The sequence below is a fragment of the Triticum urartu genome, chromosome 6A (assembly GCF_056163025.1).
Source record: "Triticum urartu cultivar PI428250 chromosome 6A, HENAU_Tu73, whole genome shotgun sequence".
Lineage (NCBI taxonomy): Eukaryota > Viridiplantae > Streptophyta > Magnoliopsida > Poales > Poaceae > Triticum > Triticum urartu.
The window spans coordinates 260268456-260340544 of NC_141878.1; the positions used below are offsets into that span (position 1 = coordinate 260268456).

Sequence of the window (72089 nt, forward strand, 5' to 3'; positions counted from 1 at the left end):
CAACGGGTGCAAAACAGTTGCACACGCGGAATACTCAGGTTATACTTGACGAGCCAAGCATATACAGATATGGCCTCGGAACACGGAGACCGAAAGGTCGAGCGTGAATCATATAGTAGATATGATCAACATAGTGATGTTCACCAATGAAACTACTCCATCTCACGTGATGATCGGACATGGTTTAGTTGATTTGGATCACGTGATCACTTAGAGGATTAGAGGGATGTCTATCTAAGTGGGAGTTCTTAAGTAATATGATTAATTGAACTTAAATTTATCATGAACTTAGTCCTAGTAGTATTTTGCAAATTATGTTGTAGATCAATAGCTCACGTTGTTGCTTCCCTGTGTTTATTTTGATATGTTCCTAGAGAAAATTGTGTTGAAAGATGTTAGTAGCAATGATGCGGATTGGATCCGTGATCTGAGGTTTATCCCCATTGCTGCACAGAAGAATTATGTCCTTGATGCACCGCTAGGTGACGGACCTATTGCAGGAGCAGATGCAGACGTTATGAACGTTTGGCTAGCTCAATATGATGACTACTTGATAGTTTAGTGCACCATACTTAATGGCTTAGAATCGGGACTTCAAAGACGTTTTGAACGTCATGGAGCATATGAGATGTTCCAGGAGTTGAAGTTAATATTTCAAGCAAATACCCGAGTTGAGAGATATGAAGTCTCCAACAAGTTCTATAGCTAAAAGATGGAGGAGAGTCGCTCAACTAGTGAGCATGTGCTCAGATTGTCTGAGTACTACAATCGCTTGAATCAAGTGGGAGTTAATCTTCCAGATAAGATAGTGATTGACAGAATTCTCTAGTCACCATCACCAAGTTAGTAGAACTTCGTGATGAACTATGATATGCAAGGGATAACGGAAACGATTCCCAAGCTCTTCGTAATGCGGAAATTGACGAAGGTAGAAATCAAGAAAAACATCAAGTGTTGATGGTAGACAAGACCACTAGTTTCAAGAAAAGGGCAGAGGGAAGAAAGGAAACTTCAAGAAGAACAGCAAGCAAGTTGCTGCTCAAGTGAAGAAGCCCAAGTCTGGTCCTAAGCCTGAGACTAAGTGTTTCTACTGCAAAGGGACTGGTCACTGGAGGCGGAACTACCCCAAGTGATTGGCAGATAAGAAGGATGGCAAAGTGAACACATGTATATTTGATATACATGTTATTGATGTGTACTTTACTAGTGTTTATAGCAACCCCTCAGTATTTGATACTAGTTCAGTTGCTAAGATTAGTAACTCGAAACGGGAGTTGCAGAATAAACAGAGACTAGTTAAGGGTGAAGTGACGATGTGTGTTGAAAGTGGTTCCAAGATTAATATGATCATCATCGCACACTCCCTATACATTCGGGATTAGTGTTGAACCTGAATAAGTGTTATTTTGTGTTTGCGTTGAGCATGAATATGATTTGATCATGTTTATTGTAATACGGTTATTCATTTAAGTAAGAGAATAAATTGTTGTTCTGTTTACATGAATAAAACCTTATGGTTACACACCCAATGAAAATAGTTCGTTGGATCTCGATCTTAGTGATACACATAATCGTAATATTGAAACCAAAAGATGCAAAGTTAATAATGATAAGTGTAACTTATTTGTGGCACTGCCGTTTAGGTCATATTGGTGTAAAGCGCATGAAGAAACTCCATGCTGATGGGATTTTGGAATCACTTGATTATGAATCACTTGATGCTTGTGAACCATGCCACATGGGCAAGATGACTAAGACTCCGTTCTCCGAAGCGAGCAACTGACTTATTGGAAATAATACATATTGATGTATGCGGTCCGATGAGTGTTAAGGCTCACGGCAAGTATCGTTATTTTCTGAACTTCACAGATGATTTGAGCAGATATGGGTATATCTACTTGATGAAACATAAGTCTGAAACATTTGAAAAGTTTAAAGAATTTCAGAATGAAGTGGAAAATCATCGTGACAAGAAAATAAAGTTTCTACGATCTGATCGCGGAGACAAATATTTGAGTTACGAGTTTGGTCTTCAATTAAAACAATGTGGAATAGTTTCACAAACTCATGCCACATGAAACACCACAGCATAATGGTGTGTCCGAACGTCATAACCGTACTTTATTGAATATAGTGCAATCTATGATGTCTCTTACCGATCTACCACTATCGTTTTGGGGTTATGCATTAGAGACAGCTACATTCACGTTAAATAAGGCACCATCTAAATCCGTTGAGACGACACCATATGAACTATGGTTTGGCAAGAAACCTAAGCTGTCGTTTCTTAAAGTTTGAGACTGCGATGCTTATGTGAAAAAGTTTCAACATGATAAGCTCGAACCCAAATCAGAGAAGTAAATCTTCATAGATATCCAAAGGAAACTATTGAATACACCTTCTATTACAGATCCGAAGGCAAGACTTTTGTTGTTAAAATTGGGTATAAACCTAATCTGAAAAGTATAGACCACCAAAAATAGCTTGCTGACTGACTCATGGTATCTCTCGTCATATACTAGTCATTATCAAACCAAGTCCAGGTCTTCTATCTGAAACCGATGCTTCCAGTATGAAATGATCCAATAGCGTATTCCTTTTTTTATCCTTCCAGGAGGCCTAGTTGTTCTTCTTCTTCGAAATTTTTGGGTTCTTGGACATGCGGATGCTCTCAGGTGTAACCTCGACTAGCTCATCTTCTTGAATATACTCTATGCAGTCATCCAGACTGTAGCTTAAAGGTTCATCCAGAACCACTGCAAAAAAAAGAACAAATTATTTGAATTAACCACACTTGATAAAAATAAGTTTTCAGTTCTAAGTGCACAAGGACACATCGCTGCAATAGGGTATTGGACCACTTATCACTTCTCTGAAGGCATAATCAAGTTTTAAGTATGCCCAGTGACATGTCAACATTTTTAATATGCCAATGCCCCAATTGGTTCAGCGGATTAGGGCCGAATACCCCGGTATTTTACGGAGGACAAAGAAAAAACAACCCGTCTCAAAAACAGTGCTTGACATGGGATGCGTGGAAGCTTGCTATCCATGTGCCAGAACCATGAGTTGGTTATGAGATCTTATGGGTTTCAACTCTAGCCTGCCCCAATTTGTTTGGGACTAAAGGCTTTGTTGTTGTTGTTGTTGTTGTTTCCGCCCATTTTGTTTCTGTTACCCCCGGAAAGAATTTCGGAGCCCAAGAGACCCGATAGAAATACAAGGCAGCAAAACGATGGATAGCTCGAGCGCGCCCAGGACACAAGGAGTATCCTAAAACTCGGCTCCATGATGCGTAACATTTATGTCTCCTCAAAAAGCTTCATGGTGACCCGCCGGCCACCCCTGCTGTACTTCCCGCCATTGAGGATGGTCGTATGGTGATCCTTTGCATTGTCGTTGCTCTATGGACATTCTCTTGCTGCCGAGTATTTTTTGCCGCAGACTTCTTGTGCTGTGATCTTTGCGACATGCTTCTTCTATCCCTCTTTGGCTTGACTCAACAGGTTTCGAAGACTCCATGCTATGACGACACTCTCGAGATGCAAATTTTGGACTTTCACTACTTTTTGGTTTAGTGTTATACTTGTTCAAATGTAATGTTATTGCATACACTTTGCATTTGAGGAGGGTTCTTAAGGAGTAGTGGTATCAGTTTAGGTCCCCTTACATATTCATATTAGTCTAGATGTCCTTACTTGTATGCCCAGTCATTTGTACTATATATTTGCCCCTTGGGATATACAATACATCCAACTTGCTCATCTAACACATTGCTCGTTTTCGCTCGTTTCAGCTCGAGGACGAGCTGTTTGTGGAGGAAGGGAGAGCTGTTATGCATGGAGCCACATATGGTCGGAGGGCCCCAGCCCTGGCCACAACGCCCACTGATCCAGCCCAAAGTGGCTAGGATTCCCATACTAATACAAGCTACTACCTCTGTATCAAAATATAAGTCGTTTTTGCAGTTCAATTTGAACTACAAAAACGTCTTATATTTTGGTACGGAGGGAGTATTTCATTAGGTTCAGATTCGTATTAGGTGCAGAGTCCAGATTAGAATCCGTTTCAGAGTCAGATCGTATTTCCTCTAAGTCATCTTCACAGCCCAAGGTATCCCTCCTATATAATGGGCTTCTCCCACGATCAATAAACCATGAGAATCCAGAGGGGCGCGAGTAGGCAGAGATATGAGGGTCATGTGGGTGTTAGCCATCAACACACAGGATCGCGTCTGACGGACAATTAGGCGATGGGCGATGGGGGCGGTAGGGGCGTTCCCCCGTCCGGCACCGCCAACTCCAACTGGAAGGGGAACAGATTCTGGGCCCTCGCTGGTTCAGACGCCGAGGACTCTGACGATGAAGATGACCAAGTCGCCGGGCAGGCGGCGGCATCTCCGACACCATCGGACTTCATTTGCGAATCTCTCGGGGAGGGATATTCCGAGCAGGAAATGGCGGATTGCATCGACGGGATCATCCCAGTAAGCGACAAGGCGTGGAATGGGCTAGGCGCCGCAGACAAGATGCAACGACGAAGAAAGAACGGGCGACGGGTGGCGGAGTCGCCGCCGCCGGCTGCCGATCCGGCTGCGCAGATCCGGGCGGCCAGGAAAGGGCGTTTGAATTTGCTTCTTGGCCATGACGGGCCGGAAGTGGTTCAGCCCATTTTGAGTGCTGGGTATTTGGCCCAGCCTAAGGAGATACATGAGACGGGCGATGCGGGCATACCTGGGTATACGGCCCAGCGTATCGCGCCATGCGAGAGCCCGAGATGCGACGAGTATCGACAGTCTTCGACGGTTCCATCCAGATCGATCGAAACTCCTGTTGCGTACGTACATGCTACGACGACAGCTAGGGCTAGACATCGCACCTCACCAGGGTTCCCTACCCGGAGCGGCAGGGCACGTCGAGTGCCGGCCGTGAGTCTGCCACCGGCGCCACTGATGGTCGGCCAGGGTGATGGGGCACAGCCGCCGCTGCGTGGGCAGCAGGAGCCGCCGAGGCAGCCGGCCGGTGACGGCCCGGGCAGGGGGTCCGCCGAAGGCAGCCCAGCCAATGTCGCGGGGCGTACGGGACTTGCTGCTGGGCGTGCTGGTCACGGCATGGGTCATGGTGGTTTCAATGGTGGTCGAGGCGGATACGGTGCTGGTCGCGGATACGATGGAGAATATGATCGTCGTGGTTGGAACCAATGGAATAATGGTGGAGGTCGTGGATTCGCCGGGAATCAATGGCAGCGGAACTTTAACCCTCCACCCGGCGAGTTTGTTGAAGGCGCCACGGGTCCTCATTACCGTTAGAGAGGTGGTCGAGGTGGGGGTGGTCGTAACCCTCCTCCACGCCGTCCGTTTGTACCGAAGGCGGCACCCAAACCGGTCCTCCCGCTGAAGGGGACTGTCAGTGGGGCGACCAAAGTGGCAGATGCCGCCACTTCCTCTTCTGCAGCGCTACCAGAGGCGGCGGCGGCGGTTAAGGCTCTGGCTGGGGTCACCATTCCAACTTCCACACCTTCAGATGACAAAGATGGCCACAGTGACAAATGTAATGATAAAGCGGATGCGGTGCGTGCTAACAAAGCGGCACGCAAGAAAGAAAAAATGACTTGCTATCGTTGTGGTGTGCCGGGCCACTTTGTGATTGACTGCACGGCGGTGCTTTGTGATATATGTTTGAAGTCGGGACACTCATCTGGCGACTATCTGTTGCTTTTGGTGCCTATACCTGTGGTGAACATTTATGGTGTCTGTACTACCAAGCTTATGTTCTTTGAGACTCCATGCACGATTTCAGTGACTCCTGCGGTGGACAGTTCGAAGTTTGGTCTGGTCAGGGTTACTCAGGGGACATTGACAGAGGAACAGGTGTGTCAGCAGCTCAGACGGCTAGTGTCTGAGTCTTTTCACTGGTCTCTCGTCAGGATGGAGGATCAGGTTTACAGAGTGGAGTTCCCTAGGAGAGAGGACCTTCACCACCTGCTGAAGTGTGGACCCAGTAAGGTGCCCGGAAGTAAGTGCATTCTTGAGTTTGATGAGTGCAAAAAACCTGAGCCAATGGGGATACCGCTAGAAAAGGTTTGGGTCAGACTCTCAGGAGTGACTCTTCTTAATGACTATCTTATTGTTGTGAGTCTTGGCTCTCTGTTAGGTAAAACAGAGAAGGTGGACATGCCATTCACAGGCCTGCATGGAGAGGCGAGGCTACTTGTCGGTGTTGTGAATGCGGATTATATTCCAGACTTCGTACCATGGACTTATGATGGGATGTCTTATGATCTCGATATTGTGGTTGAGGAGGTTCAGCAGGCAAATAATAATTATGGGAATACTGATGTTGATATGACTGATGGTGGAGATGGTAGTGGTGATGGTGGTGGCGACCCAGGGATGGGAGGCAACCCCAGCGACCACAGTGGAAAGGACAAGCCGGCCAGAAAACCCACACAGTCGACTGAGCCGAAGACCGACAAGGGGTCGGCACCCCCAACCACTCCGGCAGCATCTCTCCGTTTTGGTTCGTTTCAGGCGATGTCCGCACCGAGTTGTCTTTGGGGTGACCGTGTGGAGATAGAGGACTCTGATGATGATCTTCCAACACAGGGGGTGGTGGTGGAGGAGCACCGACAGATGACGAATGAGGTTCCACCGCAGCTGACGTCTCCTCGCCGCCCAGTCACCCCAGTGGTGACAGAGGTGTCTATGGCGGCGGTGACAGTGGAGGGACGGCCGTCGGCGATCTCGCCTTCTCCTACAGTGGAGGGCTCTAGACCATCTCGCTCTTTGTCACCACGTTCGACCAGCTCGACACAGGTGGTGTCCAGGTCGGGCAATGATGATAGCACATCGGCGGAGATCTGTGCTTCGGATGTCGCGAATACTGATACCGTGGTGGAGCAGTTCGGGAGGCCGGTGTCTCCCATTGCTTCTGACTTAGTCGGGCATACGGCTGGCGGCCATAGCCCGGCCAGAGTCGCTTTGGAGGACGTCATCGCCTTTGGAGGTATTCCGAAACCTAGTTCCGGTGACAGACGGTTCAGTCACCGGATCCAGGGTCGGCCGGACGCGGATGACATACAGATGGGGTGAGCCATGAGGGCCGCCAAACTTCGAGACATCGAAGTTCATACAGGTATGTCAGTTAATACAAGTTGTTCAATTCTGCACTTTTCTGAGCATGATATAGTTGATAAAGCCAACAACCTAGGGATCTCTCTTGGTAGTAATGACAAAGAAACCACAAAATCAATTAATGATCTCCTAGATTTAGAGACAGATAGAGCTGTGGATTTAATACGACATCTAGCAGCAGTAAAACCCATGAATGAAGTAGATATCAATGATCTTGGAGTAACTGCGCTTCAGAGCCTCTGTGAGGATTTGGTCCCCATGGAGGGCTTAGAGGCAGAGGAGGAGGATATGGTTCCAGAGGGGTATGTGGCCCCTTTGCAGCCAGAGGCCACTCCTAACACCGATACTCAACATGTTCAGGAGATGAAGGACAAACCAAAAAAAACCTGGAAGAGGAAGGTTTATCCTACATCGACGATGCGTCGGAGTGCGAGAGTTAAACAAAAGAAAAAAATTCCATGATGACATATGAAAGGGATATTCCGGAATAGCAGAGGTCTAGCGGACTTGGCTAAAAGGAGATTCCTTACGATACATTAGTAGAACAAAAATTAGATTTTATGGCTTTATTGGAGAGCGGTAGAGATAATTTCACCTCCCAGTTTCTTAACACCATTTCAGGGGGGGTTGATTTTGACTGGCACTGTTTACCTCCAAGGGGGAGATCCGGAGGGATACTACTTGGGGTGAAGTGCGAAACTTTAGAGGTATTGAATGTGGTCCACGGTGATTTTGCTGTCAAATTTCATGTAAGGTCGAAAATTGACGGTTTCCGATGGGCTTTGGTGGCAGTATACGGTGCGGCACAACCAGAGCTTAAGCCGGAATTCCTCGCAGATCTGGTGAGAATTTGTGGGGATGAAAGGTTGCCAATTCTGGTGGGGGGAGATTTCAATATCATTAGAAGACAAGAAGAACAAAATAATGACAACTTTGATGGAAGATGGTCATTCATGTTTAATATGATAATTGAAAGTCTCGGTCTGAGGGAGATTGACCTCACTGGTAGGCAATTCACGTGGGCCAATTCTTTGCCAATTCCTACTTACGAGAAATTGGACAGGGTTCTCACTAGTGTTGAGTGGGAACAAAAATTTCCGCTGGTTACGGTTCAGGCCCTACAGAGGGCCATCTCTGATCATACCCCACTATTGGTTGATTCCGGGGAAGCAACCCATGTGGGAAACAAAAATACTTTCTCTTTCGAATTAGGATGGTTTGAGAGGGAGGGCTTCATGGCGCTCATTGCGGCTGAATGGGCCAGAGACATGGGAGGGTCTTCTAGTGTGGAGAGATGGCAAAACAAAATTAGACACCTGCACCAGTTTTTGAGAGGCTGGGCCAAACATCAAAGTGGTATCTATAAAGTGGAAAAAGAAAGATTGACACAAATTATTAATGAACTTGATGTGAAAGCAGAATCCATACTTCTTAATACTTCCGAGAGAGATATTAAGAATGAGGCTGAGAAGAAGTTACAAGCCCTTATGAGAGAGGAGATGAAATGGGCGCTTAGAGCAAAGGTTTCTAAGATCGTCCAAGGGGATGATAATACACAATTCTTTCACATGATACCTAATGGGAAGCACAGAAAGAAAAAGATAATACAACTAGAACAAGATGAGGGTACAATTGTAGGACACGAGAATCTAAACTATACATTTCCGAATATTATAAGAAACTTTTTGGAGCACCCGAGAAAGTTTCGTTTCTCTTGATGACAATGTGATCGGGGACATACCGCAACTCAACTTAGAAGAGAATGAGGTGTTGTCTGCCCCTTTCACTGAGAAAGAGGTGTTCGATGCTATAACGCAAATGAAGCATAATAAAGCGCCCGGGCCAGATGGGTTCCCGGCAGAATTTTATCAAAAATTGCTGGCATATCATAAAGAGTGATGTTATGCCTATGTTCCATGATTTGTTCAAAGGCCACTTAAACTTATTTCACCTCAATTTTGGAATGATAACGTTGTTGCCAAAGAAGGTGGAAGCGGTTCGCATTGAGCAGTTTAGACCGATGTCTTCTCAATGTAAGTTTTAAGATCTTTACAAAGGTTGGCACGAATAGGTTGACACAGATAGCCCATTCGGTCATGCAACCCACTCAAACTGCGTTCATGCCAGGACGACAAATCCTAGAAGGGGTGGTAGTCCTACATGAAACATTGCATGAAATCCATTCAAAGAAACTAGATGGGGTTGTCTTCAAAGTGGATTTTGAAAAAGCGTATGATAAGGTCAAATGGCCCTTCCTTCAACAAGCTTCAACGAAGCCTGGAGGTCTCAGGTGGATTCATTCATACAGAAAGGCAGTGTCGGGATAAAAGTCAATGATGACATAGGTCATTATTTCATGCAAGGGGTTACGACAGGGAGATTCCATGTCTCCTATGTTGTTCAACATTGTAGCGGATATGTTGGCAGTACTTATTAGTCGGGCTAAAGAGAGTGGCCAAGTAGGAGGTCTCGTTCCCCATCTCGTAGAGGGAGCCGTTTCTGTCCTACAATAGGCGGATGATACTGTTATTTTCATGGAACAAGATCTTGCAAAAGCTAGGAATATGAAGCTTATTTTATGCCTTTTTGAGCAACTGTCTGGGCTCAAAATCAACTTCAATAAAAGCGAATTGTTCTGCTTTGGGAGAGCTAAAGAAGAACAAGACAATTACAGAAACTTGTTCGGTTGTGAAATGGGATCCTTACCTTTTAGTTATCTCGGGATCCCAATCCATTATAGACGGTTAACGAACAAAGAATGGAAATGTATAGAAGATAGATTTGAAAAAAGATTATGCTGCTGGAAGGGCAAGCTAATGTCTTACGGAGGCCGGCTGGTGTTGATTAACTCGGTTTTGACGAGTTTGCCGATGTTCCTCCTATCTTTCTTTGAAGTACCGGTGGGGGTACGGAAAAGATTAGACTTCTACAGATCCCAATTCTTCTGGGAAAGCGATGAGGCCAAGAAGAAATACAGACTGGCTAGATGGGATATCATGTGTAGACCAAAAGACCAGGGTGGGTTAGGGATCGAGAATTTAGAGGTAAAGAATAGATGTTTGCTTAGCAAATGGCTATACAGACTATCTACGGAGACCGAAGGCATGTGGATACAAATCTTGCGAAATAAATACCTACATACTAAGACTTTGGCCCAGGTGAATGCAAGGCCCACGGACTCACCGTTTTGGAAAGGGTTAATGAAGACAAAAGTAACCTTCTTCCAGCAAGTGAAGTTCCTGTATGTTGTTGGAATTGCACGATGTATCGCTCTCGTGCATAGGCACATATATATGATGTACAACGGTGGGCCACGGACCTCAACTATACAAGGAACTAGGAGGCGGGCCTAATACACAATATGCACATAACACATATACTCAACACCCCCCCCCCCGCAGTCGAAGCGGCACCGCGGCTGACGCAGAGACTGGACCGGAACTCCTCAAATGACGCCGTAGGCAAGCCCTTGGTCATGATATCGGCAAATTGTTGGGAAGTAGGGACGTGCAAAACACGAATATGGCCAAGGGCCACCTGTTCCCGAACAAAATGAATATCCAACTCAATATGCTTGGTCCGTCGATGATGCACCGGGTTAGCGGAGAGGTAGACCGCCGAGACGTTGTCGCAGTAGACCACCGTGGCACGGTCAACAGGGCAAGAGAGCTCCTGAAGCAGCTAGCGAAGCCACGAACACTCGGCTACGGCGTTGGCCACCGCACCATACTCAGCCTCAGCACTGGAATGAGAGACCGTAGGCTGCTGCTTGGACGACCACGAGATGAGTGAGGGTCCAAGATAGACACAATAGCCTGAAGTGGAGCGACGAGTGTCAGGGCAGCCCGCCCAGTCTGCATCGGAGTAGGCGGTGAGGGCGGTGTCGGCGGAGGCGTAGTGTGATGCCAAGATCCATAGTGCCACAGATATAGCGGAGAATCCGCTTGACGACAGCCCAGTGAACGTCTCGAGGAGCATGCATATGAAGACACACCTGCTGCACGGCATACTGGATGTCCGGGCAAGTTAGAGTGAGGTACTGGAGAGCACCAACAATAGACCGATAGAAGACAGCATCCGAAGCAGGAGACCCATCCGTGGCAGAAAGCTTGGCCTTCGTATCAACAGGCGTAGCGGCGGGCTTGCAGTTAAGCATGCCGGCGGGCTTGCAGTTAAGCATGCCGGCGCGCTCGAGGAGCTCGTGAGCGTAGTTCCGCTGATGAAGGAAGAAGCCATCCGGACGGCGCACCACCTCGACACCGAGGAAGTAGTGCAAAGGACCCAAGTCCTTGATGGCGAACTCAGCGCGAAGACGAGCCGTGAGCTGACTGAGGAGACCAGCCGTACATGCCGTCAGGATGATGTCGTCGACATAGAGCAGCAAGTAGGCCATGTCAGAGCCCTGATGATAGACGAAGAGCGAGGCATCCGAGCGGGTAGAGCGGAACCCAAGCTGGTGGAGAAACGCCGCGATGCGCTGGTACCAAGCGCGCGGAGCCTGCTTGAGTCCGTACAAGGACCGCGAAAGCAGGCACACGTGGTCGGGAAGCGCCGGGTCAACAAACCCGGTGGGTTGCTGGCAGAAGACCTGCTCCTCGAGGTGACCATGAAGGAAGGCGTTGGAGACGTCCATCTGGTGCACCGGCCAAGCACGGGAGACCGCAAGGTGGAGAACCGTGTGTATCGTGCCGGGCTTGACGACCGGAGCGAAGGTGTCGCTGAAGTCGATGCCAGCACGCTGTCGGAAGCCACGAACAACCCAGCGCGCTTTGTAGCAATCAAGGGTACCATCAGGACGGAGCTTGTGTTTGAAGACCCACTTCCCGGTAATCACGTTGGCGTGCCGGGGACGGGGAACAAGCTGCCACGTCCGGTTGCGCAACAGGGCGTCAAACTCGTCTTGCATTGCAGCCATCCAGAGCGGGTCACGAAGAGCGGCTCGAACGGAGGACGGCAACGGCGACGGCTCAGAGGTGGACGCCGCATGGACGTAGTCATCCGAGGCGTAGTGTGAGCTCGGGCGAAAAACGCCCGTACGGGCATCGGTGACCGGACCGGCCACAGGCGCCGAGGGGGCCGCGGGCGCCGAGGGAGCCGTGGGGGCCGCGGGCACTGGAGGAGCCGCAGGGGCCGCGGGCACTGGAGGAGCCGCAGGGGCCGCGGGCACCAACGTCGGGGGAGGGGGCGGGGGCACCAGTGCCGCGGCTGTAGGAGGCGCCGCATGCAGGGGGCGCGCCTCAAAGCCAGGGGGCGGGCCAAGAGAGGCGCGCGAGCGCCCTGGGAGAGGCGTCGAGGAGCCCGCGTCATCAGTGGCGGGAGGAACAGCCGGGGGTACCTGGTGAAATGGAAACACATGCTCATCAAAGTAAACGTGCCGGGAAGTGAACACACGATGGGAGACGGGATCATAGCACCGATATCCCTTGGAGTCGGAGGGGTAGCCGATGAAGATGCAAGCGACGGATCGAGGTGCAAGCTTGTGAGAAGCAGTGTTGGGATAGCAAAGGCACCCAAAAATACGCAAGTCGTCATAAGACGGGGGCGTACCAAAGAGAAGATGGTGAGGTGCGTAGTTCCACCGTGGGCGGCAGGGTCTAATGTTAAGAAGAAGTGATGCAGTGGCGAGTGCGTCCGGCCAGAAACGAGACAACACATTGGCATGAAACAGGAGCGTGCAAACGCAGTCATTCAAAGTGCGAAGGACGCGTTCGGCTCGACCGTTCTGCTGTGAAGTGTACGGGCATGTGAGGCGGAAAATTGTGTCGTGATGCGACAAAAAGGTGCGGAAAGCGAGGTTGTCGAACTCTTTTCCATTGTCCGTCTGAAGCACAAGGATGGGACGCCCAAACTGCGTGCGGACATAGGACTAAAAGGCCGTCAAGGTAGAGAGTGCATCCGACTTTCTGCGCAAAGGAAAAGTCCACACATAGTGAGAATAATCATCAAGAATGACCAGATAATATAAATAGCCCGAGTTACTGGGAACCGGAGAAGTCCACACATCGCTATGAATCAACTGAAAAGGAAAAGAAGCAATGGTGGTGGAATTAGTAAACGGCAAGCGAACATGTTTGCCGACTCGACAGGCATGACAAGTGTGATCCTCGATCTTATTGCAACTGAAACTGAAACTCCTAAGAATATGACGAAGTGTGATGGGGTTGGGATGACCCAAGCGAGCGTGCCAAAGATCAACGCCAACGGAGAGAGCAACCGGTGCGGTGGTGGCGGATGAAGGCGAGTGCACCGGATAGAGCTCGTCGGGGCTGTCACATCGATGAAGTACCATCCTGGTTCGAGCGTCTTTGACACAAAAACCAAGCTCGTCAAATTCAACGGTAACAGGATTTTCACGAGTGAAACAACGAACGGAAATGAGATTCTTAATAAGATTCTTAATAAGATGAGGTGACACAAGTATGTTAGACAAAGATAATGGAGTGAAAGTAGAAGGAAAAGAAGTGTGCCCAACATGTGTGATAGGAAGTGTGGAACCGTCGCCGACAATGATGCGGCGGTCGGTGGAGACAGGAGTGAAGGAGGCAAGGTTACCAAGATGAGCAAACATGTGAGCCGTAGCACCGGTGTCCATGTACCAATCACCACCTCCAGTGTAGTTGTTCGGCGTATGAGCGGCATGCAGCCCGGTGAGGAGCACCGGGTCCCAGGGTGCCGGCGGCAGGGACGGAGACGCCATGGAGAAGTCGTAGCCGCCGCTCAACGACTTCGGTGGGTACACTCCATACAACCCCGGCTGCAACTGCGGTGCCGGGTAGGCCGAATGGCCTGCCGAAAAAACCCGCGGGCCCGCTGACAGATGCTGCAAGTGCTGGGCGCCATCTGGCTGCTGCCCAGCGGACGAGTGCTGGCCCGCTGACGACCCCCACCAATGTCCGAGAGACTCGTACGCGGGCAGAGCCCCGTACACAGGCGGAGACCCGTACATGAATGCGGGCGGAGTCCCGTATACCCCGTACGTGAGAATAGGCGCATCGTAGGTGGTGGCTGCCCCGTATGGCGGCGGGGCCGCACCGTAGGGCGCCGGCGGGGGGACGGCTGAGGCGGCGGCAGACGGGCCTCGTGACGCCATTGCTGGTCCGACAGCGGCGATCGGCACTGTTGGACGGCAGTAGCGATGTGCGGCCGCACGGGTAGTGCGTCGCGCGGCTGGCGGCTAGCGGGAGATGCAGCAGCCGCTAGCGACACAAGCCAGCCAATTGATTCCGTCTGATGATGCGTACGTACACAGGAGCAAGCAGGCAGACTAGCTAGTGGATCGATTTCTGCTGGACACTCACGCACGAGTAGTAGCTAGCTTAATCAGCTAGGCTAGTGAAGCAGCGACGCGGGATCACGGTGGCGGCTGGAGTGGAGATGGCGCGCGGGGCTGGCATGAAGGAGCGAAGCGGCGACACGAGGTAGCGATCGGGAGAAGCGGGAGGAGCGGCGGCCGGCGCGGATGGCGCGCGAGTGGCGGTGGCGGCGCGGAGAAGGCGCGCGGCGGCGGAAGACTAGGGTTAGAACCCGGAAACTGATACCATGTATGTTGTTGGAATTGCATGATGTATTGCTCTCGTGCATAGGCACGTATATATGATGTACAACGGTGGGCCACGGACTTCAACTATACAAGGAACTAGGAGGCGGGCCTAATACACAATATGCACATAACACATATACTCAACAGTTCCTAATTGGTAGTGGTACCTCTATTAGATTTTGGGAGGACACATGGCTAGGGAAGACGCCTCTGGCTTTACAATATCCTTCCCTATACAATATTGTGCAACGTAAGGAGGATTATGTTGCCACAGTATTAAATTCAGTACCACTTAACATCCAATTTAGGAGATCTCTTGTAAGGGAACGTTGGAATGCTTGGTTACACCTGGTCCGTAGGTTGATGGATGTTCAACTTTCAGACCAGGCGGATAAAATTAGTTGGAAGTTAACCACAAATGGATTATTCTCTGTGAAATCCATGTATTTGGACTTAATTGACACCGGGCCATTGTCGAGGTTTTGCACATATGGAAGATTAAAGTTCCACTCCGCATCAAGATCTTTATGTGGTTCGTCCACAAAGAAGTCATCTTTACCAAAGATAATCTGATGAAAAGGAATTGGGTTGGTAACCCCAGGTGCTGTTTTTGTGATCAAAACAAAACGATTAAACACCTCTTTGTCCACTTGCAAAATTGTTATGGCGATCTATCCATATAGCTTTTAACATACAACCTCCAATAAGCATAAACACGTTATTTGGGACATGGCTTAATGGAGTAGACATACACATAACTAAACATATTCGGATAGGGATATGTGCTTTATTATGGGCTATATGGAACACGAGAAACGATATGATTTTAATGGTACAACATTCACCAATTTTTTGCAGGTTATCTACAAAGCTACAGCCTGGATCCGTATATGATCGTTACTCACTCATGCGGACTACAGGGGGCCTATGGTTATTGGGTGCAACCGCTGGGAGACGGTAGCACGAGCTATCTTCAGCCGATTTGGATGGCGAGTTAATAATAGGCTAGGTGTGTAGACATCGTAGCCTGTTCTTTATCACCGGATGTGGCGCTTTATTGCCGGATGTGGCACTTTGCATACTTAGTTTCTCCTTTTTTGCTCGGATTTTGAGCTTCATTGGATGTTAAGACTCTGTTTCGATTTCTAATAATATGGCTGCATGCATCGACTGATGCAGAGGCCGGAGGTTTTCCTCCTTCTCAAAAAGAAAAAATGAGAATCCAGAGTATTTACTTTCTGTTAGGGCTAGGGTAATTAAAGTTTGTTCCAAGTTCTTTCTAGAAAATAATATCATCAAAGCATTGAATGCTTATGAAATTTCACCTGTAGTTTCCTTGTTGGAACGGACATTTGTTGCAGCCTTTTTCTTGCACACATTAAGTGCTAAATCACCTGGACGCTGATGGATACCAACTATCTGGCCTTTGTAAATATCCTGCCCTGGTTTGACAAATAGTATACCTCTTTCTTGTGCATTAACGCAAGCATAAGAAGTAGTACTTCCACCTTCGAATGCCACCTGGATCATTCCCACTATGTTAGATATTGAAGAAAACTGTAAGCCAAATTAGGTAAATAAGTTCCGCGCAATAGGTAGGCAGATAAGTTTGTAAAAAGTCAGTGGGTAAAATTAGTTGGCATTCCCTAAAAGAACCATGTTTAAGATATAGCTGATGTGTTGACAATTTCGTAATTTTCAATTTTTGGAAGGACCAAACGAAAAAAATGACATGTAATTAACCATGCAATTTCTAGAGCATGTTTGGCCTATGCAGAGATATGTTGTACTGGAGATAGGTTTATCATGCACCTGTTTATATTATGCATAAAATTTGAAATGATATGCTATAGGATTTCAAAGTTGTCAGTGCAAACTCGGTAGTCTAATTTTACTATGTATATACTTGCTAAAATGTAAACGTCTTTCATACAAGATAAAATATATACAGATCTTGTGAGATCCACGGATTTATTTTTAGGATTCCTTAGATCCAGCCAGTGAAGGCGGACTCGTGTTTGCATGTCATGTGGGTGTTCATGTGTACGTCATCTCTGTAATAAAAAAGAGCAGCCCGGTGCATGTAGCTCCAAGGCAACAGCTTTACCACTGCACCAAGGCAACAACTTTAACACTGCACAAAGGCAAGCCTGGTGTACGTCATCTCTGTAATAGCACAAAAGAAATTCATAGTCTACGTGAAATACCTTAAACTCTATGTCAGTGCATTACCTTTAGTATTTTGCATAATGTAGTAGTCTATTGGCAGATTTTCAATTGTATTGATCTTCAAATTAGGATGCTGCTATCTGAATTATCATTCCACGCCATAAAGAATTATCATTCCATGTCATACAGAATTATCATTCCACGTCATAAAGAGTTATCATTCTTTATCACTCTTATCCATGCGTTGGATCAAGGTAAATTCCCGTGGTAATCTTTTTCATAAACCAAGTGATGCCAAATCGTTAATATTAGCCTATAGGCCTAATATAGCCTCCTTTAATTCAAATGAACTGGTTCAGAGAGAAGTTCAGCTTGTTTGATTTTGTAGGATAGGAAGCTTATTAATTTTCCTACAGCCACTTTCTACTCTGTTTTAAAAGAAAATATCTTCACGAAAAATGTTCATGCTTATGTGAACTATGACAAACACACAATCTCTTAAGAACTCTTTTGTGTTTCCTCCGGTGCATTCACGTGTTTTCAATAACTGTAGGATATAATGCGCCTCGACATCAAATATGTTTTCCATATTACTATATGTTTTTCATTGCGGCATTCCAGATTGCCAGTAGGTTAACAAAAATTAAAATTTACTTTTCGAGTTGCTACCAGGGTGAACGTTGAGCTTACCTTATGCTCGTCAATATATACCTAAATGAAATTATGGTGCATCAACATGAAGGCATGTATATATGGCCTACATAATTTATTTATTTTTGGGTACTCCAATCTGGTAAGGAAACCTGAAATAGATTACTATGACATTCCTTGTTTTTGTTAAGGATTAATATGCCATCCAGTGCAAGGTATATATATGCAATGGGATGATCCACAACTCGAATAGTGCAAATATCTACTCCCAGAAGTAAAAAATATAAGATGTTTTGGATATTTCAATATGGACTACATACGGACTGAAATGAGTGAACAAATACACTAAAACATGTCTATATACATCCGATTCAGAAAAAAGTTAGAACATCTTATATTTATGAACGGAGGGAGTATTTTTACAGCTTCTCCATCATACCTATAGGTGAATTTCTCATATTGCGTTCGTACTTGCAAGTAAAAATAAATAATTCCCTGCAATAGGATGGCTAGAGTGGCAAGGTAATTAAGTGATAAACTATTTTTCTCTTTCGATATACATGCGCTGTTGTAGTGTCACGTTTTGAATGTATCTTACCTACTTATTTGTCTATCAAATTATTTACTTGAATGAATCTTAGCTACCATTATTAGTCTGTCACAATATTTACTTGATCAAACTGGATGTACATAATCATCGCCTAGTTCATATTCAAGTTGGCATTTATTCGTACCAATGAGCCTTGATCACGTGAACTAATATCTCCAGCCCACGGGCCATAGCTGTCAAAGATTGTGTTAAGTATAGCTCTGCCCCTAGAAGCTGTTAGAATTGCATTCCGGAGCCCAATGAGGCCTCTGGTTGGAACCTTGTATTTCAGCAATGAAGTTCCCTCTGGCCTGCCATTTGAAAGGTCTCGTTATGGCAACAAGTCAATATCAGGAACAAGCAAGTTGTAGTAGACTGGCAACGATGCATGCAATATAGTTGAGTTGGAACATAAGTAACTTTGTTGGCAACAAGCCTTAGTTTCTTTCTCTTCTGTATCAAAGAAAAATGCAAAAGATTTTTCGAGTGAAGATAATCTAGAGTACAGCACGAACCCACTAGCTTCCATGTCAAGCATTTGTCCGCGCCTTTTCCCCAATAGCTCGACAACTGATCCCATATATTCCTCTGGAACCTCTATAGCAGCGATCTGTATCGTAGTAATAATAACAGGTTAGTAACATGAAAACTGAGAATAAAGGAGTTCCAGGTGTACCAAGAGCAATTTTAATGTCACAGAAGTCCTTAGAAATCAAACGATGTAAATACACTGGGAGTAGCGGGGGGAAACCCTTTCTTGGTAAATACACTGGGAGTGCCTAAACTTGCGCTCGATGGTCACTTTGGTACCTAAAGTTGTAAAATACACGTTTCGCTCAAACTTACCCCAACGTGCAAATACAGTGCAACTGCCCTTTCTGTCTGTAGCCCTTAACCTCTGCCTACGTGGCGCATATTCTGTTCGTAGCCGTTAAACCTGCCTATGTGGCGTGTGGGTCCCACTTATCAGCATATATTGGAATAATAAATCATTGTATCTCAGTGCAACGTGTTAGTCCCCCTTGTCAGTTGAACAGAGAAATAAATCGAACCCGAGAAAAATGTGCCAGGATTCAGACGTCAGGTCACCTAGGGCCTGTTTGGTTACCTGTGTCGTTTTTTGGCCTTTTGCATATGTGGCTCGGTTGGGCCTGGCTGAGTGGAAACAGCCTCTGAGCCACGTTGTGCAACTAGTTTGGTTGTCTGCATTGCACCGCTGAGCAGTTTTGTGCCTGATATTTGGACGCCTGCATGTGTGGTTTAGCCGTGAGGTTGTCTGCATCGCACTGCTGAGCAGTTTTGTGCCTGATGTTTGGACGCCTGCATGTGTGGTTTAGCGGTGAGCAGATACAAATCACAGCTGTTTGGTTGTGTGCAATGTGCTGTTCTGCTCACCCCCCCTTTCAAAAGTGGTGACCTTTCCACCACTTTGCGCCACACTAGCAAGCAATCAGCATATGAACTTCACACTAGCAAGCACACAACAGATGAACAGGACACACAATTAACACTGGCATTAGCAAGCGTGCAGTACCTACATTAGTAGAGGGGTAGAGCTGTAAGACATCAGGGGCATCCCATGCCCCTGCACAATTTGATCAGGGTGTGTTGTTCCTTGAACAAAATATAGACAGTTTAGCAGCAAAAGCAAAGACACCGTTCATACTACTCCAGTACTACTACTTAGTTCAGAACATCAGATGGCCTGGTCATAGGGCCCTCCGCAGACACGCTTTTGGCATCGACAGCAGATCGTGGAGGTTTTCCTGTCGTAGATCTGGACCTTCAGGCCGAGGTTGGAGGGCTTCAGGACAACAATGTCGCCGGGCCACACCTTGTGCTTCCGGCAGAAATATTGCCAGCCCCTCTAGCTCGCCACCAAACTCCTGGACCTGCACAAAGAAATGGCACCACCTGCTAGCAGAGAGCAACACGACGCATTGAAGGTGTAATACTCCGACCAAACCCACCAGTTCCTAGCCGTTGCATGTGGGATCTAGACTGGCCCTACAGATCAACACTAGTTTTTCCTGCACACTTTGTCCTCACTCGTGCGCACCTAGGAACAACTTCCCAGTCAACCACCCATCCTTAAATTGATCCGAGCCGAGCACGCTTAACTTTGAGGTTCCTTTCGGATGGGCTCCCGGGAAAGAAGGTGCACTTTGTTGATATGAGTAGTCTACCATTCATAGTAAGCCGGGATGTCACATATACCCCCCCCCCCCTCAAAGGAACAGCGTCCCCGTCGGCCCAATGGGACGTACCCTCTTGGCACACGTCCGTGCACCACGAGGGTCGGCTCTGATACCAATTGTAACTCTCCGACCAAACCCACCGGTACCTGACCGTTGCGCCCGGGATCTAGATTGGCCCCATAGAGCAACACTAGTCTTTCATGTGCATTTGTCCTCACTTGTGCGCAACAACTTCCCAGTCGATCACCCATCCTTAAATTTCTCCAAGCTGAGCACACTTAACTTTGAGGTTCCTTTCGATATGAGTAATCTATCATTCCTATTAAGCCGGGATGTCACAGAAGGCGAATCTAGATCCACCTTCGCATCACTGCTGGAAAGCCCTGGGGATGATGAGGAAGGCTAGATCGTCTTTGTTGACGATCTGCACATAGAACCGACACTAGTTCTGTTGGCTCCTGCTCAAGCCTCGGCCTGCAGCCAACCGTCGGCAAAGGCATCGCACCCGCCTCCCTCCTCCCCGGCACTGTGATCTTTGCTTGCCCACGGTCTTCAGGGATGATGTCCTCCACACAACTGCCTACCTCCTCCCCGGCACTGCAATCTTTGCTCACCAATGGTTTTCAGGGATGATGTCCTCCGTGCCTTCACCCACCACTGACTCGACCCCACACCTTCTTTATCACCTTGACAGTTAACAACACACGGGTGAGAATTGCACAACTATGATTCTGTCGAAACAGGCTTTCCCCGCTTTATATATAAAGCAATCACCGAACCAAGTACACGGCCGAACGATACAAGATGGTGACTTAGCTCTCATACAATGTCAATCCCAAGATAATCGGGTCACGCAGAACACGACTACGCTACCAAAAGAAAGCATTGGGAAAACCGAGTACGACGCTACGCAATGTCCTAAACACCTAAGCTCCATGACAACGCCCCCAGGAGGGAGAACGCCGTAGAGCGTTGCCGTTGCCGAGTCCAGAAAGGACAAAGGTCTTCACCCGGAAATCTGGCACGAAGAGGAGCACCAGGACGACGTCTTCAGGAAGATAACGGCGCCCGCAAGCGTCGCCATCGTCGGCAACAAAGCGCGGAGCTTTCACTCGGCATCTCCCCCGTGCCACCACGAGGTCTTCAGGACAGGAGCAGCAAGTTCGGCATCCCAGGTCCGGATCGAGGCAACGCCACTGCCAAAGACAGGGAGAACGCCCAAGCCACCCACCGCTACCCTCTCGCCGCCCACACGGCTAAGAGGGAGAACCACCACCACCGACATGGTGCCCGCCGGAGAGCCAACCATGCAGGCCGCCATCCGAAGCCGCCGCTCCGGCATCCACGTCCAAGCCGCCACCATCCATCCGCATCATGGAACACCAACCTCAGAAGGAGGAAAGAGGGGTCTCCTTTCATTCCTAGCCCGGCATCAGTCACGAGATTTGGGTCAATGCCCCCACAGTAGGGGGCATCCACACCTGCGTCCCCAGCCAGTCCCGACGGACTGGGGAAACACAACCCCGTGACTACCGATGGCCGCCGCCGAGCCCACTCGCGCGAAGCCTCACCCGTGGTCACCGGCGCCGATCTGCCCGACAGGATAACGGAGACCCGACCACCATACCCGCGAGAGGAGAACGAGCACCACACGCAAGCACATCCCGGGCCAAGCCTGACCTCTCCTACCCCAAGCTCAAGCTCCGATCCGCCTCGGGCCCTGAGCTGGCTCGCCCAGGCACGAACCCTAGATCTGGACCTCCGTTGATCCAAACCCCGGAAAAGGAGGCAACCACCACCACCCCGCGCCGCCAGCACCACATGAGATGAGATGCACAGCCCACACCGCCGCCATCCACCCACCAGGAAGCACAGAAGGACCCCCACCACCTCCCTACGTCACCAGCTGGCCGCCCGGCCACAGATCCGGCCGGATCTGGCCGAAGCCCAGCCCGCCCGCACCACCACTGGCCGTCGTCCCTGCGCACGAGCAGCAGCCTGCAGCCCGCGCCAGCCCGTGCCGTCGCGCCGCCACGCCACACGCCCAACAGTCACCGCCGCCAGCCCGTGCTGTCGCGCCGCCACGCCCCACGCTCGCGCCGTGCCGCCGCTCAGGCCGAGCGGGCTTTGCCCGGCGACCTGCGCCGGCGGCGACGAGGAGGGGTGGAGGAGGGGGGAGAGGTGAGGGGCGGCGTATCTGGGGCTCCCCCCGGCCGCCCGCGGGGACGACGCGAGGAGGAGAGAGGACCACGACTATGATTTGAGCAATGGGTATTGGTATAATCAATGCACCGATCATAGCAATGTGCATTGCCTAGTTCAATGCACTCATCATAGCAATCACATTGCCTTGATCAGTGTGCACATTATACATGCACACATAGGAAACACATAGTATGCACATGTAGCAAGCACACATAGTCCTACACTGATCATGCACGTTCTACTCGAGCAATCCTGTCAATCCTACATAGCATGCACACATTCTAGGCAAGCAATCCTACACTCATGATAGCAATCATAGTAATTCTACCAATCCTAGCAGTACTAACAATGGTACACTACTCATAGTTATCGCCGCTTGGATCAAATCGATTGGAGGAGAATCAAATCGAATCGAAGCAACTACCCAAAGAAAACCTAACCGGTCCAAAAGTCAAATATGCAAAAGAGAGATGTGTACTTAGCGCGTTCGTATGTGCTGGAGAGGGTGCCGTAAAAGTGGAGGTGGAGCAAATAGCAACAAACCAAACCCTGGCGGGAACAATGGCCCCGCCGCGGCGGATATGCCGGAACCGCAGACGATGACCCCGTCATTACCCCGGCCCTCGTCATTGCCACCAATTATCGGATTGGGGCCAGAGCAAGGGAAGAAAACCTTCGCAGGGAAGTCAAAATCCCTGCTCCGGCCGCACTCAAGGTGCATGCACCAGCAGCACCCATCGACGTTGCCGCCGCAGCCGAAGAACTACCGGCCGCCGCAGGCACAGGAAGAAATGGTGACAGGTGGTCGACGGCCGCGGACCGCGGCCTCGTGCAGAAGGGGGTCAGGGCCTTCAGAGCCCTAAGCAACTGACGGTGGTCACCCCTCCCCCCCCCCCCCCGGTCGGGCAAGCCATCGACCCAGTGGTTGCGGTTCTCGGGGTCGGCAGGAATGGGTGTGGGGCGGCATGGAGGTGGAGAAGTCATCGGAGGCACCAAAGGGGTGGTGAAATAGTGAGGTGTGAATGCATTTGGGCAATGAGGCGAGAGGGGTGGGACTTCCCATCCGTCTCCTACACTTCCCCAGGCATGCAGGCGAGAGCCACATGTAGCTCTGGAAAAAATGGCCGATTTGGCCATTCCCGCTCAACCTAGCCCAAGATTGCTTTATGGTTCGTGTGGGCCAGGAAGCTAATGCAGCCCAAGCAACCAAACGGGCCAATTTTGCACTGCCAGGGCCTGGTTGGGCTGGATACAGGCAACCAAACAGGCCCTTAGTGTATAGGCACTGTGCTAGCCATCGATTTGTGTTATATGTATGCTTCGTATAACCTAGAGGCCTTATCTCTTCGATACATTGTTACCCGGGGCCTCTTATGTTGTAGGCCTGGTACCTGGTTGTGGCCACGAGCCAGATGCAGCATTGCAACGGGGTGTTGGCGCGGAGGTCGCCGAGGAGGCTGCCAAGCTTTGTGACCATGTGCTTCATGGGACTGTACAAGGACACTGTGGGCAGCACCTCTGTGGGGGTGTCCATCGAGCGCAAGTTTAGGCACTCCAAGAACCTCTTTATCTCTACTACTTAAAAAATAAGTAGCATTCCTTTTCCTGCGAGGTAGAACTCTTCGTCAACCGGTTCCACCCCTCCCACCACATCCCTCCACTTATTTTTTCATCCAGCCGTTTTTTTTTTTCACTACGTCATATTTGGCCGCACCTTCCCAGTACGCCACTCAAATCACATTAATTTACTTGCCTTTTGCAGCACTACATCAACTCCACCTTAATTGACTTACCTTTTGCAATAACATGGAATTACGCCGCTCAATTCCGCGCCATATTTTACCACACCTTCCCGTACGCCGCTCAATCACATTAATTTACTTAGCATGCATGACCTAGGCTACCAAATTATAATGGCGCCAAAATCAAAATTCTAACCCTTAGTGCTTCCTTCCTGCCCCATGCCATATAAGGTGGAATTACGCCCCCTTCCACCTTAACACAGACCTAGCCTTTATACATTAAATTGTTTTGGCTCCCGTGGCAAGGCATGGGTACATACCTATCAAATCAAATATATACAAAATTTCAGTTTTGTCATTTAGGGAGGGAAATACCTCATATGGCTCCAATAGCTTCCCATTTACTGTCTTGTTTATGACCTTTGGAGGTCCAATCATAAATTCATATCCTTCCCTCCGCCTGTAAGCAATTATTAAAGAGAATACCAAAATTAGAGAACATACCAAGTGGCTGATAATGTCGAAAGGTTAGAAGTTCTTACATGTTCTCTATCAATATGGTGAGGTGCAGTGTGCCTCTGCCACTAACAAGAAATGTATCAGCAGTTTCCCCATCTTCTACTTTCATAGCCAAGTTCCTTTCAAGCTCACGATATAGCCTATCACGAAGATTTCGGCTAGTGACAAATTTCCCCTGGGATAAAGCCAAAGAGAGACATAGTTTCAGCACTAAGAAAGAAGAAACTCAACTACTGTAATTTACTATAAACTATTGAATTAGAATAGGCCATTCTTGACAGAAGAGCTTTAATAATTAATGGATCATTTTCCACCACATTGGAACACAATGGAGTAAAGCTTTACATCCGTGCAATACACTGACTTCAACTTCCTAAGCATTTCAGTTTCAGGAAAGCGTAGTACTACTTCTATTTAGCTTACCTATATGGGCATACAATGTGCAGTACAAGCATTACTCTCATTTGGACCAAAAGCGTTATAATTAAGATTCTCTTAGCCAGTTTTCAAATCTCTTTTTATTCCAGCAGAAGATCCTAAAAAGTAGGGATACAATGTTGTAAGTTAAAGTTAACTTTTGAGACACCTCTTTTCCAACAAAAGGTGAAGTGTTGATGGAGAAAGACATTCTAACTGTTGGTTCCTCAATTTTGATAGTGGGCAACGCTGTTCCAGAAACTTTATCAGCTATAGTTTCCCCAATCTGCAAAGTTTAAAAAAAAAATCAGAACAGGTTATAAGGGTAAATATATACTAAATATATGAATGAACATGAAGAGCACCAACCATGATATCATTGATTCCACATACAGCACAAATGTCACCAGCACTAACAGATTCAACTGGAACGCGTCCGAAGTTCTCGTACACAAAAAGCTCACCTATTTTGCCAATTCTACAAGCATCATCTGGTGTACACACCTGCCCAATATCTTAATCAGTAGAAGCTATATATTGATTTGCTTTTTTTCTCAAACAAGGCCTAGCAAGATACACATCAGTTACGGGCCAACAAAGAAAACAAATGAGATAACATGGCTAGGTATGAAGATTATTATGATGGTTTCTGTTTATTAAGATTACAAGCACCTTTGGCAGAGAAAAATAAATTTCGAGTACCACCAATAGCTAGTCTACCGTCATTATTAAGGGTATCTTTGATTATAAGGAATTCCATAGGTATTTGGAGGATTAGAATTGTTAGGAATTTTTCCTATGTTGGGCGTTTGAGACATAGGATTGAATCCTATAGGATTTTTTCCTAAGGATTCCTTTGTACCATTCCATAGGAATTTTAGCATCCATTCAAACCACTTGGAAAGAATCCTTTGTGTGATGCAATCAAACAAACAAAAATCATGTAGGATTCAAATGGGCATGACACTGCAATCCTATGGTTTTCCTATTCCTACGGCATTAAAATCCTGGAAATCAAAGAGGCCATAACATATTTAGTTTTTAAAAAGTATAGACTGGAATGATTTTTTCATTAACCGAGATATTTAATAGTTGCTCACATATATGCAACATACGGGGAGCCAATGAGAAAGGGTTGCACTAACATTTAACTGAGCTTCCAAAGAGATCTAGAGGTTACTCAGAACTGGAAATACTAAAGTGATTGCATGATCTTATATAGTTGATGTATTCTCTTAATACCTCCACAAACCTTAATATGGATAAAAAGAAGGTAACCTTAAATATAAGACTGAGACATGTTGGTACTGATAAAAGCTGCTTTGAGGCATCAATTAGGTAACATTTTTCCATAAAATACATCTACTGAGACAGCGTATACCTACCGCCTTATTATAATTTATTTATTTTCCACAAATTCACTCAGTGCCATCACAATTGGCTTGAGTTGGAAAATAGCATGACAAAGAAGGTTGATTTCACAATGCTATTTGAAAGGCCCAATATTCGAGAATATGGCATCGCCGACGCCATCCATTTTTCAACTAGTTGCATGTAAAATGACCCTCTCCAATAAGCTCCACTCTGCATTTTTTCAACTCTAGTAGTCACTTTTGTAGCCTATGCACGTCAGTTAGAGCTCAAACTATACATCTTTCTCACCCAATAGTACACTTTTCCTGGATGTGTGCTCTGTTGTGCTAGTTAGGAACTAACCTTAAACATTCTTGGTTTGGTGTTTGGTACTCCCGCCTTTAGTTTCACGTAATACGCCGCACATCTACAGATCCAAGTTTGACTAACAATCAGAGCAATATGCACCTTATGTGTGAAACAAAAAGTGATATCACTGGAAAATGCTTATAAATATAAATCCAATGATACCACTTCCATTCCATGCCCCACATATTATTTCACTGATTGTCAATCAAATTTGATTCTTAAAATGTGTGGGTTCCTTTTACATGTTGTTGACACCAGATTTTGTCATGATACAAAACCCAATTAAGATGATCTTGGATGGAAAAAGTTTCAACATGAAAGTTCTTCGTCTCGTCGAGACAGATGATTTTAATATATAAATCGTCTTAATCCGAGATTGTATGCAAAAGTTAGAGCCAAAAACGCACAATGTTGCAGAAATCATGGAGATGGCCAGATGCCCAAAACCTTCTGTTGCTACCGGACTGTCCGGTAATTGGGACCAGACTGTACGGTCTGGGTCAATAAATACGTCTGTATCTCCACGAATCTGATGCTTGCGGTGGCGATTAGGCCTTCAAGATGACCTCAAATCAAAAAACGTTCAACACGAAAGTTATTCGTCTCGTCGAAACGGTTAAATTTGCTTTTAGGTGCATCTTCATCTGAGGTCGTTTGTGGCTTGTGAGACCCAAAAACCGAACTGCTATCTCAGACTTGCCTAAATCCGAGTTCATAAATAGATGAGAGGTGACGGCCGATTAAACAACACACAATCGAACAATCAATCTACCACTTTTACCTTTACTTTTATTCTGCCTTTGTTCTTCTTCCTCGTTCTTCGTTCATTCTTCTTGTTGCAGGGCGGCGAACCTCAAGGCCCTGGGGGTGATCAGGTCGACCTAGGGCAGCCCATAGCCGCCGCACGCCCAGACGGGGTTTCTCCCGGACGTGTGGGGTTTCAGGTCTACAAAAGCGCCCGCCGGATTGCTTGCGCACCGCGCTTCCAGACGGGTTTTCTTCGACGTAAGCTGCAATGCATCACCCTCGGCGTTGGAGGTACACGGTGACATGTTCGTGTGCGAACACACTTATTGGCGACTCCGCTGGGGACGAAGCTTTGAGCGGTCTCCAGCCCGTTCTTGCTACGAAGAGATCGTCATCTACGGTTTGTAATCTACAAAGGTAATATGAATACCCAATTCACTATTTAGATACAAATAATGCGTATGTTGTTGCTAGATCGTTTAATGAGCATAATGTGCCGGCTAGCCCTAGTTTTATCAATCATGCATCTAATTATGCGCAACAGCCGATTTAAAATAATCTTCATGCTCCAACTTCATATAATTTTAGCAACATGCAACATATGTATCCCAACTCCCATGCATCGGCAACCCCACAAATCTATATGCCGATGAACAACATGATGAGTTCAGTTAATCAAGTTGAGACACCACATGTAGGAACTTCCAAAGTATGCAACAAAGTGTTCCAACTTTTTATTCATCGGCAAATATTGCAGTATGTTAATCCAAACATGCCGGTGGATAGGGGAATTGGCCATACTACTACTAGTTATTCGGTCAATTACCCTCAAACATCATATGCTACACCTCATGCTACTAATTTTTTGGCACCATATGCAACTGTTGATATTCATAATTCGGCTCCGCACCTTCAGGGTTATGGCCGAATAAGTGAAACTTCTGCAGGAGCACAAATGCCTTCACCTACTACCATGGAATATCATGTTCCCCATACACAACTATAGAATTTCGGCAACATCTCATTGCCGAAAGAGTCTAAAAGCATCGGGGGGCAACTATATCCAGACTGGGTAATTGAGAACAAGCTTACATTCTCTTGGGATTTGTGCAACTATATTCGCCAGGAACTAATAGAAGGCGGAGGCCTCATGACTTTACTATTGTAAAAGCTAGAGTTGTGCAAATGATGCATTCGACCAGTGTTGTACCATCCAGTGTACCCCCTAAACAATTGCAAAGTGTCGGCACCTCATTGCTGAAAGAACCTCAAAGTATTTGGGGGCAATTCATGAGGAGTTGATGGAAATTGCGATGAAAAAGTTTAAAGGTCGCCAAGCTGAGATGTGGGCTAAAATTAGACAAGAGCAAGAAGCCTTGCAAATTCAAAAATATAAAAGTATTGATTCAGGTAACAAAGAAAATTCGGTTATTGAAAAAGCCGAATCAAATAGCATGTGTACCGAATCTATTGGAGAAAAAGAGGATGCCAAGGCATTAGAGACTCATTCAAAAGTGGAGCAAAGTATTATTCAAGTGATACAACCATCATGCTCTCCCAGTGTGTATGAAGAGGTATGTCTAGCAAGTGATTTACCTATTTTCAGATTTGGTCACAACTTTATTGTTGATGTATCTATTAGGAGAAATCTTATAAATAATTTTGAAAGACCAATGATGAAGGTTAATTTACTTGTTAGCAATAAAATTGTTACAAAGCATATCGGTCAATACATTGTACCATTCAAAGAGACCGATAGTGACTTATTATTGCAGCCAAAGCTTTTCGCATTGCTTTATTTGAAGTTCATATTTAATTGGGTAGCTTTGCTTGCTCCATACTTGGCTTACGCATGGTCTCAATTGAGACACGTATGTTATAATTATTTTGATTTCAGAAATTTAAAGCCAAGGTTATACTCTATTGAGAAAACCGATGATAGTATAATTTGTTTTTCAAAGACATCGGGCATAGAATGCAAAACACAATGCATAGCCGAATGGGGTGACGTAAAATCTGAACCATTCGTTTGCTTAACTCCAAAGCCGTTCTCACAACAAGATCGGCTAGAAAATAAAAAGTTTACCTTCAATTCAAGCATGTGTGATCAAATATTTGATTTGTTGCTGAAAAATAATTACATAAGAATTCTTGATCACCATGTCAAGCCATCAATTCAAGGACGAATGTATTGTAGGTTGCATCATTCGTTCAAACATAATTTTGAGGATTGCAATATGTTTCGTCAAATAGTTAAATCGGCCATTGACAAAGGACGACTGAAATTTGTTGAGACACCAAGAGATGACCGGTCTATTCCGATTGGTCCTGATGGCAAACGGTTTTTGCATCAGCTGCTTCAAGCTGATCCATTTAAACATGAGAAAGTAAAAACTTCGGATATTGGGATCAAGCTTTCAAGTAAGGAAGTTGTTCAAGAGCACAATGATAATATTCTTGAGGGCGAAAATTCCACCAAAGTTGCAATGAAGACGCCAAGTACCGGGGGGCAACAAGAAAATACAAAGATCGATGCAAGCACAACCAAAGAAAGCAAAGGCCGAGGTAAGCGCAAAGGTAAAAAGTCAAAAGTCACTTCCGCACAGCTATTGGAAAAATATCAGAAGATAAGTGAGGAGAAGATTACTTATCGGCCAAGTAATTTAAAAGCATCAAGATCATTCCGCAGGCGCAAATCTGAGGACCGGCATTGGCAAAGGGGAAATTTCAATGAATCATATTCATATCCATATTTTGGGCCGTCAATGCCAATGCCATGGATACCTCCCTATGCTAATTTTTATCCATATTCACCATGGGACAGGTATGATTCAAGTGCACATTCTTCATCTTATTTTAGACCATCTCACAAAGATCATGCAGCTCCAAAAAGGCCCACGTTCAATAAACAATCATATGTTAAAGACCGCTTCACTCCAAAAGAATCGGTCCGGAGCACAAGGAAGAATAAGGAGGTGGTTGAGCAAGTCTATCGCGTTAAAAAAGATGGTTGTAAGTGTGCTACTTCAGATTTGATCTTAAAGGATAAAATTAAAGTGTTGACATTGGCTACTAAAGACAATGAGATGAGTCAATCAAGTGCCAAATCTCAAGAGAAGAAGCTGAAAGTGCACAAGGTAAAACAAGACTTGTCATTACTTTAAACAAAATCACAGCCGCATCTTATGTCGAACATGGCATGGGTTCCCAAAGTACTCCAAACAAGAATGGTGTGCAAGATTCCATCGCAAGAAGTGCGGCAAAGGTGAAGAAGGAAAAGAGTGGAAACTATGAACGACCAAGCCGAAGGTTTCAACATCTTTGGTCCACATATTATCCACATTCTCCAACTATGCTATTGATGTTGATGACATGGAATTCATCCTCGGGTATGATTGGTTACCCTCCAAGGACTTATTTTGATCCATGGACGCAATATAACTTCTTACATCATGCAAGGGTTTTACCACATCACCATACATTAGATTAGATGTATAGTGTTGCTAATCAAAGTGGCCTATATAACCATCGCCCTAAGCAAATACATGGCCGATATATCATTATCGGCCTAAGCACATATAAATGGCCGATGGAGTATTGACATCGTCCTTACACCGAAGTATTGCAAGTTATTTTTCAGCGCGCAAGCTTTGCCGAAAAACAGGGGGCATGTGTTAACACCAAATTTTGGCATGATATAAAACCCAATTAAGATGATCTCGGATGGAAAAAGTTTCAACATGAAAGTTCGTTGTCTCGTCGAAAGGGATGATTTTAATATATAAATTGTCTTAATCCGAGATCGTATGCAAAAGTTAGAGCAAAAAACGTGCAATGTTGCAAAAATCATGGAGATGGCCAAACGCCCAAAACCTCACGTTGCTACCGGACTGTCCGGTAATTGGGACCAGACTGTCCGATCTGGGTCGAGAAATACATCAAAACCTTCTGTTGTGACTGGACATTCTGGTCCGGTCGAGCAGAGAGTCTGGTCCGAACCGAAATTGTGTATCTCCACGAATCTGGCGATTGCAGGGGCGATTAGGTCTTCAAGATGACCAACAACAACAACAACAACAACAAAGCCTTTAGTCCCAAACAAGTTGGGGTAGGCTAGAGGTGAAACCCATAAGATCTCACGACTCTCATGTAAAAAAATAAGCACACGGATAGCAAGCTTCCACGCACCCCTGTCCATAGCTAGTTCTTTGGTGATACTCCAATCCTTCAGGTCTCTCTTAACGGACTCCTCCCATGTCAAATTCGGTCTACCCCGACCTCTCTTGACATTCTCCGCACGCTTTAGCCGTCCGCTATGCACTGGAGCTTCTGGAGGCCTGCGCTGAATATGCCCAAACCATCTCAGACGATGTTGGACAAGCTTCTCTTCAATTGGTGCTACCCCAACTCTATCCCGTATATCATCATTCCGGACTCTATCCTTCCTCATGTGGCCACACATCCATCTCAACATACGCATCTCCGCCACACCTAACTGCGCCACACCTAACCGGGTACATGATGTGCGGTTTTAGTACTACTAGGTGTGAGGAGGAGGTTAGCCTTGATGGGCAGGTGGTACCTCAGAAGGACGCCTTTCGATATTTGGGGTCAATGTTGCAGGAGGATGGGGGTATTGATGAAGATGTGAACCATCGAATCAAAGCCGGATGGATGAAGTGGCGCCAAGCTTCTGGCATTCTCTGTGACAAGAGAGTGCCACAAAAGCTAAAAGACAAGTTCTACAGGACAATTGTTTGACCCACAATGTTGTATGGCAAAAAGCATACACCATGAGATATCTCCTTGTATATCCCTTGTGACCTCATCCATCACCAAGGCAAAAAGATAAGGGTTGAAAGCTGACCCCTGATGCAATCCTATCTTAATCGGGAAGTCATCAGTGTCGACATCACTTGTTCGAACACTTGTCACAACATTATCGTGCATGTCCTTGATGAGGTTAATGTACTTTGTTGGGACTCTGTGTTTCTCCAAGGCCCACCACATGACATTCCGCGGTATCTTATCATAGGCCTTCTCCAAGTCAATGAAGCAAGTCATTCTTCTGCTCCCTGTATCTCTCCATAAGTTGTCGTACCAAGAAAATGGCTTCCATGGTCGACCTCCCAGGCATGAAACCAAACTGATTTTTGGTCATGCTTGTCATTCTTCTTAAGCGGTGCTCAATGACTCTCTGCCATAGCTTCATTGTATGGCTCATCCGCTTAATTCCACGGTAATTAGTACAACTCTGAACATCCCCCTTGTTCTTGAAGATTGGTACTAATATACTCCGTCTCCATTCTTCTGGCATCTTGTTTACCCAAAAAATGAGGTTAAAAAGCTTGGTTAGCCATACTATCGCTATGTCCGCGATAGTACAACTCTGAACATCCCCCTTGTTCTTGAAGATTGGTACTAATATACTCCGTCTCCATTCTTCTGGCATCTTGTTTGCCCAAAAAATGAGGTTAAAAAGCTTGGTTAGCCATACTATCGCTATGTCCACGATAGTACAACTCTGAACATCCCCCTTGTTCTTGAAGATTGGTACTAATATACTCCGTCTCCATTCTTCTGGCATCTTGTTTGCCCAAAAAATGAGGTTAAAAAGCTTGGTTAGCCATACTATCGCTATGTCCGTGAGGCCTTTCCACACCTCAATGGGGATACAATCAGGGCCCATCGCCTTGCCTACTTTCATCCTTTTTAAAGCTTCCTTGACCTCAGACTCCTGGATTCGCCGCACAAAACGCATGCTGATCTCATCAAAGGAGTCTTCCATTTCAATGGTAGAACTCTCATTCTCCCCATTGAACAGTTTGTCAAAGTACTCCCGCCATCTATGCTTAATCTCCTCGTCGTTCACCAAGAGTTGGTCTGCTTCGTCCTTGATGCATTTGACTTGGCCAATATCCCTCGTCTTCCTCTCTAGGATCTTGGCCATCTTATAGATGTCCCTTTCGCCTTCCTTCGTGCCTAACCGTTGGTAGAGGTTCTCATATGCCCGACCCCTCGCTTCACTGACAGCTCGCTTTGCGGCCTTCTTCGCCATCTTGTACTTCTCTATGTTGTCCGCACTCCTATCTAGGTATAGGCGTTTGAAGCAATCTTTCTTCTCTTTAATCGCCTTCTGGACAACATCATTCCACCACCAGGTATCCTTATCTTCGCTTCTTCTCCCCTTGGACATTCCAAACTCCCCCGAGGCCACCTTACGAATGCAAGTCGCCATCTTCATCCACACATTGTCCGCATCCCCTCCTTCCTCAGAAGGGCCCTCCTTAATGACCCTCTCCTTGAATGCCTAAGCTACCTCCCCCTTGAGCTTCCACCACTTCATTATGGCGACTTTGGCGTTATCCCGCTGGACACGAATCCGAAAGCAGAAGTCAGCAACCACCAGCTTATGCTGAGGTACAACACTCTCTCCAGGTATCACCTTACAGTCTAGGCACGCACGCCTATCTTCTCTTCTCAAGAGGATGAAATCAATCTGGCTAGAGTGTTGGCCACTACTAAAAGTCACGAGATGTGATTCTCTCTTTCTAAAGAGGGTGTTAGCTACAATCATGTCGTGGGCTAGAGCAAAGCTTAAGACATCTTCTCCTTCTTGATTCCTGATGCCATAGCCAAAGCCCCCATGTGCCCCTTCAAAACCTGTGTTAGATGTACCCACGTTGCCATTGAGGTCTCCTCCTATGAAGAGCTTCTCGCGAATCGATACACTCCTAACCATGTCTTCCAAGCCTTCCCAGAACTCCCTCTTGGTGTTCTCATTGTGGCCTACTTGCAGGGCATACGCGCTGATAACATTGAGAACTAAGTCCCCAACTACCAGCTTGACCAGGATAATCCGGTCCCCACGTCTCTTGACGTCTACCACTCCAAACTTGAGGCTCTTGTTGATCAAGATGCCTACGCCATTTCTGTTTGCAGCCGTCCCCGTGTACCACAGCTTGAAGCCGGTATCCTCCACCTCCTTCGCCTTCTGTCCCCTCCATTTGGTTTCTTGGACACAAAGGATATCGACACTTCTCCTCACCGCTGCATCCACTAGCTCCCGAAGCTTCCTTGTCAGAGATCCTACGTTCCAGCTACCTAAGTGAATCCTCCTAGGCTCGGCTAGCTTCCTTACCCTTCACACTCGTCGAGTCAAATGCGAAGACCCTTGCTCATTTTCCACTACATCCGGGCGCCGATGTAGCGCGCCACTAAGGATGCGACGACCCGATCCTCGCTCACTTGCCACCATATCCGGATCAAGATACGGCGCACCATCAGGGGGGTGGCAGCCCGGCCCTTGCCCATTTTCCACCACACCCAGGTTCCGATGTGGCGCGTCGCTGAGAGCGTTACGTCTTCAAGATGACCCCGAATCAAAAAACGTTCAACACGAAAGTTGTTCGTCTCGTTGAAACAGTTAAATTTCCTTTTGGGTGCATCTTCATCCGAGGTCGTTTGTGGATTGTGAGACCCAAAAACCGAGCTTGGTTAATTTTGGAAAGATTTTGGATGGGATTAGAAGTCTTTTTCTTGTACGGGAAGTCCAGACGCCTCATAAATAGATGAGAGATGACGGTCGATTGAACAATACAAAATCAAACAATCAATATACCACTTTTACCTTTATTTTTATCTTCTCCCTTTGTTCTTCTTCTTCCTCGTTCTTCGTTCGTTCTTCTTGTTGAAGGGCGGCGAACCTCAAGGCTCTAGGGGCGATCAGGTCGACCTAGGGCAGCCCATAGCCGTTGCACGCCCACACGGGGTTCTCCTCCCGGGCGTGCCGGATTGCTTGCGCACCACGCTTCCAGACGGGTCTCCTTTGACGTGAGCTGCGGTGCATCACCCTTGGCGTTGGAGGTAGCGGTGACATGATCGTGTGCTAACACATGTAAAGATAGTGAAGAGTATTTTTTCAGAACTTTGGGTACAAAAGACCCAAAGTGGTCGGACCCTTCCCTCGACCCTGCGCAAGCGGCAGGGCCGGGCCTGGGGAGGGGAAGGGGGCGGCCTCCCAGGGCCCCCAAAATCCAGGGGGACCTGCCACGTACGTATATAGCCCATGACCTACAGGCCAAGGGAAGCAAGAACGCTAGACGCAAATGCCTGTGACCATGAGGAACGGGCCATGTACTAGTTGACAGCAACGTTCGCATGCATATGCATCCCATTACCACCCAGACGCTGCGACATAGGTAGCCCAGGAAGGAATAAACGACATCCGATCACGAGAAGTTGCGATCGCACATATCCTTCCGATCGCGGTCACGACAATCCCTAATCTCGAGCCTCCATCACCAGGCGAGTCAGCGCTGCCGTTAGGCCATAGTACGCACACAGATGAACTCCATTCTCCAGTCTCCACTCTTCAGGCGCTAGATGGACATGCACATCACCAAGCACCTTCTTCCACCGATCCACATCGCCCGACGCCTGATCATCAACAAAGATTTGACCGACCGGAGGTATACAGTATTACTAATTTATTATTGTCTATATTCATATGAGTATTGGTAATTAAGTAATTTATCTTCACATACACTATGCATAGCTTACAAACTTTTGGTGCATCTTTTTATTTAAATTTAGCACTGTGTTATTACATGTGCATAATAGAAAAAAGAAAACACTGTACGGATGACTTGATTACACATTGAGAAGCTATTGACAAAAAATATCAAGAGTAACACCAGTACTTCAACTGATGAGTTGGCAATAGTCGTTGTTTATGGATCAAAACATTTAAAAGAAAACTTTACGATAATATCAATAAATTATTTGACATAAATGTTGATTTTGGATGCATTAAAGTTTCTATTGGAAACATATGCATATTGATTACTATAGTGATGTTTTTATACTAAAGGGCCCCGAGTTGTAGTTTTGCCCTGGGCCCCCAAAATCCTAGGGCCGGCCCTGGCAAGCAGGAGCTACGTGCACTGGGTTGCCATTTTTCTGCAAGCCTCAGAATGGAAAGATGGAAAGGGAATAAAACAAGATCTTCAGAAGAAATTCACGGCCAAATAAACATGGAAAGTGCCACATAGAAGGGAGTCTACAGCCAGAATGCGGTAGCCAAAAGAGGGAGATAGAGCTGCCTAGCTCTCTCCTAGAGTCGCATCTGCACAAGTGCAGAGCTGCCACAGGATTCGTCTGCTCTTTATCTTGCAATACTTGCTCACTGCGCTCCCAAGTCCTCCAAGAAATGTGGAGTGTGGCATAGCATGTACCACGACAGCAACGAGTTCCGTCTCCTCCCCCTCCTGCTATGTCCTTTCGCAACTCCCGCATGTTACTCAATAAGCTTCTTTAAGTCTTTATTTTGGTGGCGGCTATTGCTTCAACTCCTACCATGCTATTTGAGAGAATCATCACGGCTATGCTGTGTCAACCTTCAACCTTGGAATACATCACAAGGAATGAGGCTCGGTCCCGATAACAAGAACGGCAGGAAGAAAATTTGTCATTCCGGAAAATGTATCTTTAATCTTTATTATTGGCATTAACAAAAAAACAGTCTCGAGTGTACGCTTTAGCTTTCTTATAAGCGCTGAGCGATGATAAAATGCCTCGCTTTGGCCTAGGGGAAGCATTAGGGGGACAACGAGGTACTTCTGTGAGAAATTGGTCTTCGCCGGTGAGAAATCGGCCTTCTCAGATGAGGACTGAGTGGTAGTCCTTCGGCGAGGAATTGACAACCCCGGTGAGGAATAGGTAATTAGGCATTCTCCGGCAAGGAATCGACAACCACAATGAGAAATAGGCATTCTCCGGTGAGGAATAAGCCTGCTCAGGAGAGAACAATGCAAACAAAAAAAACTAGGACTTAATTCTCCTCTATTTCCTATGTTTCAATCGCCAAGAGCTGGGCGACAACCTTTCAGTAAGGGTAAATTTTTGAACATTGGGTATATGCAACTAAAGGCAAACTTATTATCAATGGTGATTCGCAACTCCGTAACAATTGTGATGGCACGTAGAAACTTTATCCTTTAATTTTCTGTTGCGCCAGGATTAGTTTATTTATCCCTAAACTTGTGTCTCCCCATGGTGGGACACTCCTCCTTATAGGTGTTGGAATATTGTTGCTTATGCTATCATGCAGAAGAACGAATTGATCAAAATAATACCTTCACTTCCATGCCTCGTTTTAGTTCTCCTGCATGCAGTCGTCCAATTGCTATCCTTCCTTTATGTTCATCATATTCGGTACTAGTTACCTGTATATAAATGAGCAATTGAGTGCAGAATTGGAAGCAGTGAAATATAACTACTAATATTACTCATGACCATCGAAATATGCTGGGAATTCATGAAACCAATTTTGGTGAGATATTTCAAAGGAAGATAGATCGACCATGTTAACAAAGAAAGAAGGAGGGTCTCTTGCTGGCCGAAGGGTTGGGATGCAACAGGTTGACTATTAGTTCTGATAGCACTGAAGTGATTGAGGCCATGAAGAGTGACATGCATGCTGCGGCTAATGAAGCAGCGATCGTCAATGATTGCTACTTCATGCCCAGAGAGTTTGTGAAAGCTTCCTTCGAACATGAGAACCGAGAGGCAAATACGATTGCTCATGAACACTTTCCCAGCTTGCTAAGTATAATGATTCTAGCACATGGATAGATGTTCCTCCTCCCTCAATTGTATCTCTTTTAGTCAATGATGTAACCTTATTTTCCAATAAATAAAGAGATACCTTTGATTGTCAAAAAAAAGAAAGCAATGCGTGAAATAATGCATGGTAAGTTTCAACAGAAATAAGTCAGTGAATATGGAATATAGAGCATAATTCATGACTATGAAAGCTGCTCTATATTCTCTCCGGAATATTTCAAAGGAAGGTACTGACATAGTGTGCATGGTAAGTTTCTCCGACTTCAAAATAGCAATGGCATACTTGTAACAGAATTATGTAAATGTGCATGTGATATCAATCATGTTGACCTGAACTTAAACATGAATTATGGTACAAGCGACATTAGCTCTCCATGAGTACAAAGATTTTTTTTTCTTCATTGAGAATGTAAAATTTCAGCTATCTCAAACATACATAACTTAATTTCCATAACATGGCTTTGAGCATCTTAGAATAAATGTATTCCTAACCATAGAATGGATTGGAGCATCTCAAACGTATGCTTCATAATAGATGAAAATACAACTATAGTTGAGACCCAATTTATAGTATTATAGCTTAGGAGGTATTGTGTAAATGTAATCCAGCATAATCATAGAAAATCAAGCATTGCAGATGATACATGAAAATTTGACATATAAACGACAAACTTTATAACTCACAAGCATTTGGAGGGCACCATCTTTCTCAATGCGTGGTTCAGGTATACATCTAAGAATAGCCTCAAAAAGGGGTCCAAGATCGTCAGCCAGATTATCTGCGGAGATCCCAGCCTTTCCTTTGAGGCCAATTGCATAGACTGTTTGGAAATCACACTATTGTTGGCAAAACAAAAACATGAGTACTAGGATATGACCAGTGTTAAAACCTAATACTCAAAAAAGAGTAAGTTAAATGAATAACAATCCAGGCATAGCTCCTCACCTGTTCATCTGTTGCATTTAATTCGATAAATAGCTCAAACGTTGAATTAACTACAAACTCTGGACGAGCAATAGGTCTGTCAACCTTGTTTACAACTACCACAACAGCATGTCCAAATTCTAGAGCTTTCTTCAGAACAAATCTTGTTTGTGGCATAGGTCCCTCCACAGAATCAACCTACATAGGAGAAAGGCTTAATGAATCAGATGGTCGTTCACATGTTGCCTCAAGTGACACTAGACACTATTTGGAAAATATGTTTGACAGGATCTAGGGAGACATGCAGTGGAAGAATGAACAGCTACGGTAATGCTCATAGGAATTCAAATATGTGTCCTCAAAAAGGTCATAGGCATTAAATAAGAAACATGCCATTTAATAAAAACAAAACAGTAGCTAGTAGCATAGTACCACTAGGAGAATTCCTTCCACCATGTTGAGAACACGTTCCACCTCCCCACCAAAATCTGAATGCCCAGGAGTATCAATTATATTGATTTTGGTACCCTTATAGGTTATTGATGTATTTTTGCTCAGTATAGTAATTCCTCTTTCCCTCTCCAGATCATTAGAGTCCATTATCCTTTCCTGCACAACTTGATTGTCTCGGAAAACCTGCATAAGGTAAACATTCAGGGTAATAAGACGATTGAAAATTTCATAGTAAATACACTCTAGATTTGTGCTACAACATGGTGATTCAACAGAAATAAGTCACACAAAAATAAAATATATCTGAGCACAGCTCTTAATATTACTAAAGCCTGCAATTTTGTGTCACAATACAGGATAGGAGGTAAACTGAAGAATGACACAGCAAACAAAAGTTACGCAGATATTTTGTGGAGAAAACCCACACAACTAAAAGTAAATAAGTATGCACAACAGTTTCAGGTGGGTATAGGAGTAGCCTCCACAGCACCTATGGGACTCTAAACAACACCATGTTTGTGATGACTCAAACCAGTTCTATGAACCTGCCAGACTGAACAAAGAGTAAAGATCAATAATTTAGAGCCCATACAAACAATGTGAAAGCAACCCACCAAGACCAGACCAAAAAATCAGTTCTATTATACTAACAAACCAAACAAGATCAAATATCAAGGAATCAAACGGAACAATAGTATGGCAATATGTGGGAAGAGCTTGTCTTATATTTGCAAACTGTGCTTGCCTTCTAAATAAAGCTTCCATCACTGAGAAATTTAATTCGCAGCCAACTCACTTGAAGTAAATTAGCCTCACAGAGCAAAACATAGTACTTCTGGGATGTACCTTGGATTGTCTTAACATTGAATCCACCAAAGTTGTCTTCCCATGATCAACATGAGCAACAATTGCAATATTTCTCACATCTCTTCTAGTTGCTTGACTACTAGTCCCTGCTAAATAATCCAGTGAAGTATATAAATTAGCATCATCCAAAAAGAAGTGAAGTCAATATACGTAGGAAAATTTCATGGAGAATGCATAAGCACTGGGTTCTGATGATAGCAAGTCAAACTGTTTTTTTTTAACTAAAGTACCAAGTATCCAGATGAAGATGAATTTCGACGTAGAAAGGCCCAAGTGTGCATGTATTTTACATAAATTACTATTTCAACAAACTCAATCTAACATTAGAAAAAATATCAGAACCTTGCACCGTCATTGGTTAGCGCTTAGGAGCTATCGGTGTGTAAAGCCACGATCGCAGCGCTTAGGAGCTATCGGTGTGTAAAGCCACGATCGCCACATCTGTGCGCTGACACGAATGAGCGTCTCCTCTTCAATTCTAAAGCAACAGGGTGCTCACTCCTCCAGTTATTACATGACCAGAAAACACTGGAGCCATGCAGACAAAGTTAACCATCTCTTGCACATTACAGGCTCATTTCAGTCCGTGTCACCAAACTGGTGGGCACATGAAAATCATCATTGACACACTCTGCGAAATCACTTACAGGATCCCCTAAAAGAAATCACTTACAAGGCACTCAACAGCCTCGCGCACTGAACTACCTCAGTTTGTTCCCAGTATCATGCCACCGTTTCGTCCCTGAATCTAAATTCCGGGTTTCCAATCGTGCCGAGGAAGAAGGAAGCAAGCAAAGATTTCACTTACCAGACGGAGACGGGGAGTCGGCGCGCTCCTTGACCTCCTGCTCAAGGGAAGCTGAGGCCCTGATGGAGCGGGGCCGCCGGCAGCGGGAGTGGGGAGGCCGCAGGAGGAAGCATCGGCCGGCGGAGAGGTTCGAGGAGCTGGCCGACGCCGGCGGCGGCGCGAGGCGGTGGGCGGAGGGGCCGGCGCGGAGGGTGATGGTCTGCATCTGCATGACTAGGCGAATGGATGCTGCCGCGGCGGGTGGCTTGGGTGGGTTTGGGGGGTTTTGTAGGGCGGGAGGAAGGCGGCGGAGCCTTGGAGGATAACGGCCATGGCTTTGGTGGCTGCGGCTGTGTGCGCTGCGAGGCGGGCCACGTCGTCCGCCCGGAAAATATACTACTACGACTAGACTACGAGTCCCCCTAAAAAAAACTAGACTACCAGCAGGGCCCTGTTCGGCAGGTCTCCAGTCCCCATTTTTCAAGGAAAAATATCAGGTGATACCATGCCTTAGATGCTCCCATGATACGATCTTCTGGTCCGTCGGATCTCAGATCCAATGGTTCCTAGAAGGTTCTGAAAGGTTGCCATACTTGTTCGGAATTTTTAGACTTCAAAAGGTCTTTTTCGCAAAATGTTGAAAGCCTTCGGCTCCTAGAAGCTCGTATCATGGGAGCATCTAAGGCTCCGTATCACCTGATACTCTCCCCACTTTTCAACTCTCAGCTTCATCTGCATGCACAGTGTGTGAAGCGGCATTTTTGCAACTCCGAAAAAATGGCATACAAGCCGCTCCGCTATAGGAGGGCATGGAGCTAACGCGTTCGGTGCCACTCCGCAGCTACACCGGCCGCTTCAGGAGCTGAGCTGCGGAGCGAAGGCCTGCTTCACTAGATATCAAGAGCAACTCCAATAGCCAGTGTAAAAATCTGTCATGAAGTTGTCAGATGTCAGACAACAACTTTTCTCGGTTTCGTAAATTTTTCACTTAAAGTTCTTTATTTTCTGTTTTTCATTAAACAAGCTTAGGACCCGTAAATCACTGGACGATGTTGTCTGACACCATTGCCTTGCGAGTTGTGGAAGTGAATCCTCAGACTTACTAAGGGAAGTCAAGGAAGCTACATGAACCTGGCTTTCCTTCAGCAGTTTCATGAACAGTGCTATAATACAACGATTTCACAATGGTAATTGATGTACAGTAGTTGGCTGTCTACAGTAGTTTGTTCATCGTGCTAGGTCTCTGACTTGCCTTCTCTATTTCACTAAAGGAGAATAATGTAGCTCCCTGGCTTCCCTCTACAAGTCAGAGGATCCACTTACGCGAGTTGGGTGACCCGTAGTGAGCTCCTAGCGGCGGCGACGCGGGGAGGCATGGCGTGGCCGCGTTGGGAGGCGGGACGGCCAGTGGCTGGACGGGGTGGGCAGGTGGAGAGGCGGAATGGCGCAGGCCAATAGCGGGGCGTAGGCCTGAGTCGGCATGGTGGTGTGGTCAGACTTGCACGAGACGGGCATACAGTGGAGCGGCGGCACGAGACAGCGGCAGCTGTGCAGCGGTACAACCTGGCATGTCTATGACGCAGGAGACGAGGTTGCATGAGGATTCCTTCGGTGAACTTTCAAGCAGTTGCCTACCCAACAAATTATAGAGAGGATGGCTTCCTGTATGGTTGAGGGAATGTCAGGTTATTTGTTGTAGGGTGAAACCCTAAAGAGGATATTTTCACACTTGGAGGGGGAACGAGGAAGAACACACAAGAATACAAGGAGGAAATCACTCAAACAAACCCAAATAACACATCCACTAGAGTAGCATACATGAAATCCACAAGTATACAAGGACAATTCAAGGAAAATAACACTAGGGTAAAAGTTCTTCCCACTCCTAGGAGATGTGGTCTTGATGTTGATCTTCTTCAAAAGGAGGCCTTGATAATCCACAAGGATTCTTCTCAAGATGGGGGCTTTGTGACGCCCGGATATTTAAGCTACAATAACCCTTCACTAATATTGCCACTTCACCACGATTATTGTTGCCAATCCTCACTTGATCCAAATCATGATTCAAAATCAAATTCAAAATTCAAAGTCAAAAATTCAAATTTTCCAAATATGAAAACTAAAATGTTCAAAGTGTGGCAAATAATCCCTGGATATTTGTCATGTTGGAACCAACCTCTTTTAGATTCCTAAAGTGTCCCTAGAATTTATTTAGTGGTCCAGCAGCATTTAAAATTGGCCTTTTCAATTTCTAAAAATAGCTGGACACTCCCAAATGCTTTGGAACTTGTTGTAACAACCCAAAATGTCGCTCTGTATTTTTGTGCCAAATTTTGTGGTAAAAAAACTCATTTAGTAGCTCAAATAAAAGCAAAGTAGTAAAGAATTATTGTAAAAAAACCTAAACTACTGGTGGACTGGGCTCTAGATCAACAGTGGGAGTCCAGCCCACCTTGCCACTTCCTCCTTCCTACTGCTCACCAGGAGCGTCATGGACGCGTGAGCCCCGTCCATGGCCATGGATGGCCACAAGGCGGCAATCCGCCCCTGCCCCCGACCACAAGACGCCGGCAACCCCCTCCCCACGCCCTTGGACGAACCCTAGACCCCCAGATCCCCTCCCCTCTCTCTCGTTCCCCTCGCATCACTGTTGCCGCGTTCATGACCACCCGTAGCTGCTGCCGCAATGGCCATCGCCGTCGTCACGGTCTCCGGCTACCCCACACCTCACCACCATCTAGGAGTTTCGCGGGGGTCGTCTTCATCGCCTCCAACTCTGGATCTGAGCTGGGAGGCCGTAGCTCGTCGTCTTCGCCTTCTTCTTCTCCGTCGGTTGCCGATGGATGCTGTCGTCGATTCTCCATCATCAGAGCCACCCCGAACCCACTAACCTGCCCTACCCGACCGTGGTGAGCTCCTCGCTCTGTGCCCCGACTTTCCCCCTCGATCTGTTGCCTTAGCCACGCCTTGAGCTCGCCGTGGTCAACATCCCGCGCTCGTGCTAATCCTACTGCCACCGCACGTTGCACGCGCCATGAACGCGTACGCGTGCTCGTTCACCGCACACCTCACCCCGCTTGCTGCTCAGTGGCGCCCGCTCGCCTGCTTCCACACGCACCGCCTCGCCTGGACCGCGCCTCGACCAAAGCTGCCGTGCCCAGGCGCGCCCCTGCGCCACTCTGTAACACCCACGATGCGGCTATATCTCCCACGTGTTAGAGCACGACTTAGAGGCATAACCGCATAGTAGGCACTAGCATTTATGGTGGCTAACTTACGCAAATGAGAGCGAGAAGAGAAGCAAAGCACGGTCGTGAACTAGAAGTGATCAAGAAGTGATCCTGAAACTACTTACGTTCAAGCATAACACGGAAACCGTGTTCACTTCCCGGACTCTGCCGGAAAGAGACCATCACGGCTACACATGCGGTTGATGCATTTTAACTAAGTTAAGTGTCAAGTTCTCTACAAACCGGACATTAACAAATTCCCATCTGCCCATAACCGCGGGCACGGCTTTCGAAAGTTCAAAACCCTGTAGGGGTGTCCCAACTTAGCCCATCACAAGATCTCACGGTCAACGAAGGATATTCCTTCTCCCAGGACGACCCGATCAGACTCGGAATCCCGGTTACAAGACATTTCGACAATGGTAAAACAAGACCAGCAAAGCCGCCCGATGCGCCGACATCCTGATAGGAGCTGCACATATCTCGTTCTTAGGGCAACACCGGATGAGCAAGACGTCAGGCTGGCATAGACCCTGGTTGCCCAGGGGGCGCCAGACATCGCTCAGGTTGGACCAACACTTAGAGAAGCACTGGCCCAGGGGGGTTAAAATAAAGATAACCCTTGAGTCTGCAGAACCCAAGGGAAGGCGACATGTTGTTAGCGCAAATGTACAACCAAGGTTGGGCCTTACTGGAGGAGTTTTATTTAAAGCGGACTATCAAGGGGTTCCCATTATAACCCAACCGTGTAAGGAACGCAAAATAAAGGAACATAACACCGGTATGACGGAAACTAGGGCGGCAAGAGTGGAACAAAACACCAGGCATAAGGCCGAGCCTTCCACCCTTTACCAAGTATACAGGTGCATTAAAGTAACCAAGATATAATAATGATATCCCAACAATATCCATGTTCCAACATGGAACAAACTTCATCTTCACCTGCAACTAGCAACGCTATAAGAGGGGCTGAGCAAAGCGGTAACATAGACAAACAACGGTTTGCTAGGAAAGGTGGGTTAGTGGCTTGACATGGCAATATGGGAGGCATGATATAGCAAGTGGTAGGTATCGCGGCATAGCAATAGAGCGAGCAACTAGCAAGCAAAGATAGAAGTGATTTCGAGGGTATGGTCATCTTGCCTGCAAAGTTCTCCGAGTTGACGTAAGCTTGATCCTCGTAAGCATACTCAACGGGTTCCTCGATCACGTAATCGTCTCCCGGCTCTACCCAACGCAAGAACACAAGCAAGGGAAAACACAATCAACCATGGTGCAATGCGCAAGCAACATGATGCAAAACATGGCATGATATGCGGGATGTAATATGCAATGCATATGCGGGCTTAGGAAGGAAAAGATTGAACCAGGCCTCAACTTGGAAAATCAAGTGCGCCGCTGGAAAGATGAGTTGATTTCGGTCGAAATCGATATAAAGATCACCAGAATCGGATGCATAATTTGCAAATGGCAAGCAAAACAATAATGGCACAATCCTGCGATTACAGCACGATGCCATCTAGAATGCAACAAGAAACTAAGCTACTGCACTCCAACATAGCAACAAAGCACATGGTAGTGATCTACTCAAGATGCTTGACAAAAGATGAACACTGAGCTACGACTAAATCACACAAGAGTAGGTTCAAACAAGCATGGCAAAAGTGCAAAAGATATCAGCTTCACAGACTTAGTGAAAATACTAACATGCCAGTAATTAACATCAGGAAGCAATGTTTAGAGCAAGATAACAACATGCTACAGGATCAGATCATAGCAATACAAGGCATGGCATGAATCTACTCAAAGCATATAACAAAAGTCCCTTACTGACCATAAGCCAAAAAGGATCAGAAGATATGATGGCACCCATGTAAACATAGCAAGTTTGGTTAACAGATTCAGACACAGCAGAAAACTGGACATGGCATAAACAGAATTATGAAGGCATGTTTGCAAGCTCGATGCACTCAACACAAGGTATTGCATGACAAACTAAGCATACTCCCAGCAAGAAGACATGATCAAGAAGCTAACCATGGCAAGAACAAGTCATAGCATGCATGGATCAACTACAACAACCTTGGCAAAATTGATTAACACGTAAACAATCTGCCAGGAACATTTTATAGGAAAAGTAGAGCAAGATTTAGTCATGCTAGGTTACTCCATAAATGCAAACAGGGACATGGATGGATAGAGCACAACCATATATCAAAATCATCCTTACTGAACATACTCAAAAGAAGCATGGATCACTCTGTAGCAGCATGAATACATGGCATTAAAATAACAGCAGAGCAAATACTTGGTGAAATTCTAAGTCCCTGAAATCAGCAATAACACGAGAGCTACTTTGCATGCTTGTGCTAGTCACCACATTGATCACAAAAATACATGGCATACACCCCTGTAAAGATGGCATGGCATAGCCCAAAACACATGTAGAACTCATGCTCATATGCAGCACACAATAATCATGGCAAAATTGACAAATGCTCATAAACTGATAAAAATCATGAACTAACATTTTATAGCACTCTTGGATCAATAATTTGGGCATCAAGATGGACTCAAGCAAGCATGGCACAATGGAACGAAATGAAGAGGACATCCAAATGAACATTTTGATATATCATGCACGCAAAACGGAGGGACGAGCACAAAGTTATGGCATGTCGAACAGAGCTAGAAAATATCTCAGAAAATAACTTAGAGAAAAAGAGGGGAAGGTTAGACCTCAAATCTAGGGTTTACTCCAGCACGGATATCGAGGATCACCGGAGGACTTCGCCGGAGAGGAAGAAGAGGTGGGCGTGGAGCTCGCCGACGCGGAGGGTCTGGGGCGGCGCGGCCGGACGCGCTCGCCGGGGCAGCGCGAGCGGCTCCTGCCGGGGTGGCGCGGGCGGAGACCGGCGACGTCAACCGGCGAGGAGGCGGCGGATGGAGCTAGCGGCGGGCAGCGCGGTTGCCGGTGCCGACGGAGATGGGCCGCGCGGGCGGCGCGTGCTCGCGGCGGCGGGTGCGGAGGAGAAGGCGGCGGCGTGCGGGGGCCCGGGCCCGGTCGCGGCTCGGGCGGGCCGGCCTCGGGCCCCGTCGGTCGGCGGCGGGCGCGGAGGAGAGAGAGGGAGGAGGCCGGCTGACGTGGCGACGTGTGGTTGGAGGAGAGAGGCGGCGGGGTGACGTGGCGGCTACCGATTGGTCGGGGTGAGGTGGCCGGCGGAGTGGACATGTCCAGCGCGCGGAGGAAGAAGATCTAGGGTTCGTCCGCGAGATTTCGGAGGGAGACACATATATATAGATAGAGGGAGCTAGGAGAGTCCAAATGATGTGTAGTTTTCAGCCACGCGATCGTGATCGAACGACCAAGAGGATGGAGGGGGTTTGGATGGGTTTGTGGGCTGACTTGGAGGGGTGTTGGGCTGCAACACACACGAGGCCTTTACGGTTCCCCGGTTAACCGTTGGAGTATCAAATGGACTACAAATGGCACGAAACTTGATAGGCGGTGTACCAAGGCCGCTTGGAAAATCTCGGTCCAATCCGAGAACGTTTAACACCCACACACGAAAAGAGACAAAAGGGGACGCCGGAGGACGTAGGAGTGCCGGATTGCAAAATGGACAACAGGGAAAATGCTCGGATGCATGAGACGAACACGTATGCAAATGAGATGCACATGATGAAATGATATGAAATGCATGACACGCAAACAAATGACAAGGCAACAACAACGAATAACTGGAAGACACCTAGCGCAACGGTCTCGGGGCGTCACAACACTCCACCACTACAAGAGGATCTCGTCCCGAGATCTAGGATGGCACCGGAGGGAAAACGGAAGAGGAAGAGAAGAGGTAAAACTAAGTTGCTTCTTTGACAAACGAGTGAAACCAAAGAACCTTGAAAGTTTAAACCATTTCGAGAAAATAATACCACGGAGATGAACGAAGTTGAAAACACCCCATTAGAAAAGAGGAACAAGGAAGAACAAATTCGGACAACACTCCGGTTGGAAATGGAAGGCAAAGAATATGAACTTCGCAAAATGAAAGCACTTGGATGAGACTTCGGTTAGAAGAGGAATGATAGACACAACACTCCGATTAAAACAAGATAGAGAAGGAATAAGAATGATATAATTTGGGCAGCATTCCGACTGTAAATGGAAGGAATTGAACAAGATTTTGACAAAACAAGATGATGGGTTGAAGAGAGCAACAACATAAAGCCTCCAGAATAAATAAAAGAATAGAATGGATTGAACGGAGGGAAACAAGATCTTGAGAGAGCACACTTACAACAAATGCTAGAACGGAGTTGTTGGATTATCAACAACGAAAGGATAAGCTTGATGTGGGCTTATAGAAGACATCTCAAAATTATGAGGTGAAATTCTGCCACTAACGGAAACAATGGATTTGGATTGATATGAACAAGGAGACGAGAAACTATTTCACCGGGAGGATAAATGAAGAACTTGGGTCATTTATAAGCACCATAAATAGCAACAATCCTTGGGGAAGGCTTAAGGTGAAAAATGACACAAGATAACCCCAACGAAGAGATTGATTGGTTGAGAAGAAGTCTTGAGCGAAGAGAAAAATGATGGATTTAGGTATGCCACTCTTGAGAACTTGTGAATCATGAAACACGAAGGGAAATTATCAAGAATGACATAACACCACCTCAAAAGATGAGATATGAAAGAATTGCACTTCGGAATGCAAGATGAAGAATGCTTGAGCTCCTTGAAAAGAATCTTGATGAATGCTTCGAGAAGGAATTAAATCCTTGATGAACCATCATGTAAAACCTCCATGAAGAACTCCGGTAACAAACGGATGATCAAACGAAAGGAAAGAGAAGTTGAAAACACAAGGTGAAGCCTTGCGATGATTTAGATGGAGCTTCGCAACGAGATAAAGCGGAAAAACTTGGAACTCCGAAAAAGAAAAGATGAAACAATTTAAACCAAGAATTTGATGAGCCTCTGGAATAAAGGATTAATCACTTGAATGAAACAAAGAATAAGAATTACATTATGCTTATCCTTCACCAATTTAGATTGATGACAAGCCACGGATTTGGCATACTACTTATTCTCGTTGAAAAGAATTAAAGAGAGATATAGCGCAAACTTGGGAAGGTCTTCAATGAACCATCGATAGGATTTAGAAAGAATGAATGAATTGATATGATAACCAAGGAGCAGAACTCTCGAACAAACTACCGTAAGAATTGAAAATGAAATTAGCAAAGGCACAATTCACCGGGAAGAATTGGAAAGCGAATGAAGGTACTTGAAGGAATTTAGATACATGAGAACGAATAGATCACGAGCTGATTAGAGAATACTTGAATGATGCACCGGTAAGATTTGGAGAACGAGCATTGAAAGATGAGAATGAATAAATCTTATGAAATGATAGCCTCCGGAGAATCAAACTGGCAAAGGTTCCTGAAATGCTCCGGATGGTTGAAAAGAATTCTCACAATCGAAAACAATTATGAGAGGATGGCACCAAGCTAGAACCACGAATCTTTGAGAGAACGGATAGGATTTGGAGGAGAAACTTTTCTCCGGTCTTCAAATCCGAGAATGACGACGAGAAACGCCACCAAGAATTGTTGAGATACTCCGGGATGACGAATAGAAAGGTTGAGCCAACGATGAAAAGAATTTAGAAGATCTTGGAGAAAGCATTTGACTGATGATAACTCATTCTTACGTCAACTTTGAAATGAATTTAGGTTAGCTCCGGGAAAATTAGAAGAATCAGGTAAGATCCTGGGAAAAGACCTGTGGGTTAGGGCCCACTCAAAAGAAACACCGTTGAGCGATTTAAAAGATAGATTGCACTGGTTGAGTTAAATGGCTTGAATAAGATAACAACCTCGAGATAGATTTGAACGGATCTTGAATGAAAAGACGAGCCTTCTGAGATATCTTCAGCACTCCCGAACACATGAATAGCGAGAAGTGAATGATTATGAGGTGCACCGGTATGAGAAGGTATTTGAAAGGAGGAAAAGGGATATGATCAACACCAAAAGCTTTATTTGAATCCACCGGAGAAGAAAGAGAACGAATAATGATGAACTAGTAGAACATCTTCATGAGAACCACCGGGTAAGAATATTGACCAAAAAGAATGGAGAGACTTCCCATCAATAAAAAGGGTACTCAATTAAGTGATCTGAGTCCTTGAAGAAAAAGGGTGGGAGGGCGGGAAAAACAAAGGCAACTTGGGACGGATGAAGCAAACACCGTTGAGAAGAACTGATAATTGATCTTGCGGATGTGGAGAATGAAGATATCATCTCGAAGAGAATCGCATGGGTTGAAAAGAATTGACATGACAAACTCGATGATCAAGAAGAATTGGTACTCACATAGGAGTATGAGAACACCATTTAGGAAAGGTATGGAATCAACATTTGCCTTCGAAGCAACTCAGATACCACAACTCAAAACAAAACAAAGGATTGGCTTGCAAAATAAGCCGGAACAAACATATGATAGATCCCGTATCGTATCATGTGTCTTTTGGAAAGATATTCTAGGAGCTACTTGAATTCCCACTTATAAACTCCTGAAACTTTCTGGTTATGCAATCAGGTGTTGGGGATACAGGGGAAGCATAATATCTCACCCAAACCAACAAATCCTACATCCAGCTTTATCCATCCTTCAACACATAACCAAGAAACCTTCAGAAATCATTTACCTCAACCTTCGAAAAGCATCCGTTATACGAGTTATGGCAATACTCCTGAACTCCCGCCGCAGTACTAGGTGGCGTCAAGGTTATCTCACCAACAACTGCATAAAAGAGATTTTCGATGTCGGCGAAACTCAGGTATTGCAGAACTGCAACGATAAAATTGTGATGACAACACCTCGGAGCTCAACTCCCCGGGACACTGCCACAACCCCTAAATGTCAGGAGGCACCAAGAACAATGTTCTCGTCACAAAACCATCGAAACGATCTCAAGATACCCGCGTGATCCTAAATTTTTTTAGTGAAATTTGAGAAGAGAAGAGTCAAAACTCTACGTCAGGAAGCCTCACCAGAGCGACGAAGGGACTGAGGAGTAAAAAGAATCCTACTCTCCGATATATATAATCCTAAAAGACTCAAAACATTTTTTCTAGACTCAACAACGCCAACGATTCGATCAAGCAGGGGGCTCCTAAGTCGGGGAAGGCTCTGATACCAACTTGTAACACCCAGGATGCGGCTATATATCCCACGTGTCAGAGCATGACTTAGATGCATAACCGCATAGTAGGCGTGTCACAAGCGTTGTAATCTTTACACATCCCATGTACTGAATAAGAAAGGGATAAAGAGTTGGCTTACAATCGCCACTTCACACAATACATAAATATAGCATTACATCATCCAGAATAAAATCAAGGTCCGACTACGGAACCAAAATAAAGAAATACCACCCCTAATGCAAAAGATCCCCGACCGCCCCGACTGGGCTCCACTACTAATAAACCGGAGACGAAACAACACAACGAACACGATCTTCATCGAGCTCCCACTTGAGCTCAGCTACGTCATCTGCACTGGGATCAACGACACCTGCAACTGGTTTTGGAAGTAATCTGTGAGTCACGAGGACTCAGCAATCTCACACCCTCGCGATCAAGACTATTTAAGCTTATGGGTAGGGAAAAAGGTAGTGAGGTGGATCTGCAGCAAGCACTAGCATTTATGGTGGCTAACTTACGCAAATGAGAGCGAGAAGAGAAGCAAAGCACGGTCGTGAACTAGAAGTGATCAAGAAGTGATCCTGAAACTACTTACATTCAAGCATAACACGGAAACCGTGTTCACTTCCCGAACTCTGCCGGAAAGAGACCATCACGGCTACACACGCGGTTGATGCATTTTAATTAAGTTAAGTGTCAAGTTCTCTACAACCGGACATTAACAAATTCCCATCTGCCCATAACCGCGGGCACGACTTTCGAAAGTTCAAAACCCTGCAAGGGTGTCCCAACTTAGCCCATCACAAGCTCTCACGGTCAACGAAGGATATTCCTTCTCCCAGGACGACCCGATCAGACTCGGAATCCCGGTTACAAAACATTTCGACAATGGTAAAACAAGACCAGCAAAGCCGCCCGATGCGCCGACATCCTGATAGGAGCTGCACATATCTCGTTCTCAGGGAAACACCAGATGAGCAAGACGTCGGGTTGGCATAGACCCTGGTTGCCCAGGGGGCGCCGGACATCGCTCAGGTTGGACCAACACTTAGAGAAGCACTGGCCCAGGAGGGTTAAAATAAAGATGACCCTTGAGTCTGCAGAACCCAAGGGAAGGTGACATGTTGTTAGTGCAAATGTACAACCAAGGTTGGGCCTTACTGGAGGAGTTTTATTCAAAGCGGACTATCAAGGGGTTCCCATTATAACCCAACCGCGTAAGGAACGCAAAATAAAGGAACATAACACCGGTATGACGGAAACTAGGGCCGCAAGAGTGGAACAAAACACCAGGCATAAGGCCGAGCCTTCCACCCTTTACCAAGTATACAGGTGCATTAAAGTAACCAAGATATAATAATGATATCCCAACAATATCCATGTTCCAACATGGAACAAACTTCATCTTCACCTGCAACTAGCAACGCTATAAGAGGGGCTGAGCAAAGCGGTAACATAGCCAAACAACGGTTTGCTAGGAAAGGTGGGTTAAAGGCTTGACATGGCAATATGGGAGGCATGATATAGCAAGTGGTAGGTATCGCGGCATAGCAATAGCGTGAGCAACTAGCAAGCAAAGATAGAAGTGATTTCGAGGGTATGGTCATCTTGCCTGCAAAGTTCTCCGAGTTGACGTAAGCTTGATCCTCGTAAGCGTACTCAACGGGTTCCTCGATCACGTACTCGTCTCCCGGCTCTAACCAACGCAAGAACACAAGCAAGGGAAAACACAATCAACCACGGTGCAATGCGCAAGCAACATGATGCGAAACATGGCATGATATGCGGGATGTAATATGCAATGCATATGCGGGCTTCGGAAGGAAAAGGTTGAACCAGGCCTCAACTTGGCAAACCAAGTGCATCGCTGGAAAGATAAGTTGATTTCGGTCGAAATCGATATAAAGATCACCGGAATTGGATGCACGGTTTGCAAATGGCAAGCAAAACAATAATGGCACATTCCTACGATTACAGCACGATGCCATCTAGAATGCAACAAGAAACTAAGCTACTGCACTCCAACATAGCAACAAAGCACATGGTAGTGATCTACTCAAGATGCTTGACAAAAGATGAACACTGAGCTACGGCTAAATCACACAAGAGCAGGTTGAAACAAGCATGACAAAAGTGCAAAAGATATCAGCTTCACAGACTTAGTGAAAATACTAACATGCCAGGAATTAATATCAGGAAGCAATGTTTAGAGCAAGATAACAACATGCTACAGGATCAGATCATAGCAATACAAGGCATGGCATGAATCTACTCAAAGCATATAACAGAAGTCCCTTACCGACCATAAGCCAAAAAGGATCAGAAGATATGATGGCACCCATGTAAACATAGCAAGTTTGGTTAACAGATTCAGACACAGCAGAAAACTGGACATGGCATAAACAGAATTATGAAGGCATGTTTGCAAGCTCGATGCACTCAACACAAGGTATTGCATGACAAACTAAGCATACTCCCAGCAAGAAGACATGATCAAGAAGCTAACCATGGCAAGACAAGTTCATAGCATGCATGGATCAACTACAACAACCTTGGCAAAATTGATTAACACGTAAACAATCTCCCAGGAACATTTTATAGCAAAAGTAGAGTAAGATTGAGTCATGCTAGGTTACTCCATAAATGCAAATAGGGACATGGATAGATAGAGCACAACCATATCTCAAAATCATCCTTACTGAACATACTCAAAAGAAGCATGGATCACTCTGTAGCAGCATGAATACATGGCATTAAAATAACAGCAGAGCAAAGACTTGGTGAAATTCTAAGTCCCTGAAATCAGCAATAACACGAGAGCTACTTTGCATGCTTGTGCTAGTCACCTCATTGATCACAAAAATACATGGCATACACCCCTATAAAGATGGCATGGCATAGCCCAAAACACATGTAGAACTCATGCTCATATGCAGCACACAATAATTATGGCAAAAATGACAAATGCTCATAAACTGATAAGAATCAGGAACTAACATTTTATAGCACTCTTGCATCAACAATTTGGGCGTCAAGATGGACTCAAACTAGCATGGCACAATGGAACAAAATGAAGAGGACATCCAAATGAACATTTTGAAATATCATGCATGCAAAACGGAGGGACGAGCACATAGTTATGGCATGTCGAACAAAGCTAGAAAATATCTTAGAAAATAACTTAGAGAAAAAGAGGGGGAGGTTAGACCTCAGATCTAGGGTTTACTCCGGTGTGGATATCGAGGATCGCCGGAGGACTTCGCCGGAGAGGAAGAAGAAGTGGGCGTGGAGCTCGCTGGCGCGGAGGGTCCGGGGTGGCGTGGCCGGGCTCGCTCACCGGGGCGGCGCGGGCGGAGACCGGCGACATCGGCCGGCGAGAAGGCGGCGGATGGAGCTGGCGGCGGGCGGCGCGGTTGCCGGCGCCGGTGGAGACGGGCCGCTCGGGCGGCACGTGCTCGCGGCGGCAGGCGCGGAGGAGAAGGTGGCGGCGCGCGGGGGCTCGGGCGCTCGGGCCCGGTTGCGGCTCGGGTGGGCCGGCCTTGGGCCCCGCCGGCCGGCGGCGGGCGCGGAGGAGAGAGAGGGAGGAGGCCGGCTGACATGGCGACTCGTGGTTGGAGGAGAGAGGCGGCAGGGTGACGTGGCGGCTGTCGATTGGTCGGGGTGAGGTGGCCGGCGGACATGTCCAGCGGCGGAGTGGACATGTCCAGCGCGCGAAGGAGGAAGATCTAGGGGCGTCCGTGAGATTTCGGAGGGAGACACATATATATAGATAGAGGGAGCTAGGAGAGTCCAAATGAGGTGCGGTTTTCGGCCACGTGATCGTGATCGAACGACCGAGAGGATGGAGGGGGTTTGGATGGGTTTGTGAGCTGACTTGGAGGGGTGTTGGGCTGCAACACACACAAGGCCTTTACGGTTCCCCGGTTAACCGTTGGAGTATCAAATGGACTCCAAATGGCACGAAACTTGACAGGCGGTCTACCGGTGGTGTACCAAGGCCGCTTGGCAAATCTTGGTCCAATCCGAGAACGTTTAACACCCGCATATGAAAAGAGACAAAAGGGGACGCCGGAGGACGTAGGAGTACCGAATTGCAAAACGGACAACGGGGAAAATGCTCGGTTGCATGAGACGAACACGTATCCAAATGAGATGCACATGATGACATGATATGAAATGCATGACACGCAAACAAATGACAAGGCAACAACAGCGAATAACTGGAAGACACCTGGCGCAACGGTCTCGGGGCGTCACACGCTCGCTTTGCCCCGCCTAAGCGTGCGCTGCCCTCGCCCGCCCACCGGCGCCTGCTTCCACCCACGCCTGTGCGCCTCCACTCACGTGTGCTGCTGCCGGACCCTGTAGCCGCTGGCCGCGCCTGCTGCTCGCTCCGCGTCGGTGTCCTGCTCCTCTGCCGCCTACAGCTCGCCGCCTAGCCATGCCTCTCCTCGCCCCGCGCGCGTCCGGCCGCTGCTAGCCCCGCGTGGCCGCTTAGCCCCGTGCGTCGTGCTCGCGGCCCTACCTCTCGCCGCTCCGGCTTGCAGTGTGTCACCACGGCTGCCCTGGCCGGCGCCCAGGTGGGTTCGCCCATGCGAGGCGCCCCTGCCGCCCGCGCCCATTAACCTGCCTCGCTAGGCCACTTGGGCCTATGGCAAGTGGGGCCGGACCCCCTGTTGTTAAAAAAAGAATTAAGAATAATAATAAATAAATAAAAATATTAATTAATTAATTGACTAAATTATTGTGTTTGATTAACCTAATCAATTAACTAAACTAATGGAACATGTTTAGTTAGCCTTAGTCTATGACAGGTGGGTCCCACTGGACCCACAGGCCAGGTTAGACTCTAGTCAGCTGGGTTTGACCTGCTGACATCATGGTGATGTCAAGTTGACATCACCTTTCACTGTTCTGGATAATGTTTGATTTAAATAATTAAATAAACTTAGAAAAATGCCTAAAACTTTGATAAATCATAGGAAATAAACCGTAACTCGGATGAAAATACTTTGTACATAAAAGTTGCTCAAAACGACGAGACGAATCCGAATACGCAACCCGTTCATCTACCACACATCCCTAGCATAGCGAACACGTAAATTTCCCCCTCCAGTTCATCTGTCCGAAAATGCGAAACACTGGGGATACTTTCCCGGATGTTTTCCCCCTTTGCCGGTATCATCTAGTACTGCGTTAGGTCACCCCTAGCATCGCGTATTGCCATGTTATGCTTTGTGATGCTTTTGATTGCTTTGTTATTTATTGTGTTCCCCCTCCATTACTTCTTTTCAGTAGACCCCGAGACTGCCGGCGACCCCAGCTCGACTACGGTGTTGACGACCCTTCCTTCTTGCCAGAGCAACCAGGCAAGCCCCCCCTTGATCACCAGATATCGCCTATTCCTTCTCTCTACTGCTTGCATTAGAGTAGTGTAGCATGTTACTGCTTTCGTTAATCCTATCCTGATGCATAGCCCGCCTTTGCTACTACCGTTCTTACCTTTGCCTGCAATCCTAAATGCTTAGTATAGGATGCTAGTATTCCATCAGTGGCCCTACATTCTTGTCCGTCTGCCATGCTATACTATCGGGTCGTGATCACTCGGGAGGTGATCCCGGGTATATACTTATATACATAATATGTGATACTTGGTGACGAAAGTCGGGTCGGCTCGTAGAGTACCCGCGAGTGATTCTGGTGTGGGGGCTGAAAGGACAGGTGGTTCCATCCCGGTAGTGGTGGGCCTGGGTTCCCGATGGCCCCCAACTGTTACTTTGGGGCGGAGCGACAGGGCAGGTTGAGACCACCTAGGAGAGAGGTGGGCCTGGCCCTTGTCGGCGTCCGCGGTTACATCAATTAACACGCTTAACGAGATCTTGGTATTTGATCTAAGTCTGGCCACTGGCCTATACGCACTAACCAACTATGCGGAAACAATTATGGGCACTCACGTCGTGGTATCAGCCAAAGCCTTCTTGACGTCAGCGACTGAGCGGCGCGCGCCGAGTTGGACCACGTAACGCAACTTCCTTTGTAATGGAGGTTGCTAGGTCTGCTCACCGGCCGCGTACGCAATGTGCATGTGTGCAATGGGCGATGGGCCCAGACCCCTGCGTGCATAGGATTTAGACCAGCGTGCTGACCTCTCTGTTGTGCCTAGGTAGGGCTGCAACGTGTTGATCTTCCGAGGCCGGGCATGACCCAGGAAAGTGTGTCCGGCCAAAGGGGATCGAGCGTGTTGGGAAATGTGGTGCACTCCTGCAGGGAAGTTTATCTATTCGAATAGCCATGTACCTCGGTAAAAGGATGACCCGGAGTTGTGCCTTTACCTTATGACAACTAGAACCAGATACTTAATAAAACACACCCTTTCAAGTGCTAGATACAAACCAGTGATTGCTCTCTCACATGGCGACAAGGGGAGGATCGCCGGGTAGGATTATGCGATGCAATGATACTTGGTGAACTTACCATCTACTCTTTTCTATATGCTTCAAGATGGAGGCTGCCAGAGGTGTAGTCTTTGATAGGACTAGCTATCCCCCTCTTATTTTGGCATTCTGCAGTTCAGTCCACAGATACTATCCATTTCATTGATACCAATGCATATGTAGTGTAGATCCTTGCTTGCGAGTACTTTGGATGAGTACTCACGGTTGCTTTGCTACTTCTTTTCCCCTTTTCCCGGTTATTGTGATCATATGATGGAGTCCAGGAGCCAGAGGATCCCGAGGTTGATTCTACGTGGAGTTCGACTTCGAGGAGTAGTTAGGAGGTCCCAGGCAGGAGGCCTTTCCTTTTCGATCGTTGCTACTTTTGTGCTAGCCTTCTTAAGGCAAACTTGTTTAACTTATGTCTGTACACAGATATTGTTGCTTCCGCTGACTCTTGTGTTTTCGAGCTTATGTATTCGAGCCCTCGAGGCCCCTGGCTTGTAATATAAAGCCTGTATTATTTTAATTTGTGTCTAGAGTTGTGTTGTGATATCTTCCCGTGAGTCCTTGATCTTGATCGTACACATTTGCATGTATGATTAGTGTATGTTCAAATCAAGGGCGTCACAGGCTTGATCTCCAAGGGGAGGGGATACAAGGAGAAAAGCTCTCTACTGTATATCAAATACTTTTCTATCCTCTCTCATGAGCTAGGAGGTGAGTACTTAAAGGCTAAGGACAGAATGTGAGGGAGAGAGGGGTACAAGGGTCAAAAGGCCATAGTGCACGCAGGCACTCTCGGAGGGGTCCGGGCACCCGGGGTAAAGGGGCCCGAGCACCCGGACCAGTCAGTGGCCGGCTGTAGGGGGGCGAGCACCCGGGGGTTCCAAGCCCGGGCACCCGGAGTGGCGCCAGGCGGCTAGGGGAAGGAGGCCGGGTACGCGGGGCGTGGCTCGCGACACTAGGCGGGAGGGCCGGGCACTCGAGGCTCCAAGGCCGGGCACCCGGGGTCGGCTGGGGCAGCGGCCAGGGAGGGGCCCGGCACCCGGGGCCCTCATGGTCGGGCACCCAGGGTGGGCAAGGGCCGCGCCCAGGTTGAGGCCGGGCACCCGGGGCCAAAGTGGCTGGGCACCCAGGGCCAAAGTGGCCGGGCACCCGGAGTGTCCAGGACATCTCCATCTTTGTCCTTCTCGCTCCTTTCTTCCTTCCCATCCTCCATAGCTGCTTGTACCTCCGTCCTTGCCTCTTCACAGTCTTCTTCTTGATACCTGAGCATGCATAACACTTCCGTTTAAGGTATGGCCCAACTCTCGTGTGAATTCGAATGGAGCTCGAAGAGGAAGGAGTTAACCTCGGTTTCGATGGCACATGCGCGAGCTCTTGTCATTGGTCCTCTTAGTGCTTGCGATGGTGATGGTGTGTCCATGGGGATGGTCGAGTGGTGCTCCGCATCATCTCCCCCCTGGGAGAGATCCGTCTGCGGATCGTGATCTTCATCACCATGGAACTTGGCCAAGTATTTGACGTTGAAGATGTCACTTACGTTGTACTTGTGACGTGGAATGTCGATCTTGTAGGCGTTGTCGTTGTAGCGTGCGAGCACCTTGAATGGTCGATCGACTCTCGGAAGTAGCTTGGACTTGAGCTCCTTGGGGAAGCGGTCCTTGCGGAGATGTAACCATGCAAGATTGCCCGCTTGGAACACCATGGGTGACTATTGATGTTGAGCTTGGAGGCGAGGCGGTGTACTTGACGCTCGATCATGGACCTTGTTTCTTCATGCATCTTCTTGAAGTAGGTGGCTCTTGCGCTAGCGTCCATGTTCGCTCGTTCTTGTAGCGGTAGAGGAAGGATGTCCAACGGAAACAAAGGGTTGAAACCGTAGACAAGCTCAAAGGGGGACTTACCGGTAGTAGAGTGAGTTGCGCGGTTGTTGGCGTACTTGGTGATGGGTAAGCACTCCTCCCACTCCTTGATGTTCTTCTTGATCAACACGCGTAGGAGAGTGGCGAGCGTCCGGTTGGTGACTTCCTCTTGGCCATCGGTTTGAGGGTGATATGCCATGGAGAAGAGTAGCTTGATTCCAAGCTTGGCGCATAACGTCTTCCAAAAGTAGCTTAAGAACTTGACGTCTCGGTTTGACATAATTGTCTTTGGCACTTTGTGTAACCTCAAGATTTCCCTACAAAAAAGATTTGCAACATGTGAAGCATCGTCTATTTTATTGCATGGGATAAAATGAGCCATTTTAGAGAATCGATTCACAATAACAAATACGGAATCCTTGCCATTTTGAGTCCTAGGTAATCCAAGCACAAAATCCATGCTAATATCTTCCCATGGTTGATGTGGAATAGGAAGAGGCATATGTAAACCATGGGATTGAGATTGTGACTTAGCTTTGCGACATGTAGAGCACCGGTTGGTGAAGCGTGAGACATCGCGAAACATCTTGGGACAAAAGTAGTTCTTGGAGAGTGTGGTAAAAGTCTTGTCGTGTCCAAAATGTCCCATGAGTCCTCCTCCATGAGCCTCTTGCAAAAGTAACAAACAAAGAGAAGACTCGACATACATAGTTTGTTAGCTCTCATTAGATAACCATCTTTGATATAATATCGTTCCGAAGATGTATGCGTCGCACACTTAGCAAAAGGGGTAGCAAAAGACACATCACTCATACAAATCTTTGATATGATCAAATCCAACAACATTCAATTCAAGTTGAGTAATTAACATGCATTTGCGGGAAAGAGCATCCGCACAACATTCTCTTTGCCCTTAATGTAGTTGATCACATAAGGGAAAGATTCAATAAATTCACTCCGTTTAGCATGCTGTTTATTCAACTTGGTTTGACCTTTAAGGTATTTAAGTGTCTCATGATCGGTGTGTATGACAAACTCATGTGGGCGAAGATAATGCTCCCAAACATGCAACACATGCACTAAAGCATACAATTCTTTGTCATAGATGGGATAATTAAGTTGAGCACCGGAAAGTTTTTCACTAAAATATGCAATGGCTCGCTTTTCTTGCATCAAAACTCCACCAATTCTATTACCACTAGCATCACAATGAACCTCAAAAGTTTTGTCAAAGTTAGGCAAAGCAAGAATCGGAGCATGAGTAAGAAAAGATTTGAGCTCATCAAATGCGGTAGATTGAAGGGTCCCCAAACATAGGGAGCATTTTTCTTACTCAAGGCATGCAATAGTGCGGTGATAGTGCTAAAATCTTTCACAAAGTGACGATAAAAACCCGCAAGACCAAGGAAACTATGCACTTGTTGCAAATTAGTTGGTTGTGGCCAAGTTTTAATTGCTTAAGTTTTTGACTCATCAACATGAACACCCTTGGAAGAAACAACGAAACCCAAGAAAACAAGTTTGTCAACACCAAAGGTGCATATTTCCATGTTGGCATAAATACGTTCCTTGCGAAGAGTTTGCAAGACGACCCTAACATGATTTACATGATATTTGATGAATTTGCTAAATACAAGTATGTCATCAAAGTAGACCACAACAAACACTCCAATGTATGGACGAAGCACGAAATGCATAAGACGCATGAAAGTAGCGGGAGCTTCCGATAAACCCATAGGCATAACTAACCACTCGTACAAGCCAAATTTAGTTTTTAAAGCGGTTTTCCATTCATCACCTTCTTGAATGCATATTTGGTAATAGCCACTTTTAAGATCAATTTTGGAGAAAATGGTGGCAGCGCTAAGCTCATCTAGCATATCATCAAGGCGAGGAATGAGGTGCCTATAATGAACAGTGATAGCATTGATGGGTCTACAATTGGAGCACATGCAAAAAACTACTGTCTTTCTTAGGCACAAGGATAACCGGAACGACACAAGGACTTAAGCTTTCACGTACATGACCATTGTCAATGAGTTGTTGTACTTGCCGTTGGTTCTCCTTAGTTTCTTCGGGGTTGACGCAGTATGGAGCCTTGTTAGGAAGAGGTGCGCCGGGGATGAGGTCGATCCGATGTTCAATGCCACGTAGAGGAGGAAGACAGGGAGGTAGCTCATCGGGAAAGACATCTGTGAATTCCTGCAACAAGTTAGAGAACACTAGAGGAAGAGGATTAGGAGTGTTAGTTTTTGCCACCTCATCTTTACATAGTAGGACATAGTGGATGATACTCGATGGGTTCTCACACACTTCTCTCGTCTCTCTTTAGGAGGACTAAGTTTTTCTCTCTTGGCGAAGAGTCACTCAATTTGGGCTTGTGGCGCTCACTTTCTTTATGATGGTTCACTCTCTCATTAGTATCTCCCCGATGTGTGGAAGCTTGCTTGTCGGCGATCACTTGACTTGGTGACATTGGTCGTAACACGTACTCCTTGCCCTTTGTCTTAAAGCTATAGTGGTTCCCAGTGAATTGTGCCTTTGCTACTTTCATTTTCAATTCTTACGGTGTTTCGTTCAAGATTTCTCTTCCTTCGTTATCATATCAATTCATTCGTTCTTTCCAATCCTACGGACAGATCGTTGAAGACTTTTCTCAAGTTTGCGCTATATCTCACTTAATCCTTTCTACGAGAATAAGTAGTATGCCAAATCTGTTGCTTGCCATCAATTTAATTGATGAAGGATACGCATAATGTAATTCTTATTATTGTTTCATCCAAGGGTTCTAATTTCTTCTTTCAGAGTTGTTAATCTTTCTTTTATGGAGCTCCAAGTTATTTCAATTATATCATTTCAAAGGTTCATCTAATCATTGCAAGGCTTCTCCCAGAGTTCTTTTCAACTTTCCCTTTCGTTTGATCATTCTTTTATTACCGGAGTTCTTCATGGAGGCTCTACATGGTGGTTTGTCAAGGATTCTTTTCATTCTTCATTTGTTCTTCAAGATGTATGAATTATTTATGTATTGTGTGAAGTGGCGATTGTAAGCCAACTCTTTATCCCTTTCTTATTTAATACATGGGATTGTGTGAAGATTACCCCTCTTACGACAAATCTACCATGTGGCTATGCCTCTAAGTCGTGCCCCGACATGTGGGAGATATAGCCGCATTGTGGGTGTTACAAGTTGGTAATCAGAGCCATCCCCGACTTAGGAGCCCCCTGCTTGATCGAATCACTGACGTTGTTGAGTATAGAACAAAATGTTTTGAGTCTTCAGATTATATACATCGGAGAGTAGGATTCTTTTTACTCCTCAGTCCCTTCGTCGCTCTGGTGAGGCCTCCTAATATAGAAGTTTTAACTTTCCTCTCCTCAAATTTCACGAAAAATAAATTTAGGGTCAATCGGGTATCTTGGAATTGTTCCGATATTTTTGTGATGAGAACATTGTTCTCGGTGCCTCCTGACATTTAGGGATTGTGGCAGTGTCCCGGGGAGTTGAGCTCCGAGGTGTTGTCATCACAATTTTATCGTTGCAGTTCTGGAATACCTGAGTTTCGCCGACATCAAAAATCTCTTTTATGTAGTTGTTGGTGAGATAACCTCGACGCCACCTAGTACTGGGGCGGGAGTTCAGGAGTATTGCCATAACTCGTATAACAGATGCTTTTCAAAGATTGAGGTCCATGATTTCCGAAGGTTTCTTGGTTATGTGTTGAAGGATGGATACAGCTGGATGTAGGGATTGTTAGTTTGGGTGGGATATTATGCTTCCCCTGTATCCCCAACACCTGATTGCATAACCAGAAAGTTTCGGGAATTTATAAGTGGGATTTCAGGTAGCTCCTAGAATATCTTTCCAACAGACACATGATACAATATGGGATCTATCATATGTTTGTTTCCGGCTTATCTGCAAGCCAATCCTTTGTTTGTTTTGAGTTGCGGTATTCGAGTTGCTCCAATGTCAAGTGTTGAATCCATACCTTTCCTAAGCGGTGTTCTCATATTCCTATGTGAACACCAATCCTTCTTGATCGTCAAGATTGTCTTGTCAATCCTTTTCAACCGACGTGTTCCTCCTCAAGTGGATCCGATCAATTTCAACATCTGCAAGATCAATTCTAAGTTCTGTCAATGGTGTTTGTTTCATCCGTCCCAAGTTGTCTTTGTTTTCCCACCCTCCCACCCTTTTTCTTCAAGGACTCAGATTTCTTAGTCAAATATCCATCTTATTGATGTGAGGTCTCTTCTTTCTTTTCCTTCAATGTTCTTATCCGGTGATTCTCAGGAAGATACTAATGGAGCTTCAAGTTCATCATTCTTCGTTCTCTTTTCTTCTCCGTTGGATTCAATTCAAGCTTTCGGTGTTGCTCATACATTTTTCTTCGTTTCAAATGTTTTCTCATGCCGATGCACCTCTTAATCATCCACCTCTTGCTATTCTTGTTTATCTGGAGTGCTGAAGATATCACAGAAGATTCAAGTTTCTATTCGTAATCCTTTCAAGCTATTTCGAGGATGTTATCTCATTCAAGCCATTTAATTCAATCGGTGCAATCTCTCTTTTAAATCATTCCAACGGTATTTCTCGTGAGTGGGCCCTAACCCACAAGTCTTTTTCCAGGATCTTACCTAACTCTTCTAATTTTCCTAGAGTTACTCTCAAATTCTTCTCCAAGTTTCACGTAAGAATGAATTATCATCAGTCATATGTCTTTCTCCAAGATCTTTCAATTTTTTTTCCTCGTTGGATCAATCTTTCTATTCTTGATTATTCCGGAGTGTCTCAACAATTCATGGTGGTGTTTCTCGTCGTCATTCTCGAATTTTGAAGACCGAAGAAGAGTTTCTCCTTCAAATTTTATCCGTTCTCTCAAAGATTCACAGTTCAAGCTTGATGCCATCCTCTCATAATTATTTTCGATTGTGAGAATTTTTTTCACCCATCTAAAGCAATTCAGGAGTCTTTTTAGTTTGATTTTCCGGAGCCCATCATCTCAGAATTATTCATTTCAGCTTTCAGCTCTCGTTCTCCAAATCTTACCGGTGCATCGTTCAAATATCCTCTAATCAGTTCATGATCTCTTCGTTCTCATGTATCTAAATCCCCTCAAGTATCTTCTTTCGTTTTCCAATTCTTCCCGGTGAATTGTGCCTTTGCTACTTTCATTTTCAATTCTTACGGTGGTTCGTTCAACATTTCTCTTCCTTCGTTATCATATCACTTCATTCGTTCTTTCCAATCCTACCGACGGATCGTTGAAGTCTTTTCTCAAGTTTGCACTATATCTCTCTTAATCCTTTCTACGATAATAAGTAGTATGCCAAATCCGTTGCTTGTCACCAATTTAATAGATGAAGGATATACATAACATAATTCTTATTATTGTTTCATCCAAGGGTTCTAATTTCTTCTTTCAGAGTTGTTCATCTTTATTTTATGGAGCTCCAAGTTATTTCAATTATATCATTTCGAAGGTTCATCTAATCATTGCAAGGCTTCTCCCAGAGTTCTCTTCAACTTTCCCTTTCATTTGATCATTCTTTTATTACCGAAGTTCTTCATGGAGGCTCTAAATGGTGGTTCGTCAAGGATTCTTTTCATTCTTCATTTGTTCTTCAAGATTTCTCTCGAAGTTAAGTTCCGCCAAGCTATACTCTAAAATAAACATGGTGTTCAACACATGTTTTGTTTTGAGGAGTTCAAGTATTCTTCATCTTGCATTCCGAAATACAATTCGTTCTACCTTATCTTTTGAGGTGGTGTTATGTCACTCTTGACAATTTCCCTTCGTGTGTCATGATTCAACAGCTGTCAAGAATGAGATAGTTAAACCCATCAATTTCTTCGAGCATGAGCTCTTCTCAATCCATCAATCTCTTCGTTGGAGTTATCTTGGGTTATATTTCACCTAAAGCTTTTCCTAAGGATTGTTGCTATTTATGGTGCTTATAAATGACCCAAGTTCTTCATTTATCCTCCCGGTGAAATAAGTTTCTCATCTCCTTGTTGATATCAATCCAATCTATTGTTTCCATTAGTGGCAGAATTTCGCCTCAATTTTGAGATGCTTTTCAAAAGCCCACTATAAGCTTATTCGTTTCGTTGTTGGTTTTCCAACAATTCCGTTTTAACCTTCTTGGAAGGGTGCTATCCAAGCTCATTTGTGGCAGAAGTTGGCATTTTATTCTACATTCTTTTATTCCAATGAGCTATCTTCTATTCTTTCTTTCGGAGGCATTGTGTTGTTGCTCTCTTCACTCATCGTCTCGGATTGTGAGGACCATGTTCTTTTCGTGCTTATCCATTCAAGCGGAGTGTCGTGTCCTCTTTTCAAGTATCCTCTCATCTTGTCTAGTTCATGTTCAATTCCTTCCATTTACAGTCGGAGTGCTGCCCAAATTATATCATTCTTATTCCTTCTCTATCTTGTTTTAACCGGAGTGTTGTGTCTATCATTCCTCTTCTAACCGGAGTCTCATCCAAGTGCTTTCATTTTGCCAAGTTCATATTCTATGCCTTCCATTCTCAACCGGATTGTTGTCGCAATTGATCCTTATCGTTCCTTCTACATATCGTTTCAATCGGAGTGCTTGCATCTACCTCTTGTCCATTGTAACACTTTTCTTATGTCTTTCAACCTGCAAGGTTCTCGTAATGTTCGTTGTTACTCTTTTCTAGCGGAGTGTTTTCAACTCTGTTCATCTTCGTTATATTCTTTCTTTCAATTTGTTCAACCTCGCAAGGTTCTTTGGTTACACTCATTTGTCAAAGAAGCAACTTAGTTTTACCTTTTCCCCTTCCTCTTCCGTTTTCTCTGGTGCCATCCTTAGATCTCGGGACGAGATCCTCTTGTAGTGGTGGAGTGTTGTAACACCCCGAGTCCGATGCGCCAGGTGTCTTCCAGTTATTCGCCGTCGTTGCCATGTCATTTGCTTGCGTGTTGCATTTTGCCTTGCCATCATGTGCATTGCATCATCATGTTTTCGAAACTTGCATTCGTCCGGGTCTCCCAGTTCCTTCTGTTGTCCATTCTGAGCCCATACACACTTGCACGCGCTCGCGACACGTCCGAAATATTATTTTGTAAGTGGCCGAAAATGTTCTCAGAGTGGGATGAGAGTTGGGTGCGGTCTTGTTATGTGTAGGTAGGCCGCCTGTCAAGTTTCATCGCATTCGGAGCTCGTTTGATTGCCCAACCGTTAAACTTATAGCGGCATTATAGCCGGTCAAACGTCGGACATTTTCGGTCTCCGAAAACCCGTGTCGGGCTGCATCTCTCCCCCTCCTCTCAGCCCAACCCTCCTACACAGCCCACAAACCCCACCTAGTCCCCCCCCTTTGTCCGGAGCCGCACGATCATGATCGGAGGCTCTGAAACGCTCCAAAAACCCATCCAAACCCTAATCCTAGCCTCCTTTCCTATTTAAACCCCCTCCCTTTCCATTTTTGGCAGCCTCCTAACCCCCTCCTTGTTTTCCGTGCGGCCCCAATCATCAGCGCCGCTACTCCCCTATGTTTCCGCGCCAGCCACCGCATCCCCGCCACTTGGCATGCTCCGATTCGCAACGCCTTCGCCAGCCACCGCGCGCAGCCAACCCCTATGCGCCACGTCGCCCCTGCCTCCCTCCACCACGTGGCCTACTGAGTCCGCACGCGGCCCGCCGCGGGCCCGACCGGGCCGAACCCCGCCGCCGCTCGCGCCCGACCAGCCCGAGCGCCCCGCTCCCTCCTCCCGCCGCCTCTGCCCGACCCTGTCGCCAGCGCGCAGCTGCCGTCGCAGGAGACTGCTCCACCGTGCCTCCGTCAGGTCGTTACCACCCCCAGTCGCCTTCTCCTTCTCCTCTCTCTCTCTCTCTCTCTCTCTCTCTCTCTCTCGCAGGCCTCACCATCTCTCTCTCCCTCTGCATGCAGAGCCGCCATGGCCTCGGATCTACGCCGCCATCGCCGGAATCCGTCGTCAGCCGCCCGATACGGCCTCCCCGTTGTAGGATCCGGGAAGCTCACGCTGCCCCGCGTCCATTCAGGTCGGATCACGCTCCTCCTCGACCCCACTGCACCTCCGCGCCGCTGCTCCCTAAATGCGAGGAGGAGACGCGCCCGATCCGCCTCGTTTGCTCGTCAACGCCTGCGCGTGGGCCGTGACCCACCCGAGGCCCAGCACTCCAGCCGGCCTGCCTCATCCCAGTGCCCTGGCCCAGCTCCAGATTCGGCCTCAAGGCCCAACGTGAGTAACCCCCTCCGGTCCCTCTCCTGTACACTATCGGGCCAGCTAGTTTCGGTCCAGTGTTTTTTTTCATGCGTTGCAATTTTGTCTTTTATTCAGGGGAAACCAGTTTCGCAGTTTAGTCCCTAGAATCATGCATCTAATAACTTCTCATCCATGCATTGGAATTAAACAAACTTTATATGTAAAATGCTTAGAATTCTGTCTACTTTCATAATATGCCACTTTCATCCATGTTTAAAATGTTAAACTTGTTGTTTGCATTAATTTGCTTAAATGCCATGTTAATATGTTTTATTTCATAACTAAATAACCGTAGCTCCTTTGTAAATAGTCTTTATATGTAATTGGGGTGGAAAAATGTCTAGTTTAATATGGTGGCATTACTTTGCATGTTTAACAACTCTAAAATATGGTTTAGGGCAGAACATTACCAAATCCATAAATTGCATATGAGGATTTTCCAGAATTGTTGTTTGTTATTTCCAGCCTCATTTATACTTGCCTAGATAGGTAGTTTTCATATGCTTCACCCCTTGCCATGTTTAATAACATTTAATATTTTTGGGTACATAAACGTGAGTGAACTAAATGTTTGAATGTGGTGTTTCGTCAATATGCAACTCGTTGCATATTGAGCTCCACTAAATTTGTAGTATAGTTTGTGCATATTGCCATGCCATGCTCATTAAACCGGACATGCATCATACTTGGTTGTGCATCATGCCATGTTTATGTGATGGTTGTTTACTATGTTGCTTGCTTCTTTCCGGGTTGCTTCTCTCGTTAGCTTTGGTTTCGTTCCGGAGTTGTGAGGATTTGTTCGACTACGTTGGGTCGTCTACTTCTTGGACTCCTTCTCCTTCCTTGTGGGATTTCAGGCAAGATGACCATACCCTCGATATCACTTCTATCTTTGCTTGCTAGTTGTTCGCTCTACCGCTATGTCGCGCTACCTACCACTTGTTATATCATGCCTCCCATTTTGCCATGTCAAGCCTCTAACCCTCCTTCCTAGCAAACCGTTGTTTGGCTAAGTTACCTCTTTTTCTCAGCCCCTCTTATAGCGTTGTTAGTTGCAGGTGAAGTTGAAGATTGTTCCATGTTGGAACATGGATATGTTGGGATATCACAATATCTCTTATTTTTAATTAATGCATCTATATACTTGGTAAAGGGTGGAAGGCTCGGCCTTATGCATGGTGTTTTGTTCCACTCTTGCCGCCCTAGTTTCCATCATACCGGTGTTATGTTCCTTGATTTCGCGTTCCTTGCGCGGTTGGGTGTTATGGGAACCCCTTGATAGTTCGCTTTGAATAAAACTCCTCTAGCAAGGCCCAACCTTGGTTTTACATTTGCCTAACAACTTAAGCCTTTTTCCCTTGGGTTTTTGGAGCCTGAGGGTCATCTTTATTTTAACCCCCCGGGCCAGTGCTTCTCTAAGTGTTGGTCTGAACTGGGCAGCCTGCGGGGCCACCTCGGGGCAACTTGAGGGATGGTTTTACTCGTAGCTTGACCTATCCGGTGTGCCCTGAGAACGAGATATGTGCAGCTCCTATCGGGACTTGTTGGCACATCGGGCGGCTTTGCAGGTCTTGTTTTACCATTGTCGAAATGTCTTGTAACCGGGATTCCGAGACTGATCGGGTCTTCCCGGGAGAAGGAACATCCTTCGTTGACCATGAGAACTTGTGATGGGTTAAGTTGGGACACCCCTGCAGGGTATAAACTTTCGAGAGCCCTACCCGTGGTTTTGTCACAGATGGTGATGAGGACATGACTACCTTGGATATGACCAAAAATATTGCATACATGCATATTTGTCAGGTGATTTCTAATGCAAACTATTCAATAATCTATTTATGTTATCCAGAACAAAAATACTTCACACACTTTTGTGTTTTGTCTAATTGCAGGTGTATGGGACATTTGTACAATCCACATATGAAGATAAGGGGAAAGAAGAAGTTTAGGTTATGTTCAAAAAGTCCTCTCACGTCACTTTTGGGCCAAGAGAAGATAGACTCCAAGTCTCTCACGTTCTGGATTCAGATTCGGACTACACAGACATACCTGACTCAAAATGCCAACAACTTTTTCATACGTACTCCGAATTGGGTGATTCTTTTTCTGTTGGATACTAGATTTCGTGCTCTTTCCAACCCAATTGGATTCACCTTCAAATTCGCCTGGAGAGTTGAGTTATGGACAAAACAATCAGATGTTGCAGTAGAATCCGAGTCAAACTACAAACCCAAAGGTGTTGCATCACCTCCACTTGGGCCCATGAGCCTTGTACGACCTGTAGCGACCAGACCTCAAACAGTCTGATCTCTGTGCTCCGGTGTCATCCCTGGATCAGTAATGCTGACACCACACAGTACTCGGAGGATTTATAGCAGAGTAGCAATCACACACTTATTACATCGAGTGTCTCAAAAGGGAACTTATTACAATAAATATGGCTTAAGGCCATCTAGTAACGATAACAACGGAAGGCTTGGAAGATAAGTGAGTCCATCAACTCCAACGGCATCACTGAGTATAGAACCACGACCTAAAAATCCTCAATCGTCGTCTGAAAAGTCTGCAACATTAACGTTGCAGCCCGAAAACGGGTCAGCACATGGAATATGCTGGCAAGGTAACACATAGAGAGTAATGGAATGCAACAGCTATACTATATGCATATTTGGCTGGTGGAAAGCTCTATGGTTACAGTTTTTGCGTAAAGCCAATTTTTCCCTACTTCAAAGGAATAAATTTAATTACTATCATGGTGGTTGTGAAACATTGAGAATGGTTGACAGCATCCTCAATCCCAATTAAGTAACATCATTAAAACCCAACAATATTAATTTTAGAGTAACATGTTGAGATTCACATGATAATCCAGGTACTAGATACTCAAGATGTCCATAACCGGGGACACGGCTAACCATGATTAGTTTATACACTCTGCAGAGGTTTGCGCACTTTTCCCCACAAGACTCGATCGCCTCTGTTTGGTTTCTCGCACTGCAGTGTGTTTGAGAAGACGGATGACCGAGACACAGTCTTTCAGAAGCGCTAGCACCTTACGACGGGTAGACCGGTACACCTACTTTCCCCTACATTTGCTAGTCTACCACTGTAAGAGTTCGCACAACTTAGTCAACTATGCCAGAGCCCATAATGGCTTGTGGCTGCACACGGAAGTTTCTAGTATGAAAAATCTCATGATCCCTTTGAGCCTAGGTGGCGGTCCAAAGAAAACAGGCAAGTCCTGGTAACCCCAGGTGCCTCAATCCACCCAGATGTGTGTTAGGTTGTCACCTTAGATAAACCCTTAATTATAAATCTCACATCTGTCATGGATATCACTCACCCAATCCAGGTCTACTAGCATAGCATGGCCTAATAAGCAAACGTAGAAGTAACTCCCAAAGGTTTGATAATAAACAGGTAATAGGTACTACCTCATCTACTTCCCATCCCACAGTTTAATTAGATCCTAATCATGCAATGTGTGAGGATTGATCTAATGCAATAAAACTGGGTTGTAGAAAAGGTATGATCAAAGTGTTACTTGCCTTGCTGATGATCCGCGTAACCTAGAGATTCGAAGTAACATGCGGCGCATTCCGGGTATTCTATCGCAGACAAACAACAAGCATACAATAAGTACTCATCTAATGCACAGGTAAAACTCAAATAAAAGATCTAACCAGAAAGTTCAACTTAAGAACTCCGGTTGGCAAAAAGAATCAAATCGAACGAAGCAAAAGAAATCAAACGGCGAAAGAAAACAACTTCGTTCTA

General features: G+C 46.2%; 2 protein-coding genes across 3 annotated transcripts; one reads left to right on the top strand and one right to left on the bottom strand.

Annotated features, from left to right (window-relative positions):
- Nucleotides 1-2347: 2347 nt before the first annotated feature.
- SVR3 (elongation factor family protein) lies at nt 2348-41616 on the bottom strand. 2 transcript variants are annotated; one of them, XM_087527783.1, is made up of 14 exons: nt 41311-41616; nt 40482-40588; nt 39615-39818; nt 39204-39380; nt 38942-39094; nt 37768-37857; nt 25532-25666; nt 25332-25448; nt 24769-24920; nt 24602-24686; nt 18597-18691; nt 18227-18392; nt 15998-16193; nt 2348-2756 (listed from the first exon to the last, which is right to left on the bottom strand). In XM_087527783.1, exons 1-14 carry the CDS (start codon nt 41519-41521, stop codon nt 2620-2622), a joined length of 2025 nt encoding a protein of 674 aa, XP_087383909.1. In that variant the 5' UTR covers nt 41522-41616; the 3' UTR covers nt 2348-2619. The 2 variants fall into 2 exon arrangements, with proteins under 2 accessions (XP_087383909.1, XP_048534576.1); XM_048678619.2 differs by having other exon boundaries at nt 40482-40591; nt 41311-41615.
- LOC147964935 (uncharacterized) lies at nt 5226-7090 on the top strand. The gene has a single exon (XM_087527784.1). The coding sequence runs from the start codon at nt 5606-5608 to the stop codon at nt 7088-7090; it is 1485 nt and encodes a 494-aa protein (XP_087383910.1). The 5' UTR covers nt 5226-5605.
- Nucleotides 41617-72089: the final 30473 nt, after the last annotated feature.

Coding starts and splice junctions, on each gene's coding strand:
- SVR3 (XM_048678619.2), bottom strand. CDS start 41,521: ATGCAGATGCAGACCATCACCCTCCGCGCCGGCCCCTCCGCCCACCGC. Junction 18,393..18,596: donor CTTGACATGGAAGCTAGTGG/GTTCGTGCTGTA, acceptor TTCAAATGGCAG/GCCAGAGGGAACTTCATTGC. Junction 16,194..18,226: donor CACGTGATCAAGGCTCATTG/GTACGAATAAAT, acceptor GGAATGATCCAG/GTGGCATTCGAAGGTGGAAG.
- LOC147964935 (XM_087527784.1), top strand. CDS start 5,606: ATGACTTGCTATCGTTGTGGTGTGCCGGGCCACTTTGTGATTGACTGC.